At 42.5% G+C, this 72,089-nt stretch overlaps 1 protein-coding gene and 1 pseudogene across 2 annotated transcripts; one reads left to right on the forward strand and one right to left on the reverse strand.

Annotated features, from left to right (window-relative positions):
- The first annotated feature begins 10,239 nt into the window (after positions 1-10,239).
- On the forward strand, positions 10,240-14,126 carry LOC111950036 (ATP-sensitive inward rectifier potassium channel 15). 2 transcript variants are annotated; one of them, XM_023967365.2, is made up of 2 exons: positions 10,240-10,490; positions 11,131-14,126. In XM_023967365.2, the coding sequence occupies exon 2, from the start codon at positions 11,173-11,175 to the stop codon at positions 12,193-12,195; it is 1,023 nt and encodes a 340-aa protein (XP_023823133.1). In that variant the 5' UTR covers positions 10,240-10,490; positions 11,131-11,172; the 3' UTR covers positions 12,196-14,126. The 2 variants fall into 2 exon arrangements, with proteins under 2 accessions (XP_023823133.1, XP_023823134.1); XM_023967366.2 differs by lacking the exon at positions 10,240-10,490 and adding an exon at positions 10,679-10,888.
- A 274-nt stretch (positions 14,127-14,400) lies between these two features.
- On the reverse strand, positions 14,401-44,843 carry LOC111950394 (transcriptional regulator Erg-like; annotated as a pseudogene).
- Positions 44,844-72,089: the final 27,246 nt, after the last annotated feature.

Here is a 72,089-nt window from a genome sequence, read left to right on the forward strand (position 1 = left end):
TATTGAAGCTGGCTGTGTCCGAGTTAAGGGCGAAGACCGCAGCAGTGGCTAACTGACTACTAGCTAGTAGCTAGTTATCTGGCTAGCTTCTGATTGGGGTTACGGTTCTAAAGTATAAAAAAAAATAGCAGGTCCGTACCACATTGGGTGAGGCGGAATGTAGGAATGTATATTCAGTTCCTAGATGGAAAGTGAAATTAAAATATATACGAAATGTATACGAAAAATACGAATACTATTTACACGGGACAGACAGGACAAAGACACATCCGACTGCTACGCCATCTTGGATTCTCAGATGGTGTGACACTGGTGGATAATAAATCCACTGTGAACAATTAGGTGAATATACAGTATCAATATCTTAATTGGCCTGCCATACTGCTTGTAAGTGACTTTCCCATGCATTAGTGCTAGGAGATTATTGTCTCAGATCGATTGAGATCACACTGCTGCTCCAAATATGAACCCCATTCATCTTATCTGCAGAACAATACAACCCACGTTCCCCCGTCTCTCTGCGATGCTGAATTGTCTTCAGCAGGCCAATATGGGGCTAATGAAAATCCACTAGCTGAAGGCTGGGAGAGGCAGATTGTTTGAGAGCTTTGGTCTGTGCACAGGGCTCAGAGCCTTAGCTCACAATACAGGAAAATATAGCAATTTGATGCAGAGGCAGAAACCACTGTAAATATCACTGCTCCCCTAACTTAGACACACAGCCAACAAAGATCTCTAGTTATTATTAGATTAGGCAAAAGTGCAGATATCTGTGTACCTAGACTATTGACAAAAGACATGTGAGGAAAACAAGCATGGTATTTTGTCTGGTCCATTCTATTTTAGACTTATGAGGTTGGTTTTATTCACAGACATGGAGAGCAGCATCAAAGGATGAGAAGCTTTACAATAAAGTGGGTTAACTGGTCTAAATATACAGTTTTTAGCAATAGGCAGGGCATCGTCCACCTAGCAGGATAAACGACCCTGGTGAAAGTCTACTTTTAAATTATCCATATCCCCATTGACTCCAGAAATGACTGTCTAATGCTATTTATCCTCTCGTTGTTTCTTCCACACTTTTAATGAGTCAATATCTCTGTGGTGATGGATCACTTATACCAACCACTATGTAGCAATACCTGTAAACACCCACCTTACACATTCACTGTCGGACCCCCTCACACAGCTGTGGCACCACCATCATCACCACCTTCATCATCCATCAACATCATGTCCACACACCTGTTGACCCGAAGTACACAAATGAAATGCTCCTGAAACTACTCTTCCTTGATCTCTCTGCTTCTTTCATCTCTTTATCCTCTGGCATCTCCAGGGAGACCCGCATGGGCCGTGTCTCGGGGGCTGGGCTGGGCTGGGGAATACATTGCTTTTGTCAGGCTCCATTTCACCTAGCAGTCTGATCTCATAGACTAGCATAACATAGTAAACATAAATCTGAGATAGTGAAATTAGAATATGTTACGTTTGGTATGGCTACATAAGACAGAAGGTTACTTAAGGCAAACAATGAAAGGAGGGTGGTTGGTTGGTTGTAACATTCTCTGTTTCATGGAAACATGGCTCACTCGGGATATGTTGTCAGAGTCGGTACAGCCACCGGGTTTCTTCATGCGTCGCAGCGACAGAAACAAACACCTCTCTGGTAAGAAGAAGGGCGGTGGTGTATTCCACATGATTAACGACTCATGGTGTAACAATAACAACATACAGGAAGTCAAGTCCTTTTGTTCACCTGACCTAGAATTCCTTACAATCAAATTCTGACCGCATTATCTCCCAAGAGAATTCTCTCCCCCCCCCAAGCAGATACCTCGTCGGCCCTGAAAGAACTTCACTATGTAAACTGGAAACCATATATCCTGAGGCTGCATTTATTGTAGCTGGAGATTTTAAAAACTTCGTAGTTTAATAGCAATTAAATAAATCACTTACTTTTGAAAATCTTCCTCTGTTTGCAATCCAAAGGGTCCCAGCTACAACATGAATGGTCGTTTTGTTAGATAAAATCCTTCTTTATATCCCAAAAAGTCAGTTTAGTTGGCGCCATCAATTTCAGTAATCCACTCGTTCAAAATGCAGACAAAGATTCCAAAAAGCTATCACTAAACTTAGGCCAAACAAGTCTAACGACGTTTCTATTTAATCCTCAGGTACTCTAAAATGTAAATAAACTATAATATTTCATACGGAAAGCAGTATGTTCAATAGGAAAGGAAAATTAGTAAGTGCGCACCCTCTCCCTCGCGCGCCGAAAGACGGATTTTGTTCCGGTGCTCTCCTCACCAAACTCCAAATTCTTGCTTGTTTTTCAAAAAACAAGCCTGAAACCTTTAATAAAGACTGTTGACATCTAGTGGAAGCCATAGGAATTGCAATCTGGGAGACGGATTTACATAGAAACAATTGGTTTCCATTGTAAGAGCCTGGGATCTAAAAAAAATAAAAAATAATTGATTTTCTTCAGATTTTTGCCTGCCATATCTATTCTGTTATAGTCTCAGACATTATTTTAATAGTTTTAGAAACTTAAAAGTGTTTTCTATCTGCATATCCTGGCTTCTGGGCCTGAGTAACAGGCAGTTTACTTTGGACACATCAGTCAGGTGGAAATTCAGGAAACTAGACCCTATCCCTAACAAGTTTTAACTTCTTATGGATAGGGGGCAGCATTTTCACGTTTGGATGAAAAGCGTGCCCAGAGTAAATGGCCTGCTACTCAGTCCCAGTTGCTAATATATGCATGTCATTAGTATATTTTGATAGAAAACACTCTGACGTTTCTAAAACTGTTTGAATGATGTCTGTGAGTATAACAGAACTCATATGGCAGGCAAAAACCTGAGAAAAAATCCAACCAGGAAGTGGGAAATCTGAGGTTTGTAGTTTTTCAACTCATCGCCTATCGAATACACAGTGGGATATGGGTCATGTTGCACTTCCTACGGCTTCCACTAGATGTCAACAGTCTTTAGAACCTTGTCTGATGCCTCTACTGTGAAGTGGGGCCGAATGAGAGGGGAATGAGTCAGAGGTCTGTCAGCAGCCACGAGCTGGATACGCTCGTTCACGTGAGAGGTAGCTCCCGTTCCATTTTCTTTTCTGAGGACAAAGGAATTCTCCAGGTGGAACATTATTGAAGATTTATGTTAAAAACATCCTAAAGATTGATTCTATACTTAGTTTGACATGTTTCTACGACCTGTAATATAACTTTTTGGACTTTTTGTCCGTACTTTCCACTGGACTTGCACGCGCGTCGTGAGTTTGGATTTGTTTACCAAACCCGCTAACAAAAGGAGGTATTTGGACATAAATGATGAACTTTATGGAACAAATCAAACATTTATTGTGGAACTGGGATTCCTGGGAGTGCATTCTGACGAAGATCATCAAAGGTAAGTGAATATTTATAATACTATTTCTGACTTATGTTGACTCCAACATGGCGGATGTCTTTTTGGCTTGATGGGTCTCTGAGCGCCGTACTCAGATTATTGCATGGTTTGCTTTTTCCGTAAAGTTTTTTTTAAATCTGACACAGCGGTTGCATTAAGGAGAAGCATATCTTTAAATCTGTGAATAACACTTGTATCTTTTATTAATGTTTATTATGAGTATTTCTGTGATTTGATGTGGCTCTGTGCAAATTCATGGGATGTTTTGGAGGCAAAGCCAAATGTAAACTGAGGTTTTTGGATATAAATATGAACTTGATCGAACAAAACATACATGTATTGTGTAACATGTTGTCCCGGGAGTGTCATCTGATGAAGAATATCAAAGGTTAGTGATTAATTTTATCAATATTTCAGCTTTTGTGACTCCTCTCTTTGGTTGGAAAATCGCTGTATGCTTTCTATGACTAGTTGCTGAACTAACATAATGATATGTTCTGTTTTCGCCGAAAAACTTTTTTGAAATCGGACACTGTGGTTGGATTAACGAGAATTTTATCGTTAAAATTGTGTCTAATACTTGTATGTTTGAGAAAATTGAATTATGAGATTTCTGTTGATTGAATTTGGCGCCCTGCAATTTCATTGGCTGTTGGCGAGGGGTTCCGCTAGACAGGTTAACAAAGCTAATTTGAGAACAAAACTACCTAAATTCTACCAGCACATTGACTGTTGTACCCGCTCAAGCAAACACTCGACCACTGCTACTCTAACTTCCGTGATGCATACAAGGCCCTCCCCCGCCCTCCCTTTGGAAAATCTGATCACGACTCCATCTTGTTCGTACCGTCCTATAGGCAGAAACTCAAACAGTATGTACCCGTGACTAGAACCATTCAACGCTGGTCTGACCAATCGGAATCCACGCTTCAAGATTGTTTTGATCACGTGGACTGGAAAATGTTCCGGGAAGCCTCCGACAATAACATCGATTTATACGCTGACTCGGTGAGTGAGTTTATTAGGAAGTGCATTGGAGATGTTGTACCCACTGTGACTATTAAAACCTACTCCAACCAGAAACCGTGAACCACTGCATTCAACCATGGAAAGAGGTCAGGGAATATGGCCAAATATAAACAATGTAGTTATTCCCTCCGCAAGGCAATCAAACAAGTGAAATGTCGGTATAGGGACAAAATGGAGTCGCAATTCAACGGCCCAGACACGAGAATTATGTGGCAGGGTCTACAAGGAAATTACGGACGACAAAAAGAAAACCAGCCACATCATGAACCCCGAAGTCTTGCTTCCAGACAAGCTAAACACCTTCTTTGCCCGCTTTGAGGATAATACAGTGCCACCGACGCGGCCCGCTACCAAGCACTGCACCCCCCCCCCCTCTCCTTCTCCGTGGCCAAAGTGAGTAAGACATTTAAACGTGTTAACCCTCGCAAGGCTGCTGGCCCAGACGGCATCCCTAGCCGCATCCTCGGAGCATGCGCAGACCAGCTGGCTGGTGTGTTTACGGACATATTCAATCGCTCCCTATCCCAGTCTGCTGTCCCCACATGCTTCAATGTGGCCACCATTGTTCCTGTACCAAAGAAGGCAAAGATAACTGTTCAAAATAACTATTGCCCCGTGGCACTCACTTCTGTCATCATGAAGTGCTTTGAGAGACTAGTCAAGGATTATATCGCCTCCACCCTACCTGCCACCCTAGACCCACTTCAGTTTGCATACCGCCCCAACAGGTCCACAGACAATGCAATCGCCATCACACTGCACACTGCCCTATCCCATCTGGATAGGAAGTTAACATACACATAGGTTGGAGTCATTAAAACTCATTTTTCAACCACTACACACATTTCTTGTGAACAAACTATAGTTTTGGCAAGTCGGTTAGGACATCTACTTTGTGCATGACACAAGTCACAAGTCCAACAATTGTTTACATACAGATTATTTCACTTATAATCCACTGTATCACAATTCCACTGGGTCAGAAGTTTACATACACTAACACTAAACAACTACCTCTTTACCTGCTGTATTTATTTATTTATTTTGCTCCTTTGCACCCCATTATTTCTATCTCTACTTTTTCTATCTCTACTATCTCTACTCTACTTTTTTATTTTTTACTTGCTATATTGTATTTACTTCGCCACCATGGCCTTTTTATATATTTATTTATTTATATATATATTTTGTTTGCCTTCACCTCCCTTATCTCACCTCACTTGCTCARATTGTATATAGACTTATTTTTCACTGTATTATTGACTGTATGTTTGTTTTACTCCATGTGTAACTATGTGTTGTTGTATGTGTCGAACTGCTTTGCTTTATCTTGGCCAGGTCGCAATTGTAAATGAGAACGTGTTCTCAATTTGCCTACCTGGTTAAATAAAGGTGAAAATAAAACAATTTTAAAAAAGTTGACTGTGCCTTTAAACAGCTTGGAAAATTCCAGAAAATGATGTCATGGCTTTAGAAGCTTCTGATAGGCTAATTGACATAATTTGAGTCAACTGGAGGTGTACCTGTGGATGTATTTCAAGGCCTACCTTCAAACTCAGTGCCCTTTTGCTTGACATCATGGGAAAATCAAAAGAAGTCAGCCAAGACCTCAGAAAAATAATTGTAGACCTCTACATGTCTGGTTCATCCTTGGGAACAATTTCTAAACACCTGAAGGTACCACGTTCATCTGTACAAACAATAGTACGCAAGTATAAACACCATGGGAACACGCAGCCTTCATACCTCTCAGGAAAGAGACGCGTTCTGTCTCCTAGAGATGAGCGTACTTTGATGCGAAAATTGCAAATCAATCCCAGAACAACAGCAAACAACCTTGTGAAGATGCTGGAGGAAACAGGTACAAAATATCAGCAAGGAAGAAGCCATTGCTCCAAAACCGCCATAAAAAAGCCAGACTACGGTTTGCAACTGCACATGGGAACAAAGATCGTACTTTTTGGAGAAATGTCCTCTGGWCTGATGAAACAAAAATAGAACTGTTTGGCCATAATGACCATCATTATGTTTGGAGGAAAAAGGGGGCGGCTTGCAAGCCGAAGAACACCATCCCAACCGTGAAGCACGGGGGTAGCAGCATCATGTTGTGGGAGTGCTTTGCTGCAGGAGGGACTGGTGCACTTCACAAAATAGATGGCACCATGAGGGAGAAAAATTATGTGGATATATTGAAGCAACAGCTCAAGACATCAGTCAGGAAGTTAAAGCTTGGTCACAAATGGGTCTTCCAAATGGACAATGACCCCAAGCATACTTCCAAAGTTGTGGCAAAATGGCTTAAGGACAACAAAGTCAAGGTATTGGAGTGGCCATTACAAAGCCCTGACCTCAATCCTACAGAACATTTGTGGGCAGAACTGAAAAAGTGTGTGCGAGCAAGGAGGCCTACAAACCTGATTCAGTTACACCAGCTCTGTCAGGAGGAATGGGCCAAAATTCACCCAACAAATTCACCCAAAATTCACCCAAGTTAAACATTTTAACGAAAATGCTACCAAATCCTAATTGAGTGTATGTAAACTTCTGACCCACTGGGAATGTGATGAAAGAAATAAAAGCTGAAATAAATCATTCTCTCTACTATTATTCTGACATTTACATTCTTAAAATAAAGTGGTAATCCTAACTGACCTAAAACAGGGTATTTTTACTACGATTAAATGTTAGTAATTATGAAAAACTGAGTTTATTAAATGTATTTGGCTAAGGTGTATGTAAACTTCCGACTTCAACTGTATATATTTGAATGGGAAGAGATTGTCACTGGCAGACATGGTTACAGACCCAACAACAATATATAGTATCCACTCCTTGTGAAGGAATGCACATGAGCTAATTATAATACACAAAGTCAGCAAAACAATGAAATCATTCTGTCATTACCTAAAATTATGAATAAGATACTAATGAGATAGGCCTACACCACATGACCAAAAGTACGTGGACACCTGCTCGTCTACGATCTCATTCCAATCTCATGGCGGCTGCTTGTCCATTGAAACCCATTTCATGAAGCTTCGGACGAACACTTATTCTGCTGACGTTGCTTCTAGAGGCAGTTTGGAACTCGCTAGTGAGTGTTGCAACTGAGGACAGACCATTTTTACGCGCTACACGCTTCAGCACTCGGTGGTCCCGCGGCTAAGCTGTTGTTGCTCCTAAATGTTTACACTTCACAATAACAATAACAGTTGACCTGCTCTAGCAGGGTAAAAATTGGACGAACTGACTTGTTGGAAAAGTGGAATCCTCAGACGGTGAAACGTTGAAAGTCACTGAGCTATTCAGTAAGGTCATTCTACTGCCAATGTTTGGCTATGGAGATTGCATGGCTGTGGGCTCCATTTTATACACCTGTCAGCAATGGGTGTGGCTGAAATAGCCGAATCCACTCATTTGAAGGGGTTTCCACATACTTTTGTATATATAGTGTATATAAGCAATATAACAATTGAGATGTACAAACTATGGCATAAGGGAATGATGAGCGGATAAGAGGCAAGCCGTAATTTCGAAAAAGACATTAATGAGTGAGCTAAGATGGACGTCTTGAGATGGTTTGGGATGAGTTGGACCACAGAGTGAAGGAAAAGCAGCCAACAAGTGCTCAGCATGTGTGGGAACTCCTTCAAGACTGTTGGATTCCTCATGAAGCTGGTTGAGCGAATGCCAATAGTGTGCAAAGCTGTTGTCAAGGCAAGTTGTGGCCACTTTGAAGAATCTCAAATATAAAATATATTTTTATTTGTTTATCACTTTTTTGGTTACTACATGATTCCATATGTGTTATTTCACAGTTTGTATGTCTTCACTATTATTCTACAATGTAGAAAATAGTAAAAATAAAGAAAAACCCTTGACTGAGTAGGTGTGTCCAAACTTTTGACTGGTACTGTATATACTATTTCATTTTTAGCTAAACAGGTGGGGCTTGAAAAAGGTGGGATTCTTCGTAACATATCATATGTTCTGCAAATTCGTAAAATATTGTATATTTTGCAAATTCGTAACGAATATCATACAAATTGTAATCACAAATTAATAGACTTCTCAGGTTAACGTACAGAATAATATGAAATGCTCCAAGACCAGGTTTCCCCTAGATGCACCCCCTTTCCCTCTCCACTCCACTCCCGTCCCCTCCCCTCCCCTCCCTCCACCACCGTGGGGAAGCGAATTTAACAATTGGTTAAGATCAAGGCAGAAGGCTCCCTGTCACGACTTCCACCGAAGGTGGTTCCTCTCCCTGTTCGGGCGGCGCTCGGCGGTCGGCGTCGCCGGCCTACTAGCCATCACCGATCCATGTTTCCTTTTCCGTTTGTTTTGTCTTTGGTTCATTCACACCTGGTTTTCATTTGCTTTAATTTCTGTGTGTATATTTACTCCTGTTTCCCCGCTTAGGTTTGTGCAGGATTATTTTTCTTGTTGCTTGTGGAGGCTTTCCTCAYTGTATTTCGCGTGTGGTTATTATAGTAAGGTGCGTTGTGTTTTTCCGCCTTACGGGAGTACTGTTAGTTCCCATTGTCTTGGGCGTTGTTTTGGGGTATTGTACTGTACCGTGTTTTTGGACTTGCCTTTATTAAAATATACGCTACACTGACATCTCTGCTCTCCTGCGTTTGACTCCTCATCTACCTTCAGTGCGTAAACGCAACACTCCCTTTAACTTCTTTGTCTGGGCCAACTTATCTCCACCGCTGACCTATAAAATAGCTCTACAGAGTGCCGACAAACTGACTTTCTCATTTAATGATCTATTCAGCTATGCCCACTTAGGTAAAGATACTCTTGCAAATGAATGTCTTTGCTCCAGGCTGTGTGTGCTGTGTGTGCTGTGTGTGTGTACAGCCGCACAGGATGCATTTGCTATTAACTGTCTTTATAAATTTGTAACTGATCCTTAGTCATTGGTTGCATATCTCAAAGTGCAGGGTGCTTGGTTATGAAAGTTAATGAGGATAATGTCCCCACACACACAGAACCATTAAGCCATTTCTGGCCTGATAGCTACTGAGCAGATAACAAAAGTGAAATAATAAATTCAATATGAGTATGAATATGAATAGAATTAACATGTCAGTGAACCATACACTGACACTGAACCACACACTGACACAGAAAGGAAAAGCAGACACAAAACTGTGAATATATCAAGGGATTGACACCCTTCCACAGTCCATTGTTCATATATCTTGGCAGCACCAGCCCTCAGCTCAGTTAATGACAAACGCAAGGAGCTCTTATCTGCACATCTTGTAACTTAAACCAAGGTCACAGAGCAATAGTTACACAGAGGATTGCATTAAATCTGGAGAGACACTTCTTGTGTTTTCCAATTACACAGATTCCTCATTGGCTAGACATGGGTTATGGGTCCCCACTCCCCATTTCCCTACARACATGCGCATTGCAAAATATTTTTTATGTGATGATTTAAGATATGGTGTGATTGTGACTTGACTTGCCATTTTATTAATTAAATAAATGTCATTATATATTTAACCCAATTTCGTTGCCAATTTTCCATTTGTCTTTAGCTGTCAACAACATCATACAGTATCTTCCCTTTAATTTTCTGGTCAATGATTTAGAATGTCTGACAGTACATTATTAGTCATTGGAGATAGTAAATCAGGGTGTGTGTATAAAGCAACAACAATCATATATGGAACTACAAAACAAACCATGAGGTCAGAGAAGGAAAAAAATGTGACAAGGAGCACTTGTTGCCATACCTACCCCTGGTTTGGTGGGGTAAATAGGTGGAGTTTAATAAAAGCTGACCTACAGGTAGCCAAGAACTCATTGAAGGAGTTTTCTTCCTTCTCTCTCCTTTTTGTTCTCACAAACTGTCCTAAATATAATTATGCCAAAGTTCAATGTGCATAAGCAAGGGCAATAGAGGAGTGGGGACATTGTGGAACTCTCCAGGAAGGGTATTACAGCAGGTTCATGTTGCAGATTATAACTACTGAGAACAAGTGAAGCCACACACCTGAGAAGGCAACAACACTAAATGTGAGTATACACCTTCCTTGTATTTTTAAGATCTAGAGGGGTAAAAGTAATTTAATGACAAAAGACATTCTACAAAAAGTGTTGCTGCCTGCTGAGTTAATTTACAACTTCACATAATTGCTTATTAACCCTGGAAAACAATAAGGAAAAGAATATTCCTAAACTTTCCGTCACAAGGAGCTCTATTTTTGTACTTGCGGTGTCATGCTAACTGACAAATAAAGAATCTTAGATTTACAAAAATGTAATGGTTTTGCATATAATATTAGAGACCCTGTTTGAATGTACAGTAGGGAATACATACAGTATTACACAATATTTAGACATTTGAGGAAATGTTTTTGGCTCAGTGATGTACTGTACATATGTCAACATCAGATGGAGGACATATCTGAAAGGTTAGTCACATATGCTCGTTGTGAAATTAGGTGTGTGGAGATATTTTATCAATCTCCTAAATCCTGGATTAAACCAACTACCGTAGCTCCAGTGAGAATGTTCTTGTTACTGACATTTGTTCAAATGCCAGTTAATGCTTGAACTATTCCTGAACTGTGTTACCTACTGTGTCCTAGTTTGTTGCCATTGACTAACATTGTTACTTCTTCCTTTTCACCCTCACTGCTTGCCATGCAAATAGGGTGACAAACTGCCAACCAAAGAGAACACACTTAAGACCAAGATGACCACCAAGAAGGCAGATTTCCAGCGGAGGATTGTCTCCAAGGATGGACACAACCAAGTGCGCATTGACAATGTGGAGGGCATGGTAAAGCTCTATCTCCACGACATCTGGACCACGGTGGTGGACATGAAGTGGCGCTACAAGCTCACACTGTTCTCCTCCACCTTCGTCATGACCTGGTTCTTCTTCGGCGTAATATTCTACTTCATCGGCATGGGCAACGGTGACTTCAAGGGTGAGCTGCTGTCCAACCACACGCCGTGCATCATGAATGTTGAGACCCTTACCGGCGCCTTCCTCTTCTCCCTGGAGTCGCAGACCACCATTGGCTACGGTTTCCGCTATATTACCGATGAGTGTCCGCTGGCCATCTTCGTCCTGGTGGTCCAGCTGGTCACCACGGGCCTGGCTGAGATCTTCGTGACCGGGGCCTTCCTGGCCAAGCTGGCACGACCCAAGAAGCGGGCCGAGACTATCAAGTTCAGCCAGTCGGCGGTGATCTGCCGGCATGATGGCAAGCTATGTCTGATGGTGCGTGTGGCCAACATGAGGAAAAGCCTGCTGATCCAGTGCCAGCTGATCGGCAAGCTGCTTTCACCCAACGTGACCGAGGAGGGCGAGAAGACTCTGATCCACCAGACAGCTGTGGACTTCTACATGGACTCATGCGGGGAGTGCCCCTTCCTAATCCTGCCCCTCACATTCTATCACGTGTTGGATGAAGGCAGCCCGCTGGCGGGGCTGACCGCTGAGAGGTTGCGGACGCGCGACTTTGAGCTGCTGGTCACCCTCAACGCCACCATGGAGTCCACGGCAGCCACGTGTCAGAGCCGCACATCGTTCGTTCCCCAGGAGATCCTGTGGGGCTACGAGTTCAAGCCCGTGCTCTTCAGCACCCCCAGTGGCCGGTACGTGGCCGACTTTAACTTCTTTGACAAGGTGCAGTTAAGCAGCGACCCGACACTCCTCAGCAACAACACAGAGAAGCTGAAACTGGAGGAGGTGTACAAGAAGGAATAAGGGAGGACACTCAAACATGTTGGACACACTGGTAATAAGCATGATCCACTTTAATGGTTGTTTTACCATAGTTACTGTCTAGAAACAATTTGGAAATACACCCAGCTAGCAAATTTGGTTCCTTGGAAGTTGTGGGAACGTATGTTTTTGGTTTCACATTGGTTATGGGAATGAAGCCATATGTTTCCATAAGTTGAACATTTTTCCTGTTCTGGGAACATTTATTTTTAGGTTGCAGGAAGGTCCTGAGAACGTTTTACTCTGGTTCCTTTAAAGTTTTTCTTTCTGGGAGGTTTTATTAAACCTAAAATTACAGGTTATTTGGAGGTTTTTGAATAACTTCCTTAAAATGGTCACTGAATGTTTCAATAAGCCTTTTAATAACACTGCTAGCTTATTTTGGGTTAATGAACTCCAAGCMTTTCCTTAATCATGCAAACACATTTATTTTTTAGTGTGACACAGCATCAGTGGGATTTGAACCTTTGATCTTCATCCATGGAATTAGTCCACTGCGCCATCAGGAAGGAGCTAACATGGCATATTTTTTACACATACAAAGCTGTTAATTTTAGTATGCTCGTACAGACCTCATTTCAAAGGAAACGAGAACTCATTAAGATTAGGTGTGCGGCCAACACACCTGAACACACTTAACAAGATACAGGCTAGAGAGAGTTTTGTAGATGCTGAGAACAGAATGTATATGTTTTTAAATATCAATCTTAGAACGTTCTCTAAACGTCACAAAAGTTTACTTGAGGATTTGTGTAGAATATATTCTTAACATTCTCTGAACATTTTGAGAACATGACTTTAAATATAACCATGAGGAAGCCTGTAGGAAACATTATGCTGAAGTACTGAAATTCCCACAGAATACATTTTTTTCTTAATATTCTTGGAACAATTCGAGAATGTGACTTTGAACATGACCATGTGCACCCACACATTGACTCCCTGTATATAGTCTCGCCATTGTTATTTTACTGCTGCTCTTTAATTACTTGTTCCTTTTATTTCTTATTGTTATTCATATTTTTTAAACTGCATTGTTGGTTAGGGGCTTGCATTTCACTTTAAGGTCTACACCTGTTGTATTCGGCGCATCTGACTAATACAATTTGATTTGATTTGAGGAACTGTTATGCTGAAGTACTGAAATTCCCACAGAAGAACGTTGTTTCTTAACATTCTCTGAACTATTTGAGAACATTCCCAATGTCAAACCAGTTGGAGAACGTTTCTAGAACATTACCACCATTAAAATGAAATGTTTGAACTTTTAGGAAACGTTCTGTTAAAGTAATGAAATACCAAGAAAATAAGTTCCTTAAATGTGCTGAGAATGTWCCAAAGAAACTATCTTGCATCAATCCCAGAAAGTTGTGGGAAGGTTGTTTCTAAAATAACCATAGGACAACCACGCTCTCAACAAGCTCTAATAACCATATGGTTCTCAGAACGTTATGTGCTAGCTGGGCATAGTACGGAAATATATATGTTTGTATAACTCATAAACCTAATGAGTGAATGCTGACAAATTTAGGCAAAAAAAATAATGTTCCTGATCAGTGTGCATCTGGTAAGAGTACATTAATGTGCTGTGTACAGTATATTTGGCATATTGTTTGTATTTACAAGCTTTATAATAGGAGTATATGGACATGCATTCAGAATAAGGACTGTGTCTCAGGTGCTGGTGTTTGTGTAATTGAATTTGTGGCAGTAACTGTTATGGAGGATTCCAGGAAAACAGATTCAAGATGTTGTTTCTTTTTATCACTCAAGTTGTATATTTTAATGAATTATACATATTTCACTCAAAAGGTAGATGGGGATGTAACAAAACTAGTTTGAGATAATGGCTGTGTAATGCTTAAAAGCTGTGTTCCATCTTTATCTCTGAATAAACCATTGGCTTTCAAGAATATATGATCCATATACCATAATGAGATTGAAGGGATGTTTTTATCTAAAAATAGCTCTATAAAATTCCATTACCCCCATCCCACACTGCTCTACTCCTCATCTCTGTTGTTGTGGCAACACTCAGGGTAGAGCCAATGAGGTTTGTCTTTTGGTTGTTGGCACACATCGACTGTGTTGGGTCAAAATAATGGGGGCAACTCCTCTTTATACTGCATGCAGACAGGGCACAATAACACACAATCTTTCACCTTCCAAGACAAGAGAGGACAGCACTTTGGTTGAAGATACTTTATTAGAAATGACACAGTAGAAAATCTATCAAAGTATATCATTTTTATGGTCCCTTTAGTAAACAATCTCAGTATCTCAGTCCTGTTTCTCAGCTTACAAGGCTGGCAGCTTATAAGTGTTCTACCCAAGCCTGCATCCCATAAAATAATACTGAACAGGTCTGAAATTACTTGCCTGGCCGACACAATCAGTTTTATATTAGTATATATAGTTTATGTTGTAAACTGTTTACAGAGCATAAAGTTCAAAGGCCACAACTGTTTTTTCATTGTTTACTGCCTTCTTTAGTCTATTTCAATGACATTTCTGTCACTATATCTATTATAAAAACATTGTCTGTGTCTTTGGCTGGCTGAGATCAACTCGTAGTGTATATATTGCATAAGTTATACATTTATCATATAAAAAGAAATATAACACTGACTTGTATACTTCAATCTAACAAACGCACAGCGTTCGCGACTCAGAAAAACAATAATACAAAATTGGAACTTTGTAAAATCTCTTCAGCTGAACTGGGAGTTTCTGTGGTAAGTCACTGTGGTCAAGAAAACTCCTCCTTCCTTATAAAAAGATTTGAGGTCACACACAACATTTTACGAATCGTGCTTAATTCCAGTTTTTCAAAATTTCCAAAACACAGATTAATTGATTTCAAGGCACTCTCTTTAAGAATAACAGTCAAGTAAAACAATCTTCCCTTTACGTTCAATAATGCCATATGCACTACTATGTAGTATAATAATACTGATAAGACATAAGGCAGTTTATATCCAAAGGAATAATACTTAATTTTTCACATATTTCAGTGTCTTTCATGATCCGCCGTCCTCTCTGATGTTGCCCCACCCTTGGTCACAAACAGTCTGTGAGTCCATGCATGGTCATGTGACATGACCATCTAGCACACATCTACCCAAGGTGTTTCCTGCTGGTGCTTGTTTCACAGTTTACTACAGCCAAGTTTAGTACTTCTCCCTACTTCCTCTGAAGTACACACTCATCTGCCACACCACACCCCTCTCCACACTTACATCTTACTTATCTTGCCTCATCTTTACAGTCTTTGATATGTTTACTTCATTAAATAAGGTAGTTTAATAGTTTAAAAACATATATAATAAGTAACTGTTCATGCAGCTATTGTATTTTTGGGGTATATTTAGCGACCTTTATCAAAAGGACATGATCATGTTATATAATCCACTGATAACTCCCTTTTAATTCTACTCAAAGACGTATCTTTAACTGTTCTCAGAAGCTACATGTCGCACAATGCCCTTGGTCATAGTAACGTCCACTATTGCCCTTTTTACATTTACAGTTTTCCCTCCTATATCGTCTTATAGCGACATGTCTGTAGCCCTCCTCTTAATCCTTTACAGAACCTTGAGTTCCCTCACCTGCTCATGCCCTAGACTTACACCAGTTACCCTACCTCTACCAAATTTCTTCATTATTGATCCTGCCCCTGTTTTTGTTTGGTTCTGACACTATCCAAACAGAAACCCTTTGTGTTTTCCCGTTTCTTCCCGTTTCTTCCTCCAGTTTTAGCGTAGCAAGACGCCCTTCCCTTGGCAGGTCTAATAGTACGTGCCCAGGTGGGAGGGCATGTGAGCGCCTGGGTGCCGGGTGTTGGGGTAGATACCTCCGGTGGGGGAGTTCCAGTAGGGGTTGGGGGCAGCAAAGAAGCTGGAGGAGGTGACGGGTAGCGCTTGAGGGTGGGGCGTGACGAAGTTGACCTTCTGCTGGTGTGCATGGTAGGTGCTCATGTAGGACAGATCGGAGGGGTACTTGTACATGGAGGACTCTGGCGGGTGGGGCTGCAGGGCRTGGGCGATGCCGTGGAAGTCAAACTTGTAGGCGTAGCGCTTGCCGTGCACCTTGGTCATGATGTTCTTGTCGTAGTAGTAGCGCAGGGCGCGGCTCAGCTTGTCGTAGTTCATGTTGGGCTTGCTCTTCCTCTCGCCCCAGCGCCTCGCCACCTCGTCAGGGTCGGTCATCTTGAACTCYCCATTYGTGCCCTCCCAYGTGATGCAGCCGGAGTTGGRGCTGTCTGACAGGAGCTCCAGCAGGAACTGCCACAYCTGTATCTGTCCCGAGCCTGCAGGCAGAAAGGGTGTCAGCACAGTCACAATTACTAATACTGGCTGGGATTCAAACCGCACATGTCACATCGACTGCACTTCACTTTCAAAGGCAATTTCCTTGATGTTCACGATCGCATTCAGGGTAAACGCTGCGGATGTCAGCTCAAACATAAATTACCTTTAAAGCTCAAGAGTAGTGCGATGTGCGGGATTGCGGTTTGTTTGAGTCCCGGCCAACGTCTGGACAGAGCAGGAAGTCAACAGTGTAACAATTACTTATACAGTCGGGACAGAGTCAGGGAGTCAATATCGTAACAATTATAATACAGTCTGGAGAGAGACAGGTGGTCATCACCATAACAACTACATACAGACATGTTACAGTCAACACCACAACAACAACTTATTGCAACAGTCACCACCATAACAGCTGCTCATATAAATGGTTCCTTTGTTGTAATATTACATTTCTAAAATTGTACATTTTATCTAATGAAGTGATAATCATCACACCCTCCATAAAACTCACCCGGGGTTTGACCTGCTGCTCGTGGGCCCAGATCTGGTAAGGATCTAAGAAGGGAAAAACATTCACATTAGTAGGAGGAATATTTTATTCAGCTCAATACCATCTATTTCAGAGTACTGTTCAAGCTAATATCTTACCTAGCTGAGCCTCTGCTCTCCTGTTTTGGTGACAATGACTGGGGAGGCTGGGAACCTTGAGGGATAAAGTTCCAAAATATTAGCAGGGGGTTGGTTTCTTGAGGGCAATGTTCCAAGTGTATACAGTGGAGAAATATATTCTTATCTTGAGATATACAATTTTCTGTTCTCTGATTCTGCCCAGACTGTTTTGTTTACGTCTAGTCCACAGGCTTGTAAAGATGTACCCTCTTAAATTAATTGTGATGTACGTTGACACATTTCCCAATAGATGAAAAGCAAAGGGAGTGCATCTTTTGACAAGGACTGGTGTACAGTACATTGTGACTCCTTACCTTTGGTGGAGATACAGCTTGTGTAGGCCATCCAGATCTTCTGGCTGCTTCATATGCCAGGTCTGTAAAATAACAGTAATGACAAGTCAACCTGCTGCCTGCAGTTATGAACCTCAACCTGGATGGCGCTATGATAAAAACTAAAACATGATGAGTGAGTGCATTTCAGTGGGTCACCTCATCGGTCTGAGTAGGAGTGATTGTATGCCAGAAACCTTCCATAATACAAGGGGCCTAACACATAGGCACAACTGCTGCAGTCTGGGAGTATTATTTAAGGGCAGAGGATGCTTGTGTTGAATTAAACAAATTAAAGCACCTTTAAAAATATATTTTGACGAACGTCTTCTAAACATACTTTGTATATGAGTATTTTGTACAATAATCAACATGTAGTACTTTGTCTGCAAGGTGTGTGGTTCCTTGTTTCTCCTTTACCCATGCACCTTGCTCCTCTAAGTGTAATTGGATGTGCTCACAGTAAGCTCTTATGCTCATCTACATAAACTTGTAGGAGTATGAATCACCACCTGGCCTAGCGGAGACTCTGGGGGAGTTGTCAGTGGGATAAACGGTAGTGTTGGGGAAAATAAAACTTGCACCTCTGTGGAGAGTGAAAGAGAGGATAATTAATGAATTACGTGAATGATTATGTACCGTAATGTCACAACTTTTCATGACACATTGACTGAACGTTCCATATCCATGTGGGGAGGGATTTCGTGCAGCACAGGGGTAATTACAGCACTATGCATCAACGTTAGACTTTAGCACATGCCTTCATCTACGCTCTACAGCACAATGCATTAATGCACCAGCATACAGTAACTTTCTGCACCACATAACAAAAACACAGAAATAATAACAACCAGTATCAGATTAGATGACTTGATGCATAATCTGATAATCATATGAATACAAAAAAGCAGTGTGCATGTACAGTATATAAAAAGTGCACTGAATATACATAGGTGGGTACTGTGTGAGTGTGAGGATACTGTGGTGGCGGAGCAAAGCAAAGGTAGAGAAGGGGGGCAGGGGTCTCCTTCCTGTGTTGCGAGCATGCATTAACCGCGGGGGTTTTGTAAGGCTTTGTCAACATCATCGGAAGTCAAGTGAGGAAGTGGAGCTGAGAAATAAACATTCTTTTGAAAAGAGATGAACCAAAAAAGAAACAGCTCAAAACACCTATGATGTGCAAGGAGTGATGCGTTGGGGGGCGTCAGCCATGATAAACACAGACCTTTAGCGATGCACTAAGGTAAGGGCTGCTCTCAGAACTGCCATAGAGGCAAACATTCAACAGGCCAAGGAGCAGTACAGGGAAGATAGAGGGTGAGGAGAGGGGAATGGAGTGGGAAAGAACGAGCGAGAAAGAGAGAGCATGTAAGTGTGGAACACATCGCCATAGCGAGAGGGGAGACAATGGCAGGGAGGACCAACCAAATAAACAGTTAACACTCGTGCCACATTGGTCTGTGAGAATCCATCGCTTTTCCCAAATTTTCCCTCCTCCAGAGTAAATTCGGCGAGCGTGTGTACACAAGGGGGAAAGAGGAGCAGAAACCATTACACAAACAAAAGGAGGAGAGGGCATTCTTCCTTTCCCCATCACTAGTGTTTTTTCCAGTCGAAGAGACTCAATACAAAGCCAGCCGTCAGGGTCTGTGAATAGTGTAGGTGTGCCTACACTCCTTCAGACATTTTACATCTAAAGCCAAACAAAAAGAAGTCTTTGGAGACAGATAAGTAGGCCTATTGGCATTTCTCTCTTATCAATTTCAAACTGCCATAGTATTTAAATGAGTGGATGGGAACTGTTGATTGCACTAAGGAATGTATAAGAAAGGTAATTCAAAAGATTTTTGTGAGACATGTTTCAAGAGAGCTTCAAGCACATGATTGTGGAATAACACAAACAACAGCCAGTTCAGAACGTGGTGGTACGCCACTCTAAACTCTGGACTCCTCAGCTATCTGTCTGTCTGTGTGGTCTGTGTGTCTGGCTATCTTTTCTGTTTGTTTCCTCTCTTTTCCCATCACTTACCTCATCTGTACATCTGTGGCTAAACCTACCAAACCGCACTGATATAAACAACAAAACCATTAGCAGTCATATGAGAAGAGTAATGGTTCATTTGGAAAGTTGTCTGCACGATCAAATGGAACTTGGACTACCCTATTCTTGGAGAGCAGAAAGAGACAGACTATCAAAGATACACATAATCTCAAGAGTCTGACAAACCTTCTCAATGACTATAAACAAATACGTCTCTTAGATGGGTGTCAATTAGGACTTTGATGTAGTATATCTTATCCTCTTCAAAACATGTTAATGATTTATTATTGTTACACTACTGCCACCATTAATCCTACTACTACTACCAACTACTACTTACGTCACATCTACTGCTAACAATTTAAAAACTGTGTGTGTGTGTGTGTGTGTGTGTGTGTGTGTGTGTGTGTGTGTGTGTGTGTGTGTGTGTGTGTGTGTGTGTGTGTGTGTGTGTGTGTGTGTGCGCAAGTGAACGAGCATGTGGATGACATGCACAAAAAAACGTGTTTGTGTAGAGGGGAGGTGAGGTGCAGTGGACAGGAAAGCAGGCCTTGGAGCAGTGAGTCATTCAGCCAAAGCAGCAGAAGCAGCAGCAACAGGGACTCCTTCACCAGGTTGCATTCTAATCTGTAGTCAAGCAAAATAGCTGAGGCCCTCTGGAGTACGTCAGTGAGAGCTCAGTTTGATTCACACTACACACAGACAGGATTACTGAGGCTCGCTACTGGAAGGCTGCAGGATCTGCCCTTTGCCCTAACTTTAACAAGCTATGACTTTTAACAAGCAGACACTTTGTTAACGGAACAAGTGTATCTTGTATCTCACACTCCCCTTTCTCCTTAATAATCTAGGCAAGTCTGGGTCTAGAGAGCCACAGTGTGTACAGGCTTTGGTTTCAGGCCAAAATGTAAAGCACCTGAGGCCTGCTTACCTTATAACCCCCCAGTACAAGTTTCCTACCTTACCCCTGGTATACAGGTAAAGAATGGACCACCAGACTACAGCAGCCCTTCAGTAGTAGCCCTTTGTAGCATTTCTCTTTACCACCTGCCAACGCATTGTGTTGGTCAGCTGGGGAAAAGGGACAGAAGGCGGGAGCACGGAGAGGGAGGAGAGGAGAGGGATGATGAGGAGGAGAAGGAAGATACTAGACTCACTCTCTCTGAGGTAGTGCAGGTGGGAGAGCAGGATGTCTGCGTTGTAGCTGAGCGTGAGCCTCTGGAAGTCCTCCTTGCTCATCTTGCACAGGTCCTTGCCGTCCATGTTGTGGAAGAGAGCCACGTCCACGTCCAGCAAGCCATACTCCTTAACTGCCCACTCCAGCCACTGGCGTACATGCTCCGTGGACCAGAGTGTGGGATCTGCAAGGCCATGGACACAACATAGAAAGGGGGATGTGTTAACACTATAGAAGGGGTAAGATGCAGCGAGTAGCAACATGTAACTGGAGCAACTTATCCCACCACAGAGAAAGGAGAATGGAAACTCTCATAGTAAACTCTCACGTTTATACTTACTTATTTTCATACAGTTCATACTTACTCTCATTCTTTATATGATAATAGTTGAGAATACATTTGCAATGAAACTGGTTTTAACAACCAACATTTTCTAAATAAATGTTAATTTGTGCAAATACAGTCCAATTACATGAGTACTGTGTTTAGAACGATGACATTCTCTTTCCCAGAGATAAGACCACTGTTACCAAACACACACACACCTAACAAACTTAACAGGATCCAAAAAACAGCTGACAGGTACAGAAACAAACCACACTGTCGTCTGGTCCTCCGTTCCAGCAATATTTAACAGTACCTGTAACTCTGTATCTGTGTCCCAAATGGCACCCTATTCCCTACATAGTGCARCACTTATGAGCAGAGCCTTATGTGCCCTGGTCAAAAGTAGTGCATCGTATAGGGGATAGGGTGCTATTTAGAACGCAGATGTAACCCTATCTCTCTGAGAACGAGACTACGAGCCTCTAATATATTTTTTTTGTTTGGGGGGGGGGGGGGGGGGGAAGCCAGAGTACTTACACAGGCTCAGAAGACAAGGGGCAACGGTAAACTCATCCCTCGCTACAGAGACACGAGGCAAGGATCAGTTGGGCGAAGGGGAGGCTGGCTGGCACTCGCTCTCCTCAGCCCTAGGTCTGTCTCAGTGCAATATTGGAGGACTTAACCATCCAAACAATATAGTGGATGTGGCATTAAGCAGTGAATGCACTGTAATGCAGATTGAATTCAGATGGGACAGAAACTATAGAGGTGTAATCAAGTACTACATATTATAAACTGCGGTAGTTAGAGCCCTGAATGCTGATTGGCTGACAGCCGTGTTTATATCAGACCCGTATACCACGGGGTATGACAAAACATTTATTTTTACGCTCTAATACGTTGATAACCAGTTTATAATAGCAATAAAGGCACCTCAGAGGTTTGTGGGTATATTGGCCAATATACCACGGCTAAGTGCTGTGTCCAGGCACTCCGCGTGCATTGTGCGTAAGAACAGCCCTTGGCCCGTGGTATATTGGTCATACAGTATACCACACCCCCCGTGCCTTATTGCTTAATTATATCATAGGCAATACACTTTTACATAACGTTTCTGTATTCTCTCCAACAATATATTATCCTATATAGCAGAGKTGTTGGGTGGGGCTCTAGGGCCTCTTAAAATGCACTAAGGGGTGCATTGTGCATCAWATAGGAAGAGATCTGTATGTATTTGAAGTTGAAATGCCCTCCCCAAGTCCCTATACCAAAATATCAGGAATGTGTTTCCTATACGTAGAGCAGAGAAGCCAGTTGAATATTGACCTCCCATTACATTCCGTGGTGCAGTGTGTGGCTATTGTCCTCTAAATGAACAGCAAAAACAGGATGTTCTTAACATGTCGCGTCATTGTCCTTGTCAGCTTCAGTTGGAGAGGAAGTTGCACTATGCCAGAAAAACTGTTGCACAACCTCCAGATAGAGAGTACAGTGCTCCGGGCCGTCAATGGACAGGTTTGTCTTTGGGAAAATTACTCTAAACAAAGTTTCTCTATGGTTATTTTCCATTGGATACATTACTGTGGGGTGGCATGTAGCCTAGTGGTTAGAGCGTTGGGCCAGTAACCGAAAGGTTTCTGGATCGAATCCCAAAGCTGACAAGGTAAAAATCTGTTGTTCTGCCCCTGAACAAGGCAGTTAACCCACTGTTCCCCGGTTAGCCATCATTGTAAATAAGAATTTGTTCTTAACTGACTTGCCTAGTTAAATAAAGGTTACACTGTGACAAAGGATTTAGTTTGAGCTTCATGTACACTTTGGGTCAAATGTTTTAGAATATTCAAAGGTTTTACTTTATTTTTACTATTTTCTACATTGTAGACAAGACATCAAAACTATGAAATAACACATATGGAATCATGTAGTAAACAGAAAAGTGTTAAACAAATCAAAATATATTTGAGATTTGAGATTCTTCAAATAGCCACCCTTTGCCTTGATGACAGCCTTGCACACTCTTGGCATTCTCTCAACCAGCTTCATGAGGTAGTCACCTGGAATGCATTTCAATTAACAGGTGTGCCCTCTTAAAAGTTAATTTGTGGAATTGATTGACTTCTTAATGCGTTTGAGCCAATCAGTAGTGGTGTGACAAGGTAGGGGGGTAAACTGAAGATAGCCCTATTTGGTAAAAGACCAAGTCCATATTATGGCAAGAACAGCTAAAATAAGCAAAGATAAAAGACAGTCCATCATTACTTTAAGACATGAAGGTCAGTCAATACGGAACATTTCAAGAACTTTGAAAGTTTCTACAAGTGCAGTCGCAAAAACCATCAAGCGCTATGATGAAACTGGCTCTCATGAGGACCGCCACAGGAATGGAAGACCCAGAGTTACCTGTGCTGGAGAGGATAAGTTCATTAGAGTTACCAGCTTCAGGAATTACAGCCCAAATAAATGCTTCACAGAGTTCAAGTAACAGACACATCTCAACATCAACTGTTCAGAGGAGACTGTGTGAATCAGGCCTTCATAGTCGAATTGCTGCAAAGAAACCACTAATAAAGGACACCAATAAGAAGAAGAGACTTGCTTGGGCAAAGAAACACAAGCAATGGACATTAGACCGTTGGAAATGTGTCCTTTGGTCTGGAGTTCAAATTGGACATTTTTGTTTCCAACCGCTGTGTCTTTGTGAGACGTGGAGTAGGTGAATGGATGATCTCCGCATGTGTATTTCCCACCGTAAAGCATTGAGGAGGAAGTGTTATGGTGTGAGGGGTGCTTTGCTGGTGACACTGTCTGTGATTTATTTAGAATTCAAGGCACACTTAACCAACATGGCTACCGCAGCATTCTGCAGCGATACGCCATCCCATCTGGTTTGGGCTTAGTGGGACTATCATTTGTTTTTCAACAGGACAATGACCCAACACACCTCCAGGCTGTGTAAGGGATATTTTACCAAGAAGGAGAGTGATGGAGTGCTGCATCAGATGACCTGACCTCCACAATCCCCCGACCTCAACCAAATTGAAATGGTTTGGGATGAGTCAGACCAGAGAGTGAAGAAAAAGCAGCCAACAAGCGCTCAGCATATGTGTGAACTCCTTCAAGACTGTTAGAAAAGCATTCCAGGTGAAGTTGGTTAATAGAATGCCAAGAGTGTGCAAAGCTGTCATCAAGGAAAAGGGTGGCTATTTGAAGAATCTCAAATATAAAACATATTTTGATTTGTTTAACACTTTTTCTGTTTACTACATGATTCCATATGTGTTATTCCATAGTTTTGATGTCTTAACTATTATTCTAGAATGTAGAAAATAGTAAAAATAAAGAAAAACCCTTGAATGAGTAGATGTTCTAAAACTTTTGACCGGTAGTGTAGTTCACAAAAAGTGTAGTCATTAAAACCCATATGCACATAGGCCAGGATTTTATTTATTTTTGATGCATCAAGAAGTGACTATCTAATGCAGATCTATGACTTTATATCAAAGAAAAAACAGTGTAGATTCTGAAATATTTACAAAGTTAGCACCTAATTTCAAAGGTGCTTTATTTTGGCTATTCTGATTCCTCTTTTTACCCAAAAGACACAGCACAGCCTCATGGATGTTCCAGTCAGGATTCAGTGTTGTATTCTAGGTGTGTGTCTTTGAACGGGGAACTGATAAAATACTTTTCTCCCATTTGGCAGGGACTCACATCCCCTCTCCACCCTGCTCCTTACGCCACCCTGCTCCTTATCCACCCAGTTGGACAGACACCATAGGAAACCGTCTAGACAAGGAAAAGCACACTCTGCAACAAAACGCTGGGGCTTCTGTGCTGCAGATAACAGGAAGTCTCTCCTTGTGACAGATGAATGTATGTGAGAGACATGAGGTCCCCTAATCGAAAGCAGTGAGTGACTCACATGACTGATTGGGACTGGTATTGAAGGCTCCTTTAACCGCAGAGGGCAATGCCCTGCTTCTCATTCTAAAGCAGGTCCTCTTTTGCTATGTTTACATGTGTACATAGGACACATGAGCTCGTGAGCTAGTTCACATCAGACGAGATGTGATTTTTAATATCATCTTAACTGAAGACAGGTGAGTCGACCCAAGGTAATTGAGAAGATCTAACTAAGAGCTTCAGTTGTCTAAAGAAAAGTGTTCTGGTGTTCAAATCACTGTGGTGTCATTTGATGTGTTAAGGTGCTCTGTTACCTGCGGGAACAATGACACGGCGCTCATTGGTGGTCATGTTGGGGGGAGCGATGTGCTTGTCCTCCAGGTAACTGCTGTAAGTGACAGGGGTGCTGCCCTCTCCTCCACTGGACAGCTTCCCGTTCTTCCCCACGCTGCATTCGTCAGGAGAGTTTCTGTCAGGACAAAACACAGAGGGAGGAGTGGGGTCAGTCACAGGGAGGCGGAGTCATCCACATATGGGCGGAGTCAATCCCAGAGGGGCGGGGTCAACCACACCTGCAATGCTCATCAAGACTATTGGTTTACCTAACTGGTAACACTACACTGGAACATCTGTTAAACGACTGTTTATAAACCATTAGTAATTTGTTTGTAAACCATTAGTAAAATGTTTGTTGATGATTATCTATCTGTATCTATGTATTATCCCATGCATTCATGTTGACCCAAAAATCTCCCCATAACATTGCTAGTGTGTGCCTTGATGCTCAAACAGAGGAGACTGTGTAATTGTGATGTCAACTCTCCTCCCACCACAGACTGCAAAACAAAGTATTCTCAGATTTTTTGTCTCTACCATTCCAATCCATTATTCTTTCGAATATCCCAGCTATGGCTGCAACCTGTGCCCCGCAGCTCTCCTGAAGCCACATAAAAAGACGGATCTCCACTAAAATAAAGTGGAGGGAGGGAGGCGTGCCAGGGGCCCTGGGCCCCATAAATGACCCCATTCCAAATGACTCTTCTGCCATTATCATAGCTTCTGATTCCCCCGGGGCGCGGCCACCAGATGGGATGGATTACCCATGGAATMTCATATAAATTCATATCAACCTGCTGTGGCCAAGATATGAACCATTTTGGAACCATTTCTTGGAATCTAAGTCATGTGTCAACCAACTGTTGGCCTCTCCTGACCCAGCCTTGATGGAGAGTATGTCCTTGCCACGGGTACAGCCCCCAGATGCATGTGATTTGGGAATAGCTGTTTCAAAGTAAAAACACATATAAGTGATTTATTCTCAGATCTGCTGTTGGAGGGATTTTTTCATCCAGTCGTATTTCAATAATCTTAGTCCCAAAGATTACAGTAACTATTTTATGGCACTATCATAAAGAGACGTTTCATACTTCTTCTGTGAATTAATTGCCTATAGTGCTGTTAGTCCCAAAGACTGTCCAATGACAAAATGTTGATGGTCATTTATTTTTCCTACAGGATTATTCTTATAACCGGAATGAACCAGTTTCCAGATTGTAATGTTAACATGAGACTTTCAACTGAAATTACCACATTGCTGCAAAGTGGACCACCTTAAATACCTTGTTTTTCACTTGGCAGAAATTCTGACTCCCAAAGGGGGTCTCACTTGTGTCCATAAATGTTAGCAACTTGACTGCAGAAACTAGAGACCCCATTCAATGGGGTTCAGAAGGTCAACATAAAAAATCAGGTGAAAGCTTCACTACAAATATTTCCCAACCTGAGTGATTGCCTTCCTCTTCCCAGAAGATGGAACTCTCATCATTAGGGAATCCATCATTAAGTCAATATGGTATCTGGATCTACGAGTTGAGCAAGGGGTGAGAGATGTCCAAGGTGTGACTTGTACTGAAAGGTCCCTCGGAATTTGTCTGATTGAAAAACATTCTGCCAGTTTGAGTTTGACCAAAAAWTTTGAAAAGAACGTCTAAACTAGGCCAAAATAAAACTTTAAATATGAACAGGAAGTTGGGGGGAATTCAAATGATCTTATTTACTATAAAACATACCCCCCAAAAACATTTTCTTTCGCAACACTGTTTTAAGGATCAAAACAAGCCTAGACCAATTCGTTTTATAGAACATTTGCTCATGCACAAATCATACTTCACATGCATTCCCAAAATGTTGTCACGATCGTGTGGAGGATTGACGGACCAAAACGCAGCATTAGGAAAATAAGCCATCTTCCTTTTTATTATGAAGGAGAACCAAAAACAAAACACTATTACAAAACTAACAAAACAAACAAACGACCGTGAAGCTATGAACGTAGTGCACATACAGGCTACAAACGTATAACATAGACAATTACCCACCTCAAACGAAAGCCTATGGCTACCCTAAATATGGCTCCCAATCAGAGACAACAGAAATCAGCTGTCTCTAATTGGGAACCCATTCAGGCAACCATAGACTCTCCTAGACAACTACACCAACATAGACACAGCTAGACACATACACTCAACACAAACCCATACACTACACCCAACACCCCCTTTACCATATAACCACCCAAAACCGATAAAACACAAACATTCCCCATGTCACACCCTGACCTAACTAAAATAATAAAGAAAACAAAGAATACTAAGGCCAGGGTGTGACAAATGTAATGCACAATGCCCATACTTCTACAGTTTCTATCATATTTCATTTCAATCAATACAGAGAGAGAGCGAGAGAGGAAGAGAAAATAAGTAACAGAATTCATCTTTGCTAATTCAAAATGCATGCTTTTTTCTTGCGGCCCAGTTTCAGAAGAAAAACCAAGTATCTTTTGCAATTGGAGAGGGAGACAACGAGATTTCCTTTATGTAATCAATTTACGCTTGCTTGAGTTTAACAGTTTGGGCAGAAGATCATACTACTGCACCCTTCCAAGATTTTATTGTGAAAGTATCTGATGTTCATTTGACTGTGGAGAGCAGCCATGTCACCACATGTGCTGTTCGAAAAATATCACAAGAACTGGGGATGTTATCTATTATTGTGAAATGGATTGAGATTGTATTCAAAGGGCGGCGACTGTGGTAAATTTGAGCTAATTAGCCAAAACAAATGAACTATGTTGTGTTAGAATGTCTGATTAAAGATGAACGCAATGGGATCAATGGAAAACTAGTATATCTGTGTGTCTGAGTCTACTGTGGAAGTCTCAGTGTCTGTGTGTAGACATATGCATTTGTATGTGATGCTGCGAAGTGCGCTGCAGTTCAGCCCTGATTAGTGTGTGTGTGTGTGTGTGTGTGTGTGTGTGTGTGTGTGTGTGTGTGTGTGTGTGTGTGTGTGTGTCCGAGCCCGAGCCCATTGGACATAAGTTCACTTACTCTATTGTTTCCCACCCAGTATGAGTCACCATCAGAGGCTTACGGAGGCCAAGCAACTGTAAACTGCTCTCCACTGGGCCCAGACACATGCTAAAACACATTCAACCCTCTATCACTGTAGAGAGAAAGAAAGAGACAGATACAGAGAAGCAAAAACTAGAGACAGATATAGAGATAAGAATGAGAGAGAGAGACAGAGCGAGGTAGACAGAAAGAACAAACAATCCAAGGGAATCCTAGCGTAGAGGAGTGCAGGCGTCTCGTCGACCTTGTCTTGAAGCTAACTTGTTCATTGTTCTCCAGGTTTGGGTCAGCTAATTAATCTGCCAAGAGGTTGGGCTCCCGGGCCCACTTCACTTCCCATAAACCCTGCTGCTGCTCACTGAGGGTACTGGGTGGGGGTGATGGAGGGGGGCATGGGAGGGGAGGTCCACAAACCCATTAAATCCAGATAATGAGGGTAGCCTCAGGACCCCTGCTAGCCCCCATGTCAACATTCCCCATAATAATTTCCATCGCTGAGGCTATCTGTCACCCAGCTGTACCCTTACGCTACCTCCCTTTTCTAAAGCTTCAGCCATAAAAAACCCATTGCCATGCCATGTAACACAATCTTTAAGATGATCAACTCTGGAAACTAGAACCAAACTCCTGGGATGTCGGAGTGCTTTGGAACACTCCGGGTTGAGCTTTGGGTCCCCAGATGCTAGCATACACATGGTGTGTGCACACACAGACACACACACACACACACACACACCTGTCTCCCCCCCCCCTCCAAACACACACATACATTTATTTGGCAGTACAGTAGGCCTCCCTCTAGTAGCCTAGTGATTGGAGGGGAGGATGGTGGTGTGTGCAGGAGCAGCAGTGCTGTCTGTGTTGATCTCCGCTGTAAATCTTCCTCTGCTCCCTGACTCGTCACTAATTGGAACAATCTTTCCCATGTCTCACCGCCAGATAAATAAGGCCCTCTGCCTGGGTGTCTGTGGAGAGGCCTGCTCCAAAGATGGAGATGGCTGTGTGGTGATTGGAGGGTGGCTAGATGGATGGAGGGGGGGTTCTTGCGCGTGTGTGATGTGTTAGAAATATGAATGCAGTGGCGGTCCTTCTATATTTTTTTTGTGGTACAGCTGTTTTGAGTTTGGGATTCCAACAGCAGCGACTCTGTCTTGGATTGGGTCTCAGGCAGCTTTGCCAGTTTTTTTTCACCTACTGAAAACCTCAGTCAAGTTCCTCGTCTGTTTGGCAAGTAGCTTGGCTGCTGGCTGTTACTGTGTAGGCCAGGCGAGACTCTTTACTATTGATGGGCGTAAACAGCAGACGTCCCTTTAACTGACTCTATACCAGCGCATTGAATTTTCTGCCCCCGTAATTCAAAATATTTACATTACGACATTCGATTTCAGGCCGCATCGACCCACATGTTTAAAGTACATTAATAGAAATGCAGACAATAGACAGGAAATCAGGGCCACAGGCAGCCCGGCTGCAGCCCAGTGCACAGTGGACCCCAGGGTGTAAAGCACTGTGTCACTTCGCCCCTTCTAATGCTAGCACTCTCCAGAGCTCACACGATATGGGCCAGACATATGTAAAAGTGAAGCTAAAGGCGGACTGCTGTACCTGTTGCCGTTGACCTGTCCACTGTTGCACTCCATCTTGATGGTGACGCGGGCGGGCGGCTGGGACAGCCAGTCCTGCTGGTGCACCCTGGGGCTCATCTTGGCCGTCTGGCAGTACTCGCTGGCCGCCGCCGCGGCCGCCATCTCAGCCTTGGCGTGGTGGGGCGTTCCGTAGGAGCACTCGAACAGCGACTGGTCCTCACTCACCACCGACAATGCTTCCTGTACGCAGAAAGAAAGCGCAAAGACATATCCCTCTTAGATTTCTATTACAATCAAAGCTCCATTCACTTGGTTTACAATCAACTGGTTCAGATTCATTAAGTGTGGATTTTGGCATGAACCGAGTATGATTGATTTGTGATCCATGGGGCTCTGCTCAAATTGCAGGTAATTTGGGACCGGTCCGTGATTTAAACCCTAAGCTCTATGCACATATGTGGTGGATATAACATTAGATTGCAGTCTGATGAATACCTCCTTGTGCACTCATTGTTTTGTGGGTAAAATGGCAGACAGAATGACCCCTGGAAAACTCACCTGAAAACCAGGCCCCCTCATTATAGAGGGATTACCATGGCCAGTAAAAGTGCTCCAGTTTCATTCACTTCTACCTGGGTTGAATTAGAGCACAGAAGTATACGCTATGATTAAACCAGCAGGGTGTCTACCAGGCTCTATATAAAATATATAAAGACCTCATTATACATGAATAATATCCACATATGATCGACAACATGGGCAAAGAGTACCAATATTAACCAACCTGACCCTCTAAACTACCACACACCCTCTTGATCATTAACGTTTCACAGTCATTTTGTCCAACTTTTTGTCTTCCTCACAGGACAATCGCTACATCCTGGCATCACAGGTCTGAGGTAAGTTCATCCGGTGCCATCTAGATGGGATAGGATGGGATAGGCCTCCTAAAGAGTCTGCGTTACTTCCTGTAATTTTTTGGGATGTTTTCCCCTTTTTTTTCTTAGTTTCCCCCTCTATTTATACAGGTTATTCTCATTGAAATTAAATATATTTTACATGAGAAATCTGTTAGGTTCCCCTGCTAGCCACTGTCGCCCAAAGCCTGCTTTAGGGGGTTTACACTTTTGATTTCTAATTAAATACTCTGTGCCAATGGCATCAAAAAGTCCCAAATCAACAAACATTTCATTAAATGTTTTAGACTTTCTCAACTGTTCAGTATCTCCCTATCCCAACACCCCCAATTTAGCTGTAGAAAGACCTGAGAGTTTTTTTTATTTCCAGGTATTCTTTAGGTTATTGGGTTAGGTCAAGGCATTCTAAGCATATTCAGTCATTCTTGGGGGAAATGGAAATTGAGACTCTACTTCAACTTTCATTCCAACATCCATTTGTTGTGATGTCAGGAGACCACAGTGCAGACCACACTCATGATTATCTCATCACTGGGTATACTCCCTGAAACCACAAGGTCCCCATGTGACCCCACAAGGTCTCCAAGGTCAGGTCCCCATGTGTCCTTCATCCAAGAAAGATGGAATCATATACAATACAAAACGCTTTTAGGATTTGTACATTTAAAGATTAAATGCATGTTCTAGCCAAGGAATTCATTAAATCTTGATTAGTCTAGTGTTTATCCTTCATTTATTTCAAAGCCATTCCTGTCTCCTCCCATCAACCTCAAATGAATGGGATCCAACAGTAAAAATCCATTCAACACCAATGACTAACACAAACACATATTTTCCCACAAATGCCATGACATGGCAACCTGTCTCTAATTTTCCCAGTATTGTTCATAAAATCTCTTAGCCAAACCCTGTATTGCTTCATATACCTTAGAGGGCTTCCATCTGAGTCAAACACCAACCCTTCTCTTCTCTCTTTACTCTGAGTTCATCAGCCCTCCTCAACCTGCCCTCCTCTCTCTCTCTCTCGTGAAAGGAGTGCCCCTCCAACATCTCGGTGTAAGTGACCCACCCTGATCTCAAATCACTTAGGAGGAAAAGGAAGCTGTGTCGGAAAGCAGATTAATCTAGTGGGGACTGGTCCTCCCTGATATGTCAGCTGCAAACCACATTACAGAGCAGGCTCGGCACATTGACCGTCATCTGAGAGAAAGGGGGGGGGGGGGGAGAAGAGCGGGTCCAGGGGTTAGAGATAGGGGAGAGCAGAGCATAATATACACGAGGTGACCCCAGCCAGCATGAATAAGGGGCACACACACACAGCTTTTGTTCACCCAATGCAAACAAAACAAAACCACATCCATTCACAGCTAATGTTCAGCCACACAGCTCCATACTTCCTGAGCTTTGATCCTATGGAAAAGACCATAAAGCCAGGAACTGACCAAAAAACAACCAAAAGATAGGCCACAGAGAGATCCGTCATCAATCACAGCTGGGATTTTTGATAGATGTGTAGCCATCGTGTGCCATTTTAATGCAGTCTGTTTACATTGTGTCTGGGAACAACTTACAGATTTAGGATTTTAATGTGATCACCCTGTTGCAGGAGAACTTGCCTGAAATGTAGAAAAGGCTAAACTTGTACTGTATTTTAGGTTTAAAAATGCTTTAGAAGTTTGTAATTTCCACTATGAAAATTCAGAGTTGATTTTCCTTATGAAAAATGTATCAACCCCTACAAAAATGTCCACTAATTATAATCCACATAATAATTCACATTTCTTGTTGCTGCAGGACTATTATTTTCCTGCTGTAGCAAACTGGARTATTTTAAGATCCTACAACTGTAAACACTGGAAACCAGTTATTATAAAATATTTGGCCATCCTGAAGCCAACAGAAATATGTGACAAAATAACATGACACTAAGTACTAGATTTGGCAATCACAACATAGAGAAGATTCAGATATTCCATAAACACCAAGACAAAATGAAGCAAACATAATTCGCCTTTAGATTTAAACTAAACTAGCTTAGATCACAACAACACAAGAGTCTGGCCAGGTCTCCATCTTGCCCCAAACTCAGTACAGTGCATTCCTCTATGGTCCATTATTCCTCTTCTAAGGAAAGTGAGAGATTTTTTCACAACCTTAGTATCATGGTCAAAGAAAATGAACACAGAATTAGGCAGGGAAGAATGAGGCTGTGCTGAGCCCAGTTTTCCTACCGAACAGTGTCCACCATAGAATAACTCATATAATGTAGACATTCAGGGAGGTCCTCTATGGGAGCGTGTAGTGGAGTTCCAGGGGCTGCAGCATGGCCGTCTGGGTAGGGAAATGAACTGCTGACCAGAGGGCAGCTGGTTCAAATCAGAACTTGAGCCGCTCTGAGGCAGTATAGTAAATTACCCTCCATAAATATTGAGCTTTATAAGTGGAAATTGGTATAGTACACTTAATTTCACCTCATATAATGTTGTCTATATCACATTTAATAACAGTCAAAATCATGTTAGCCTGAGCTGGTTTACAGTACTTTATGGTGGACATTTTGTCCTAAAACATTTATTCCTAAACCTGCTCCAGTGTCTCCAGGGTCATTCTGACATTATAAAGTGACATAGAGAGCCATATTCACAGTGTATGAGTAGCTCTAGTCCTGTACTCCCTCTCAATGGAGCCATTGGACCGATTCATGGAGAATGTCCCAGGCAGCCTTCCCAATGAGACATGGTGTGGTGTGGCTGAAGACAGGAAGCTCCCCTTCTCCCAGCATTTCCTGCGTTTAAAGTTCCTGATAGTGGGGGAGGGATATCGGGAGGTGGGGAGCGCAAAACAGGAAGTGCTCATCGTTGGCATTTTGATTGTGGCTGAGATTTGGAACACTAATGGAGTTGATGGCCGGATTTAGAGAGGGAGAAATAGAAAGAGAAAGAGAGGGAGTGGGAGGGAGTTCGCCCTGCAATTTCTATACAGCAGGCCATTGGGCAGTTCACCGCAGGTTGACGTTTATTTTAGTCTTGTCCTGGAGGCAGAACTGAGCAATTTCCCCTTAGATAGGCCAGCTGCAACATTGGCAATTGTAATAATTWGCTTTTTGGTCTAAAGGGTTAGGGTTAAGGTTAGGTTAGAAAATCAGATGTCATGGCTTTGTGGCTATGCTATCTAGTGACCACTTTGCAGGGCTGCCTCCAGAACAAAATGCAGTAACATCAGTAGTGCAGGTTATGGCCTTCAATCGGGGGCAACCATTCTGGATGTTGTTTTAGCAGCTCCCTCCCTGATTCCACCAATTATGACTACCTTAATTGTCATCTGGTCAGACACGCAATATTGGGGTATCCTACTATGAATTGACAGAGACAAACCTTCCCAGTCCAAAACACAAGATCTGTTATTTTTCAAACAGGAAGAACACCTGTGTTACGTTTCCACGAAAGCCATTTTGTTAGCATTGAAAAGCAGTCTGATTTGTACATGACTGCTGGAAAACATGTTTTGTTTCGCAATTGAACACCACAGAGAGAATGTTTTTGCCTCGTAGAGATCCTATGATGAATAACTTCCAGGGGCCTTGATTTGGCAGTAACACGTGTTATGGAGAAAGAGACGGAGCTGTTGCACTTATGTGTGAAACTATAGTACAGGATGAAACTTGGAACGTCAAAAGCCTGGAGAGTTTCAATTTGAAAAATTATGGGTGTTTTTATTTCCATAGGTCAGTGACAAAGATTGGCCAGAGCCTCAGACCTCACAAAGACACAGAGGTTGGTTYMCCACAACTTCCTGGATCCCCCTCTGGTAGGTGCATTATACACACATATACACACACTATCTGCATTGTTTGTCTCAGTTCTGTCCATAGGCGGGCATGATAAAATGTTTTTGTTTGTGTCCTGATATTCTGATGTGGTTGACTCAATGAACTGAATGCCACACTCTTCATAGTGTAATTAATTGTACATTGTATTAAGTGTATTTATTTTTTACACATTTAGGACTAAAGAAGTGGCTATGGACCAGCAAAGATAACAGGTTGATCTACCAGTGAACATTTATGATTGGTAAGGGATGAGATCTGTTCTTGGATTTTTTTTCTCCCTTATGTTCTATGAACATTGCTTTCTAGGTGTGTACTAGATACTAGAGGACCCAACTCACTGACCCTAGGTGAACTGTCTAAGATGATAGACTGTCCACTGGTGCCATAATGTGTCTTCAAGCTGAGAATAGTGTGACTAGTGTGACACTATCAAAACAACATGATGCAGCTTTTCAGTCATGTTGCGTAATGCCCATTTCAGTAAAACTATTCCACGATTGTCTTGTGCTATTGTGACAGAGTGTATCTATGTCAGTTGTTTAGAATATTGATTAAAGTCATCCATAATAATCTCAATCAGGTGCAATGAAGTTCACCACCACCAAACCTGTTCCACAAAAAGCCAGCCAGTGCATCGAGAAGGTGTTTATAAACAGCGGTCACTCTCCTCTCTGCCTGGGACTTCAACTCAACCACGGTCCCAGTGCCACAATATCACGGGTCACAAAGGAGCAAGCTCCCTCTCCAAACATTTGGGTTCTACTTCCATACTGTACCTGTTTACATTGAATACCAGCAAGACAGCTGATTATGTAATTATGGCTTCCCTGCTTTTGGATTATTGCTCACACTGTGATTTGGCAGTAAACATCTTGTGCTGCCACTGGCAGACGCAGAGGGTGGCAATATTAGACGCCATGTTGAATTAGGTTTGCAGGTGACTGACTCCCTAGCAGGACTCTAAATTAAAACATGTAATGCGTAGCACTGGAGCTCCCAACTTTAAAGTTAGGAGCACAACATAAAATGTAGGAACACCAGAAAATATATATTTATATATTGATTGAGATATAGCCTATGAGTTCCAGCTACTTCTGAAGCACGTTGTGCCCTAGATTATTTGATTCTTGTAAAAAGCAAAAAATGCTTTCCTCCTCTGTCCATTGTCTAATAGGTGTTGTTACAGTAACTACACAAGGGTAATTACTTGATAGACTAACACTAGGAAAGCCATGTCAAAGTATTAACTATTTACTACTACTATTTACCATTAATTTTGATTATGATGTTAACATAGGCATTAATGCAACAATAACAATAGCATGATAAAATGTCTTCAGAGAATTTAAACCTCCCACTATTTCAGTTCCTTCAGCACAGGATTGCATTTTTCATTTCAAAGTATAATTTTCGCAGATGGTTCTTTGACAAATACCTAAGACTCAACCCCCCCCKKAAAAAAATACCAATACATAAGAATGCAAAAAAACGGGAAAAAATGTTTCTTAATTTTTTTGTAAAGGTAAAAATATCAACATCAAAAACATAATAATTGTTAAAATTGGTGCCTCTCCATAATGAATAAAATGTTCAAGAAATGTAAATTCCGGGTTTGTTTTATTTGTTTGTAAGACAAGCCAGGTCAAATCACTTCAGCGTCCGAAAGAACGAAATCTCAGATTTTGTTATTAACCCAAAGATTTTTGAAACCGTACAGCCCATCCGCATAGGAAAAAGGAAATTTGCAAGGAAATCTTGTCGCACCTCTATGGCAGAAGGGTGTTACCCTTCGCCTGCTTGGTCAGTGTTTCTTTAAAGTGCCACGAAAACTAAAACAATGCCCAAGCACTATGGAAAATAACCAATAAAAAGCCAAAACTTTGGCGAAAAAATAAATAAAAATGTACTTACCTTAATGGTGCTGGCCATATTTGTTCAGGACCTCTCAGTCCTGGTAAAACACACTGGTATAAATTTGAATATAATTTTTTTCTGGTCAGCAAGCTAGTTGAGGTTCCACTAAGCGGTGTTTGGAGCGGATGAGATTGTGCTAACGTTGGGAAGTGAAGTCAGCCAATAGCAGGAAGAGGTTTCTATTGGTTCTGGCCACCGCAACTCGAAGAAACAGGATATTTGGGAGAGAGGAGATAAGAAGGGCTAAAAACAATGTTGTTATTCTTGATGATGTGTGTTAGAAGTTTTTATTTTTAAGTAAGGAGGGGTAAGGTTGTAGAGGGGAGACTAACTAAAGGCTGATCTGAGAGTAGGTTCTCTACTGAGGCAGGCAGATGTGAAGTGTGTGTGTGTGTGTCACACACATAAACCGGTGACAGGATGCAAATGTCTGATCATACGATCCATACTTGATACGCTTGCCTGTCATGTGCCTCTATAGAGGGCTAACAGTCAAGGATGGCTACAGTGAGTACAGCACCAACCTCTCTTGCACAGAGCACTCAACACTGTTGAGAAGATCATTTCACCACTTTTGAACAAGGGGCATTTCAACATTACTACACTTAAACCATTTTTTAAAATCAGGTTTAAGTATATTCCAGTAGAAATGAACCTTTATAAACTCACTTAAATAACAGGTCACATGTATGCCTCAATTTAGTACCTACATAATAAACAGAAAAACTGAATGTCCACACAATTAATTAATATTCATTGAATTGATAATGAGATGTGAGCGGCCCGGCCCTCCTTTCTTCAGGGGGGTCTGGTTGGGTCCGGAGACTAGAGGTGAGAAAGCAGCAAACCTGAGCAGGCCTGATAAGGAGGTGAAGTCAAGGAGAAAGTCAAGGAGAAAGTAAGAGAGGAAATCAGAGCGCAGCCTGACATCCTGCTGCCGACCTCTGTCAAAACACACCCGTGACTGACCACCCCTGGTCCTGGACGTTGATTACACACACACATACAAACACAAACAGGCGAGGGCAGACCCACTACACTGTGACCTCTGACCTGTGACCACTCTCAGGTGTACAGTTGAACCACAGTTCAGACCAGAAAGCCCTCGAGGTAGTACTCCATTCAACTGACCACTGTGAGGCTCAGGGCCATAGCCATAGCCAGGGTCTGAGTTATATGTAGCTACATCCATAGTGAGGTTCACAGCATTTGTAAACCGATCGTGGCGTGGCATCATATCATTTACAAAGAGGAATTATTTTCCAAGAAGGTGTAGTAGTAGGACGTGTGTGTTTGTCTTTGTCTTATCCCGTGTCTTATCCTGTGTAAATAGCCAGACTTTTTCGTATATATCTTAATCTCACTTTCTATCTACGAACTAAATATACTTTCCTGCAACCCGCCTCACCCAATGTGGTACGGATCAGCCTCACCCAGAGCATATCAGACTGCTTCTCTCTACCACATCACCGGATTCCTGCCACCCTGGATCATTACACCGGATCATCACAGCTAGCTAGCTGAAAACGAGTGGCTACTGTTAGCTAACGCCTCTGTCCCGAAGCAAGCACCAGCTAGCCTTGAGCTAGCCTCGAGCTAGGCCCATATACCAGCTAATTCTAGGGCTACAATACCTCCTTTGCCAATTGGCCTGGACCCTTTATTGTCGACACGGAACCCCGCCGATCCATCACGACCGGACTGCCGACGTGATTGCCCGATGTGGTCTCAACAGGCTATTCCGTTACGATGTTGCCGAAAAACCATCTACTAGCCCCGGCCCGCTAGCTTTTCTGAACGCTGTGTCCCCTGCTTGCCTAGTGTAGTAGTGACTACCGAATGGCACCCTGACTCACCTATTGCTGCTCTTTTGACCCTATGATCACTCAGCTACACAGCTGATGCCCCCTGGACTGTTTCAATAACAAGGTACCTCATTTTGTTTACCTGTCGGCCCCAGCCTCGAACTCAGGTCCTGTATGTACCTAACTGACCCGCTCTGCCCATTCATCGCCATTTACCCGTTGTTGTCTTAGCTCTCCTGATCAACACCTGTGATTGCTTTATGCCTCTCTCTAATGTCAATATGCCTTGTCTACTGCTGTCTTGGCTAGTTCTTATTGTTTTATTTCACTGTAGAGCCCTCAGTCCCGCTCAAAATGCCTTAGATAGCTCTTTTGTCCCACCCCACACACATGCGGAGACCTCACCTGGCTTAACTGGTGCCTCTAGAGACGAAACCTCTCTCATCGTCACTCAACGCCTAGGTTTACCTCCACTGTACTCACATCCTACCATAACATTGTCTGTACATTATGCCCTGAATCTATTCTACAACGCCCAGAAATCTGCTCCTTCTATTCTCTGTCCCCAACGCACTAGACGACCAGTTCTTATAGCCTTTAATCGTACCCTTATCCTACTCCTCCTCTGTTCCTCTGGTGATGTAGAGGTTAACCCAGGCCCTGTAGCGCCCAGTTCCACTCCTATTCCCCAGGCGCTATCATTTGTTGACTTCTGTAATCGTAAAAGCCTTGGTTTCATGCATGTTAACATCAGAAGCCTCCTCCCTAAGTTTGTTTTATTCACTGCTTTAGCACACTCCGCCAACCCTGATGTCCTCGCCGTGTCTGAATCCTGGCTTAGGACTGCCACCGAAAATTCTGAAATTTCCATCCCCAACTACAACATTTTCCGCCAAGATAGAACTGCCAAATAGGGTGGAGTTGCAATCTTCTGCAGAGATAGCCTGCAGAGTTCTGTCATGCTATCCAGGTCTGTGCCCAAACAGCTCGAGCTTCTACTTTTAAAAATCCACCTTTCCAGAAATTAGTCTCTCACTGTTGCCGCTTGTTATAGACCCTCAGCCCCCAGCTGTGCCCTGGACACCATATGTGAATTAATTGCCCCCATTTATCTTCAGAGTTTGTACTGTTAGGTGACCTAAACTGGGATATGCTTAACACCCCGACCGTCCTACAATCTAAGCTAGATGCCCTCAATCTCACCCAAAGTATCAAGGAACCTGCCAGGTACAACCCTAAATCCGTAAACACTGGCACCCTCATAGATATCATCCTGATCAAACTGCCCTCTAAATACACCTCTGCTGTCTTCAACTAGGATCTCAGCGATCACTGCCTCATTGCCTGAGTCCGTAATGGGTCCGCGGTCAAATGACCACCCCTCATCACTGTCAAACGCTCCCTAAAACACTTCAGAAGCAGGCCTTTCTAATCGACCTGGCCCGGGTATCCTGGAAGGATAATGACCTCATTCCGTCATTAGAGGATGCCTGGTTGTTCTTTAAAAGTGCTTTCCTCACCATCTTAAATATGCATGACCCATTCAAAAAATAAATATGAATTAAGAACAGATATAGCCCTTGGTTCACACCAGACTTGACTGCCCTTGACCAGCACAAAAACATCCTGTGGCGTACTGCATTAGCAGTGAATAGCTCCCGTGATATGCAACTTTTCAGGGAACTTTTTCAGGGAAGTTAGGAACCAACATACACAGGCAGTTAGGAAAGCAAAGGCTAGCTTTTTCAAACATAAATTTGCATCCTGTAGCACAAATTCCAAAACGTTCTGGGACACATTAAAGTCCATGGAGAATAAGAGCACCTCCTCCCAGATGCTCACTGCACTGAGGCTATGAAACACTGTCACCACCGATAAATCTACAATAATCGAGAATTTCAATAAGCATTTTTCTACAGCTGGCCATGCTTTCCACCTGGCTACGGCTTCCACCCGCCCGCTCGTCTAGCATTACTACTCTGGACAGTTCTGACTTAGAATATGTGGACAACTACAAATACCTAGGTGTCTGGTTAGACTGTAAACTCTCCTTCCAGACTCACATTAAGCATCTCCAATCCAAAATTAAATCTAGAATCAGCTTCCTATTTCGCAACAAAGCATCCTTTACTCATGCTGCCAAACATACCCTRGTAAAACTGACTATCCTACCGATCCTTGACTTCGGCGATGTCAATTACAAAATAGCCTCCAACACTCTACTCAGCAAATTGGATGTAGTCTATCACAGTGCCATCCGTTTTGTCACCAAAGTCCCATATACTACCCACCACTGCGACCTGTATGCTCTCGTTGGCTGGCCCTCGCTTCATATTCGTTGCCAAACCCACTGGCTCCAGGTCACCTATAAGTCTTTGCTAGGTAAAGCCCTGCCTTATCTCAGCTCACTGGCCACCATAGCAGCACCCACCTGTAGAGTGCGCTCCAGCAGGTATATTTCACTGGTCATCCCCAAAGCCGACTTTGGCTGCCTTTCCTTCCAGTTCTCTGCTGCCAATGACTGGAACAAACTCTAAAAATCAATGAAGCTGGAGTCTTATATCTGCCTCACTAACTTTAAGCATCAGCTGTCAGAGCAGCTTACTGATCATTGCACCTGTACACAGCCCATCTGTAAATAGTCCACCCAACTACCGCATCCCCATGTTGTTGTTTTTTTCTCCTTTGCACCCCAGTATCTCTACTTGCATATTCATCTTCTGCACATCTACCACTCCAGTGTTTAATTGCTAAATTGTAATTATTTCGCTACTATGGCCTATTTATTGCATTACCTCCTAATCTTACTACATTTGCACACACTGTATATAGATTTATTGTTATTGACTGTACGTTTGTTTATCCCATGTGTAACTCTGTGTTGTTTGTGTCGCACTGCTTTGCTTTATCTTGGACAGGTCGCAGTTGTAAATGAGAACTTGTTCTCAACTGGCCTACCTGGTTAAATAAAGGTGAAATGAAATAAAAATAAAACAAAGAAGAGGCTGTGAGAAGAACAGTGTTTTCTCTATTTTGAAAGGAATTGAGTAATGTACCACCTGTTGACAGTTGTTTTTTCAACTTTCAACAAATTTAATTTGGGAGGTGGCAAAATATAGTACATGTAGTATTTTGTACCAAAACCAACAAACATATGATAGCACTTTTAACGTGTGTTACAAGTATTATTGGTGGGTGTGCATTTTTGGAAATGTCTTTTRTACGGTCTATGGGTGTACATTTTGTAAGACTGAAATGTTGCAATTATTTTGGGTATTGTCTTTCAACAGATGATCACAAGATGTACCCAAATAGCATTAAGAAAAATAGGAGGATGTTGTGTTGCTCAAATTGTGCTGGTTTTCACAAGTTTCTGCTGTTTGTTGTTGCATCACCAAATGAAGAAATACTATGAGGTGTGTGAGAATCTCCAACAGCCAAATTAGGCCTACATCTTTCATTTTATTACAGTTTTCAGTCTATCTCACTCTCTTTCTCTCTCTTTCTCCCTCCTCCCCCATCCATCTCTCCTGTTGTCTGACTGGTTTTATGGCCTCCTGCAGGAAGTCTGTAGGATGTGACCCCTGTTCTCCTCTCACACCAAATCTAGGCCACCCAACAATGCTGACACACACACATGTACACACGCACACACACACACCTCAACCATCCCAACCCTCCACCTCACCAAATCCCACCCATCCTACCTCTATTACTCGTCACCCAATACCACCATACCCCCTCACTCCCCTCCGCCATATTCATCTCCACCTTATCTCCAGCTAAGCACACCAAAAACGGCATTAATGATAAGTAATCAAATAAAGACAGCACTTCTAAAAGCCTATTTCACACCATAGTCTGCTGAATTTGAAAGATCCATTTTCTTTCTTTTAGATTTCTCACCCCATCTCCAGCCTACTCTCCAGTCCCCCCCCCCCCCTAGTCCTGTACCATCCACCCCATTTTCGGCATACCCCCAGTCACCCCCCTACTCTTGTACCATCCACCCCATCACCAGCAGTTCTGACCTGGAAGTGCTACCTCCACAGGGGGCTGGGAAGCCATGCTTCTCCCTCTCGTAAGAATGTCCTGTACTATATGCTCACAGACACACACACCTTTCTCTGGGACCATCTATAAATACAGCAGCCTCCGACTGTGCTGAGCTTCACCCCCTCTAGCCCTGCTCCCCACAACACATCCTCTACTTCAGAGGATCCGGAGGAGGAAGCTTCAATACAGACTTGTGTGCGTAAAGAGACAGATTGATGGTCTTGGAAAAATGCTTGATGTCACAAGTGAATGTCTTGTTGTATGGGGGTTAGTGTGGTGGCAGCTGAACAATAGAGGAAGAGTGTGAGGTGCTTGGTCACATGCTGGGTATTTGTGGATTGTGGAGCACTTGGGCACAGGGCTAGTGCATAATCCCCTATTAACGGCTCCATCTACAGGCAGCTTGGCGAAACAGCACCCAGTACACAGGCAGGGTTCCTAAGATGTGTCTCAATCACAGGAGGTTGGTGGCACCTTAATTGGGGAGGACGGGCTCATGGTAATGGCTGGAGCAGAATCAGTGGAATGGTATCAAACACATGGTTTCTATGTGTTGCTCTGTTTCAGCCATTATTATGAGCCGTCCTCCCCTCAGCAGCCTTCACTAGTCTCAATGGTATGCGTCTCTGAAAAGTCGTCCATGTAAGTAGGTGAGGTAAAAGTGTAGCCTGATAGAAACATATTTACATATCAGGCCGTGTTAAGGCTCTAACGATCTACCTTTCTCTCTTTCTCCCTTTATCAATGAATGACTCCCACTCTGCATCTAGCTYCATCATTTATTCTCTGTATCAATAGGGCTTCTCCTTCGAACCTCATCTGATGTAAACTACTGTAAACAGTGGAAGGTTGCTCTCTAACGTTCAACCTAATGGCCAGGTATGTGTGCCTCCTTTGGCACAGGGATCATAAACTCCATTAACAGTTGGCTGGCTCCTAGAGCGCCACCATCACCGTCTGGGAGCGAAGGGTTGAACAGATCCCAGTCTGTGTGCTGGTAGTCTGCCTGGTGGTCTAGCTGTGATAGCCCTGTGGGGAGGAAGGTTGGCCACGAGAGAGAGAGCAGGAAACCAGCATCCCTCCACCCTCCGACGTACACTACATGCCCGGCGGCCACCAGCTTTTATGGCGATACCTACAGCGTGGGTAGTAGTACACCCATTGTGATGCTTTATAAGCGTCTTTATGACCTATCGTTAACAATTAGTAAGGCTCCTAAGTGGCGTAACGAATTGTGCATAGAAAATGTGCAGGTTAGATTACAGTTCATGCCAAGTATTATAATTCTGGAACGGCCGACAGAGTTAATGGCTATATCATGCTAGTCTGCATTGGTTTTCCTATTTACTGTCAGTATTACTTCAGCAGCAATCACAAGGATCTAAATAAACAACATTTCAGAGAATGTGCATCAAATTTAAGAGCAGCTCTTGACTCTCGAAAGCCAATGTGTGAGAGCTTTGAGCTCAATGCATGAAATGCACTGTAAAATAAAGTTATCAATATGATTTGCTATTAATATATAAAAGAAAACTGATGGGCATGTATCATTTCCATTTAAGAACAGTATCATATACACAATACAATATGATGACAAATGAATTCTAACCTTTGGTTTCCCTCAGCCCAGCTCTTTCTCGGTTCTTAACCGCAGTAAAACGCTGACTGAGCACGGTCATCCCGCCAGCCCAGAAGTGTTCCTTTTGAAGCTGAAGGAGTGAAAGGGGACATTTAAGGATCACTTACATCTAAACACAGCCTAGCAGTATCCTGCAGCAGCACTGCACAGATGCTCATTTAGCATTCCACAGCCTCCTGTAGCGTTGCCTTCATACAGGGGGAGGGAGGGAGAGAGAGAGAGAGGAGAAAACACCATATGATTTGAATTAATCACCGTGGCCAGACAGTTATATTAAAAATAACATTTTTTCCCCCTGCTTTCGGTCACAATGGCTCGTCTGTTGCTTGACAAAACACTGGCCTGAAGCTGACGGTATAATGGGCTATGGGCGCTCTCTGTTTTTTTCTGGCAACTCACACAACCGTCATGCGTTTTCTATTTGACAGGATTGGACGACACAGGGAACCAGTCACAGCAGAGGCTGTATGGACCCTGCCCCTGAAGTGATAGGATAAGGTTTTAGACAGAATACCTTGCAACTCATTCCTAATACAAACAAGGTTTTGTACACAGTATGTTTGATTGACTGATAATACAACCTTGCATGTGTCCTTCCACCTACATTGATTTAATAGGAGATATTAAACCATGGCTATTTCAAAATAAGCACAGATCAGGCTTTTCTATGTATACCCCATAAAAAGTGTCCCAAATATGGCCTTGCAGGTCACAGTGTAGGCCTGATGTGTGCAGTCGAGGAGTAATCTCACCGTAGATGTGCGGGCAAACCAGGAAGAGAGAGGGTTGAGAGCTGGAGAACGTTAACTTGGTGCCATGGACCCTGTCCTCGGATTTCAAGGCCGCTTGAGATAATGACGTATCYGTGACCCAAGCCCTGCTCAGATAATCAGTGGTTTAAAAAGTACAAAATTGTTATACTTGAGTAAAAGTAAAGATAGCTTAATAGAAAAGGACTCAAGTAAAAGTCAACCAGTATAAAACTACTTGAGCAAAAGTCTAAAAGTATTTGGTTTTAAATATACTTAAGTATCAAAAGTAAATGGAATTGCTAAAATATACTTAAGTATCAAAAGTAAAAGTATAAATCATTTAAATTCCTTATATTAAGCAAACCAGATGGCAAAATGTTTGTATTAAATATATTTGTATTTATTTACGAATAGCCAGGGGCACACTCCAACACTCAGACGTTATTTACAAATGAAGCATTTGTGTTTAGTGATTCTGCCAGATCAGCGCAGTAGGGATGACCAGGGATGTTCTGTTGATAAGTGCGTGAATTGGACCATTTTCCTATCAAAATTTATGATGGAGGGAGCATCATGGTTTGGGGCTGCTTTGCTGCCTCAGGGCCTGGACAGCTTGCTATCATCAACGGAAAAATGTATTCCCAATCTTATCAAGACATTTTGCAGGAGAATGTAATGCTATCCGTCCGCCAATTGAAACTCACCAGAAGTTGAGTGATGCAACAGGACAACGACCCAAAACACAGAAGTAAATCAACAACAGAAAGGCTTCAACAGAAGAAAATACACCTTCTGGAATGGCCCAGTCAGAGTCCTGACCTCAACCCGATTGAGATGCTGTGGCATGACCTCAAGAGAGCAGTTCACACCAGACATCCCAAGAATATTACTGAACTGAAACAGTTTTGTAAAGAGGAATGGTCCAAAATTCCTCCTGACCGTCGTGCAGGTCTGATCCGCAACTACAGAAAATGTTTGGTTGAGGTTATTGCTGCCAAAGGAGGGTCAACCAGTTATTAAATCCAAGGGTTCACATACTTTTCCCACCCTGCACTGTGAATGTTTACACAGTGTGTTCAATAAAGAAATGAAAACATATACTTGCTGGTGTGCTATTAGTTTAAGCAGACTGTGTTTGTCTATGGTTGTGACTTAGATGAAGATCAGATCAAATTTGATGACCAATTTTTGCAGAAATCCAGGTAATTCCAAAGGGTTCACATACTTTTTCTTGACACTTTACATATGAGATGAGTAATGCGAGATGTGCAAACATTCTTAAAGTAGCTTTATTAAAGTGACTAATGTTCCATTTATTAAAGTGGCCAATGACATCAAGTCTGTAGGTAGGCAGCCGCCTCTCTGTGCTAGTGGTGGCTGTTTAACAATCTGATGGCCTTGAGATATAGCTCTGTCCCAGCTTTGAAGCACCTATACTGACCTCGTCTTCTGGATGGAAGTGGGGTTAACAGGCAGCGGCTCGGGTGGTTATTGTTCTTGATGATCTTTTTGCCTTCCTGTGACATCAGGTATTGTTGTAGATGATTTGGAGGGCAGGTAGTTTGCCCCCGGTGATGCATTTTGCAGACTGCACAACCTCTGGAGAGCCTTGCAGTTGTGGGCGGTGCATTTACCGTACCATGTGGTGATACACCTCGACAGGATGCTGTCAATTGTGCACCTGTAAAAGTTAGTGAGGGTTTTTGGTGACAAGCCACATTTTTTCAGCCTCCTGAGGTTGAAGAGGCACTGTTGCGCCTTCTTCACCACACTGTGTGCATGGACCATTTCAGTTTGTCGGTGATATGTACACAGAGGAACTTAAAATGTTCCACCTTCTCCACTGCTGTACCGTCGATGTGGATAGGGGGGTGCTCCCTCTGCTGTTTCCTGAAGTCCACGATTGTCTCTTTTGTTTTGCTGACATTGAGTGAGAGGTTATTTTCCTGACACCACACTCCGAGGGCCCTCACCTCCTCCTGTAGGCTGTCTCGTCGTTGTTGGTAATCAAGCCTACCACTGTTGTGTCGTCTGCGAACTTGATGATTGAGTTGGAAGCGTGCATGCGCCACAGGGTCGTCTGCATCGTCTGTGGACCTATTGGGGGGGTAAGCAAATTGAAGTGGGTCTAGGGTCGCAGGTAGGGTGGAGGTGATATGATGGTCAGATGTACCAAAAGGAGGGCGGGGGAGGGCCTTGTATGCATCGCAGAAGTTAGAGTAGCAATGGTCGAGCGTGTTACTCGCTCGTGTACAGCAATCGATATGCTGATAGAATTAAGGTAGCCTTGTTCTCAAATTAGCTTTGTTAAAATCCTCAGCTACAATAAATGCAGCCTCAGGATATACGGTTTCCAGTTTTCATAAAGTCCAGTGAAGTTCCTTGATGGCCGTCTTGGTATCCGCTTTCGGGGGGATATACATGGCTGTGATGATAACCAAGGAGAGTTCTCTTGGGAGATAATATGGTCGGCATTTGATTGTGAGGAATTCTAGGTCAGMTGAACAAAAGGACTTGAGTTCCTGTATGTAATTACAATGAGTCGTTAATGACGAAACATACACCCCCGCCCTTCTTTCTTACCGGCGAGATGTTTATTCCTGTCGGTGCGATGCACTGAAAATCCCGATGGCTGTGTGGACTCCAACAGTATGTCGCCAGCTAGCCATGTTTTCGTGAAACAGAGTATGTTACAATCCCAGATATCTCTTTAGAAAGCAACTCTTGCCCTGATTTCGTCGACTTTGTTAACTAGGGACTGGACATTAGCAAGTAATATACTCTGAAGTGGTGCGTGGTGTGCTCGCATCCGAAGACTCATTAGAAGACCGCTCCAGCACCCTCTACTCTGGCGGCATTGTTTTGGTTCAAATGCCCTGGGAGGTACAGACAAAGGATTCGCTTTGGGAAAGTCGTATTCCTGGTCGTAGTGCTGGTTGTGCTGGTAAAGTGACGTCTCTCTGATATCCAATAGTTCTTCCCGGTTGTATGTAATACCACTTAAGGTGCTCTGGGCTAACATGTTAATCATGTGCCTATGAACCTGAGTTGTGCCTATGAACCTGAGTTATACTGTTTTGCCCTAGCAGGAAGCCCACTGTGAGCAGTTCATCTTCAGCTCAAATATAAATATCGCTGTCCTGTTTACCTCTGATAAGCCTCCCAGTAAAGCAATAAAAACAATCAAGAATCCCAGGAAAACACTAAAAATACCCCACATTAACATGTGTAGCCTAAGAAACAAGGTTCATGAAATCGATAAAATAGCAAAGCACCCTTTAACGCAACAGGCATCATCAAAGTGCACAACAGAACAGTGTACTGGCTACACTCGGTTTGTTGTTTTTATGAAATAGTTTTCATTAAATTGTGTTTAATCATAGCTAAAGTTTGTATTGCTATGGGTTCCGCGACGCGGTCAGCCTTTACGGCTGGGACCGCAAGTTTGTGTCCCAGATTCCTGTTAAGTAACAGTTAGCTGCTGCCATCATGGAAACGCAGCAGGCTAACGCTAGCAGTGCTAGCCCAACGGTGTTTATATCCACGCCTGGGAACAAATGCTTCAGGTGTGAGATGATTTCCACACAATAAAAAGATGAAGATAAGGTGGAACTGGAAAATGGACAGGGATTTGTCTGCCCTAAATGCATCACCATCAAGCAGCTGTCGTGTTTTTGGCTATGCCGGATTAAGTGATATGACATGCTATTCTATAAAATCCTTTCTCCGTAATAACTATTACCTGATTGAGCTAATCATGTAAATGTAATTAACTAGAAAGTCGGGGCACCACGAAAAAATATTTATAGAGCTGTTATCTTCCGAATAAACTCTTAAAGACCTAGTAATATTTTACATCAATAGCAGTCAATATTAATCGTCACCTTAATTCAGTCTCATCTGAAAGTTGTAAATTCTTGGATATCTTCACGAACCCTGGCTAACAAGTTGAATCAGCAATACAAAATTGGGTTTAATTATTTATTTACTAAATACCTAACTAATCACACAGAATTACATATACACAGAATGAATCATACCTTGATTACAAATTARGTCATAAAGGAAAACGTCCCTAGCGGGCGGAACAGATATGACAGCTGGTTACACAAAAGAAAAGGGGGCTGGGTTTGAGTGAAAGAGCGGGAAGACTTGAGGAACCAAGGCAGAAGCCATGCTATCGTAAATACAGTATCTTATGCATTCTAAATTACCGCCCATTTGGAAAAGGAAAATGCAATAAATATTTACTCTGAGCTGCGCTTCGGTAGGTTGGTGGTAGATGGAAGGCCGTGTTGCCCAACCGAGTCCTTTGAAGAATGTCTCTGCTGGTAAATTGGATACGTTGTAGTAACGTCGTTGTGTGGTAGACGGGATACTCTGTTCTTTCCTAATTTACGTTTGCAGCTGCTATTGCTAACTCAACGTCTAGGCGGTATCACTTCTGTAGTGAATAAAAGTTCAAAGTTCATACCATTCTCAACCAAAGCTCACGCTGATGTTGGCTTAGTTCTGTAGTTGACATGTTAGTCCTTTTTAACGTAGGGACCGTCGTCCTCACATCCTCGGAACAGGAGGTTTCATTTTCGTCAAGGGCTTATATAGTGGAGGGAGAAAAGGGGTGTGTTTCATAATTTACAACCTATGTCTCTTCACGTGGGCGGGCCACTAAGTCAGGCCTAATTCACTCATGAAAACCCAATTCTCACATTTCAGAAGCTAAAATCACATTTCATCCCATCACGAATAATTTAATATTCAAACATTTAAATTGAACAACAATTCCATGTGAATCCGATAACTCTGATGTGTAGACTTTCCACTGTAGAGTTTATGTCATTCTATCATTGATGAGAATGTGCCAGATGACAACCGAACTGACATAATATACATTAAGTACCACCGCATATGTTCAATTGGTCGGATTACCAGAATATAGTTCATTTCCCCCCACCTTTCTGATGTTCCCAGAATCTCTATGTTAACAAAGGGGTTTTCAAATTTCACATCAGTAGGGTAGAGAGAGGGAAAAAGGGGGGAAGAGGTATTTATGACTGTCATAAACCTACCCCCAGGCCAACATCATGACACAGCTTAGGGAAGAGATCCTCCGGCTGTTAGCTCGGCTGGGAGAAAAGGATAAACTGCTTTCTAAGTACACCGACCATGCTGTAACCCAGGCAAACCGAATCTCAGTTTTAAATGTCTTCTATAGCAAAGCTGTCGATCTGTTCCAATCCAACGGACCGATGTTAAGATCAACGGCGCGGCTCATGGGAGACTGGACACTTGCAAGGTATAGGAGATCAGGGAGGCAGTCTGGCCACCCATCATCTATCCAAGAAGATCCAATTCAGCTATCAAACAACTTTGCCCCGCTTGAGACGGTCCTACCAGCCACAGGAGTCAGCATGGATCATGGGTGTATACAGTGCCTTCGGAAAGTGTTCAGACCCCTTGACTTTTTCCACATTTTGTTTAGTTAGAGCCTTATTCTAAAATTGATTAAATAAATACAAAATTCCCATCAATCTACACACAATATCCCATACATTTTTGCAAATGTACTAAATATAAAAAACAGAAATACCTTTACATAAGTATTCAGACCCTTTGCTATGAGACTCGAAATTGAGCTCATGTGCATCCTGTTTCCATTGATCATCCTAGAGATGTTTCTACAACTTGACTGGAGTCCACCTGTGGTAAATTAAATTAATTGGACATGATTTGGAAAGGCACACACCTGTCTATTTTTTTTTRCTTCACCTTTTTTTAACCAGGTAGGCTAGTTGAGAACAAGTTCTCATTTGCAACTGCGACCTGGCCAAGATAGAGCATAGCAGGTCGACACATACAACAACTGTCACGTTCCTGACCTGTTTTCTGTTAGTTTTGTATGTGTTAGTTGGTCAGGACGTGAGTTTGGGTGGGCAGTCTATGTTTTCTGTTTCTATGTTGGTGAATGGGTACCTAATATGGTTCTCAATTAGAGGCAGGTGGTTTTCATCTCCTCTGATTGAGAATCATATTAAGGTAGGTAGTTTCACAGTGTTTGTTTGTGGGTGGTTGTCTCCTGTGTCTGTGTCTATGTTGCACCATACGGGACTGTTTCGTTCGTTTGTCGTTTTGTGTAGTCATTTTCCTGTTCGTTCGTTCTGCGTTACATGTAAGTCCTTACGTTCAGGTTTGTCTACTCCGTTTGTTGTTTTGTTTAGTTTTAAGTGAAGTTCGTGTTTTCGTCTTTACTTTAATAAATAATATGTCAAATCACAAGTCTGCATTTTGGTTCGATCCCTGCTCCTCCTCTTCGTATGAAGAGGAGGAGGAACGCCGTTACAACAACACAGAGTTACACATGGAATAAACAAACATACAGTCAATAATACAGTAGAAAAAGTCTATATACAGTATGTGCAAATGAGGTAGGATAAGGGAGGTAAGGTAATAAATAGGCCATGATGGCGAAGTAATTACAATATAGCAATTAAACACTGGATGTTAGATGTGCAGAATATATATATGTATGTATATATATATATATATATATATATATATATATATATGGAGACTCGGGCTGTAAAGTAACAAAATGTGGAAAAGGGGAAAGGATCTGAATACTTTCCGAATGCACTGTACCAACAGCAGGCGGCCACCCAGTGGCACCCTCCCTCACGGCCACCGCAGTTCAGCAGGTAGCTTCCTCATCGGATGCCATCATGACCACCATCATTGTGGGCAGCTGGTGAGAGATTGTGGCCTGCCTACGATCTGTGGACCAACCAAGGTCCACTGTCAACCAGGAGCCCGTGTCCATGACATCAACTCTCTCCTGCCCACGGTTCTGGCCAACTACTCCAATATTGACCTTCGTTTTAGGAAATCTGAGGAACTGAGGGAGGACTACAAAAATGTTTTAAACACCCTCGCTAGCACAGGAAAGAGAATAATTTTCTCTGGCCTCCTCCCGTGCTACCGAAGGGGTTAGGAACGTTTTATCAGACTCTTTGCCCCGAACGAGTACCTGAAGAAATGACAGGAATGTCTCTTTTTGTGACAACTTTGATTTACTGTGGGAGCAACCAGCACTTTTTAAAAGAGACGGGATTCACCCTAATCACAGGGGTTCCAGGATTATTTCCAGCAACATCGCAAACTGTTTTCGAGACTGACGGACAGGGTCTGGTAGTGCTAGTCTAGTTCTCCCTGTCAGAATATGCAACTGAAGACTTGGAAAGCATATCAACTCCTGTAGAAATGGCACTACGGTTATTGTGAGTAACCTAATTTATGTTCCTTTAACTCCGCCTTCTAGTGAGTTTATACAAACTGTCATCTCCTACCATTCTGTTAGATTGGCGGCTGTCAGAAAATGTGGTTGTAACATTAATGATTTGATTGTTATTCCATTGGTTACCTCGAGGCAGATGCCCCAGGGGAAGAGTGGCCCACACTCATTGAATATGGCGCTTTTAAATGTTAGAGCAATCACTAGTAAAACTGTTTTCATGAAAGACCTCATTACTGAGCGCAAAGTTGATTGCATGTTTCTCACTGAAACATGGCTGTCATCAGACTGTAGTGCCACTCTTATTGTAGCCTCCCCCCAGACTACAGCTTTTCATACTGAGAGCATTTTTACTAATGCTCTCAACTGTAAGGACATTTCGTTTGGAAACTTTGGGTCTTTTGAGCATCATGCTATACTTTTTAAATGTCAGGCACCAGTGCTGGCCATAACCCTGTATAGGCCACCAAAGCACTGCCCCATTTTTTTTACTGATTTATCTTAACTATTGTCTATTGTCCTTGAGAACTATGATAAAATCATTGTGTTGGGCAATTTTAATATTCATGTTGACAAAGAGACTGACTCCAAGGCCATTGCATTTATGAATCTTTTGAGCTCTATGGACTCTATCCAACATGTTACTGGGCCCACCCATAACCGCGGCCATTCTCTGGACCTGGTTATTACCAAGGGACTTTCTAGTGACATATCGTTTATTGTTGGCGTTGCTTTTTCTTATCACCACTGTGTATTTTTTACTACCTTGCTACCCATAGCACAGGGTAATACTGAAWGCATTATTAAGAAATGCTATCTTACCTCTGAAGTTGCTACAGATTTCATTGAGTGTATGAACAATACTCCACCACCTATTCTGCCTGCCTCTTGTATTGATTTATTTGATAACTTTAATAGCAAAATAAGGTCAACCATTGATGCCATAGCTCCAGTAAAGTTGTAAAAGGCCACATCCAAACGGAGGATGAGTGTCACGGACGTTAAAAGAAGAGGACCAAGGTGCAGCGTTGTGAGCGTACATTTTCCTTTTATTAATAAAAATGACGCCGAACAAAACAATAAACACTACAAAAACAAACCGTGAAGCTAAAGGCTATGTGCCCTAAACGAAGTCAACTTCCCACAAAGACAGGTGGAAAAAAGGGCTACCTAAGTATGGTTCTCAATCAGAGACAACGATAGACAGCTGCCTCTGATTGAGAACCACACCCGGCCAAACACAAAGAAATAGAAAACATAGAAATAAAGAAACTAGAATGCCCACCCTAGTCACACCCTAGCCTAACCAAAATAGAGAATAAAAGCCTCTCTATGGCCAGGGCGTGACAATGAGTGAGGAAACTAATCAATTAAAATGAAATTGCAGAAAGGCAGAGTGGAAGTGTAGAAAGTCAAAGTTCCAGGTTCCAGGTATGATATTCTGAGAGAGCAACTTGGCATATATAACAAGACAATTAGAAATGCCAGACGGGCTCATTTTTCTAACTTGATCACTACTAATCAGAATAATGAGAGTGCTCTTCTTGACCATTGACGGCCTGATAAATCCTACATATGCCACAAACTCATCACATTTAGACGTGGAGGAAAGTTCACATAGGTTTGAGGGGCAAACCTATGTGAACTTTCCTCCACGTCTAAATGTGATGAGTTTGTGGCATATTTCAGAGATAAGATAACCAACCAATTCGGCTGGGTATGAGTCAAGGAAGACCTGATGACGAGTTTAATGATATGTGCACTAGTCCACCACGCAAAGGCATTATGGATTTATTGTCCTTTTTTCACCATAGCAGTTTTAGTGCAGTGGGGAACAGGGAGTGATTAACAACAGCTTGCACTTCTTCAGATATGCAATTAAAAACCGTTAGGAAGAAGGTGGTGAGGATATGATGGAGAAGGCAGGTAGAAGGTTTAAGTTGTGATATCACTTTCCTGAGCAAAGTATTAAATAGAGCCATGACTAAATGGAACTCTGCCACCCCAGGTAACTCAAGCGAGCATTAAAACCAGAGTTTCAAAAACTGATAAAAGAACATCTTACAGCACATTTTGTATTGTATTTTGCATTGTATTATGTATTGTATTATGTATGTGAAATGTGGTTGATACGACTGTGATATTATGTGGTTGTCTCGCAAAGATGAATGCATTAGCTGTGGGTTGCTCTGGATGGGAGCACCTGCTGAATGGCTAAATTGTAATGTAAATGTAGTGCTATGTATGTCTATTATGTATTTGATTTGTTGTGTTGTTTCCTGTTTGGACCCCAGGAAGAGTAGCCGTTGCCTTGGCAGCAGCTAATTGGGGATCCTAATAAATACTAAAATACGAAAATGATTTTTTATGCGCTACATGCTTCAGCACTCGAGGGGTCACATTCTGTGAGTTTGTGTAGCCTACCACTTTGTGGCTGAGCCGTTGTTGCTCCTAGACATTTCCACTTCACAATAACAGCACTTACAGTTGACCGGGGCAGCTCTAGCAAGACAGAAATTTGACGAACTGACTTGTTGGAAAGGTGGCATTCTATGATGGTGCCACATTGAAAGTCACTGAGCTCTTCAATACGGGCCAATTTACTGTCAATGTCTGTCTATGGAGATTGCATGGCACTGTGCTTGATTTTATACACCGGGTGTGGCTGAAATAGCCAAATCCACTAATTTGAAGGGGTGTCCACATACTTTTGTAGTGTAGATTCTTGAAAGGGAAACATTCTTCTCTACTGGCCAGTCTGGAGTAGATACCTATAAGTCTACCTGTGTTATCACAAGGGCAGAGACCCAGGCAGACTGCCTGCCACTCTGTGATATATTTAATTTGGCCACACCCAGACCACTGGCACGCTAGCCCTCCATGAGTCACGCCACAAGACTTTCGGGGTCAAGCCACAGAGCAGGAAATCACCGCCAGAAAGAATTTCCATGGCCAGGAGGGGAGAGGGACAGGATTCCTGCCTTCTCACGTCACTGTGCCAATTTATACTACATACTCAGCCAGGACCAAGTCAACAATAAACAACGGATTTAGTCCTGTATTGCGCTGAGCAGGTTATGAAGTATGATATTATAAATATGGTATGAAGATGAAAGCATCAATGGTCCATTGTCATGTATCCATAGATACTTTTATATTCTGTGGCAACCTACGCATAAGCCAAATGTGCAAACAGACAATCACGTCACCAATACCAAAAGGTTCAATACATTTTGCATGTCAGAAATTATTTCTTTATAATTGTGATTTATTATTTTAAGAAATACAATTCATAAAGACTATACATGTTTATTAACCCAATATAGACCATACCTTAACAGTAAATGTAACCAAGACATAAGTATTGAGGGTATGATTTGACGTTGAAGATCACACTGTAAAAAGCTCCAGCATAGGGTGGTGAGCCCTCAAACAAACAATCCATGCTAAAAGACAAGCAGCAACATAGTGTATCGGCCACAACAAAAAGCCCTTCTTCCCAACCCCAACCAAACCCAACCAGTGGGATTTCCCAGAACCTCCAGTCCAGGCTATCCCTCTAGCTGTCTGCCGGGACACTACCAGACACTCCAATAGTAATTTGGCGTGCTGCAACAAGTGGTGCCTTTGAGTGCAACCTGCTGCAGGCTGGCTTCCAGACAGGGCCTCTGCCTTGGTCCATCGCGCCATGCCAGGAATGAAGCACTTAATGGTTTTTAGCTGATTGGGGCCGGCGGGGCCCTGAGACACTATACACAGTGTGCTGAGCACTTGGACCCCTAAGTGGGACAGCATCAGTCATCCTGATTGTGGAAATAAACAATAATTCATGACTGCTGCTGTTGTTGCTTCTGGTCCTAACAGACTGGCCCAGCCTGTGCTTGTGCCTATGCCTGAGCCTAGACCCAGAGCCTGCACACTGATCCTAGAGAGACTCTGATGTTTATTTATGCTCTTCGCATCCATGAAACCAGAAGTTTATGCTGCCAATTAGGTAGAAAATGACTGGGAAATACTATTGTATGGAGGATGGAATAGCTACATCTAGTTGTTAACGTATAGGATTGTAGTTTATGGTCTAGTTATTCCACTGTGATTGGACAGGACTGCGTAATAAATGGAGAATCCTAACTTGAGGCTCACAAATCTCCCATTGACATCAATGAATGATATCCACAAAATGTGAGTTACTCAAGCATATCTCACACTAGGATCTATCCCTGTCTACATTTATTATCATCATAACAACTTTTTCCATCCATTGACACAAAAACATTCACAGCTACACTGCCTATGCATGCATGTCTTAGTACAGGCTACATGATAGGATCTATTTCAGAGAAAAAAATATTAGCTCACTGAAGAACTGTGGCATTAATTTGAGGCCTTTTATATAGGCGACTGAAAATATCACAGGAAGCCAGAGATCTGTCTAACAGACCAGAGACTGCCTTCCAGGTCTCCCTCCGTCTCACACAGGAACAGATAAAGCAACCTGTGTTCTCTAACCCAGTGCCTTACACAGGACACACAGACTGAGAACCTTGCATGCTTGTATTGATAATGGAGAAGCCAAAGGGTCAGAGAAACAAACAGGGTGAGAGACAAAAGATGAGAGAAGAATAAGAAGAGAGATCAGAGAGGAGAAACTGGGAAGCAACTGGGAAGAGGACATGAGGAACAGGACAAGACATGAGAGAAGAAGAAGAAAAATACATGAGAGAGGAAATAATGAGAGTGGGAACAACAAAGTAAACAGGGGAGATTAGTCGAGAGAGCAGAGAAGAGATAAAAAAACAAATCTAAGAGAGGAGAAGTGTGGGATCGGTTACCTCTGTGCGCTGCGAAGCCCTGTCTGTTTCTCTCTCTCTCTGTCTCCAGCTGCCACGCTGAGCAGCACATCTGGCCTGGCTGCCTTGCTGCCTGCAGCCGGGGCTGTGTACACATGTGAGTGCGTGTGTCAGCGCCTCAGTCACAACTTGGCAACCACTCCGGCCCCGCGCCGAGGCTGCCGGGTAACAAATGACTGAAATATCTACCCAGCTTTGCTCCACATGCCTGGCCTGCACAGAATTTAAACGAACGTGACCAGACCACAAGTTTGCCTCTACCCTATACTCCCCCTCCTCAGACTTAAACAACACACACGACTGAAAAATCCAAATACAGAAAAAAAGAGAGAGAGAGAGAGAAAGAGAAAAGGGCTATGGTCGGATCTCCGCAAAAATACAATTCCTGAATGCCAGATTTCTTGGAACGGCTGGTGTGGCTTCTGGCCCGCTCCTCTTTGTCGGAGAGTTTGAGTCCCTGCAAAACACAGGATCAACCTTTCATACAGTCAGTGTCTATGGTCTCAACAAGCTAGCAGTCCATTCAACTCAATGGAAACTGCAGATAGGCCCTGTAAATGTGTACCCTGTTCCCATGTAGAATATAGTTAGTTCCACAGAGGGAGCAGATCACCTGAAGAGAAAAGAGTGGTGGAGGTGTGAGCCACACAGATCACTGGGCCTCTGTATCCACAGTCTGTCCCAGTCTGTCCCCTACTCCCACAACTCACCAGTCCTCCACTCAAACACAGACTTTGAGGTCTTTCACAGTGATATTAGACCATAGGGACCAATTGTCTCAGTCAGAGCATGTGGTGGATGAAACATTAAATGTCCAGTGAGTCACAGGCTATGAATCAGTACTATTATGGGGTCTGGAATACACTTGAACAGGCCAAAGATTCTACTGAAATAACCTAATATGTGTTTATGACAACTAACCTACACCCTTAAAAATAAAGGTTCAAGTTGGAACTGAGTAAAGTTATTGAGATCGATGCCATAGGGCAATAATTTTAGGGTCTCTGAAGAACCATAAATTAGTTGATTCTTTGAAGAACCACAAAAATCCATAACCAGAAATGTTTCGGCCCTGCAGGACTGGTGTGGTGATACTGATGATTTGTCTCCACAAATGGTTTGTTTGGTTTGTTTACATTTGTTCACAGGTTAGGATAAGTAACGTGGTAGGTTAGGATAATTAACATGGCAGGTTAGGAACACTAATACAGCAGGTTATCAGGTTAGGAGAATGAGGTTAAGGTTAGGAAAAGGCTTAGGTTTAGGCTTAGCTACAATGCTACATCTAGCAACGATGGTAGAAACGTTAACAATCTGTGACGGACAAATCATCAGTATCATAACACCGGAATTGAATAGCCTTGCTGTAGGGTTTTAAGCCTTATTTGCATATTTCCTAGGGTGCCATTTGAGTGAATTCTAGAGTTACCAGTATCACACATGACTGTTTGCTAGTGACAGAGAAATGATTGTTGCATTCATTTTCAGTCCTGTGGCCTTCACCAAGTGAGATCCTAAGTGGTATTCATTTGGAAAGTTTTCAGACCCKTTGACTTTTTCCACAATTTGTTACGTTACAGCCTTATTCTAAAATAGATTCAATAAAAAAAATCCTCATCAATCTACACACAATACCCCATAATGACAAAGTGAAAACAGTTTTMTTTTTTTTCTTTGCAAATTTATAAAAAAATATAAAACAGAAATACATTATTTACATAAGTATTCAGACCCTTTGCTATGAGACTCGAAATTGAGCCTAATACAGTGGCCTGAAACGCATAGTTTACAGGTCACATCAGGCCTGCAAGTCACATTATGCTGGCTTGCAAAGTCATGTATAATTCCTATTGGATTCCAGCAAGAGTGGGGATACCCAACAATTAGAAATTGTATTCACCCACAACCTTAATTCAGAATGACTGCCAGGGTTGGGAAGACTTAAGATATCAAATCGAATCAAAGGGTATTGGTCACATGAAGTTTATCAGCTGTTATAGCAGTGCAGCGAAATGCTTTGTTACTAGCGCCTAACAATGCAGTCAAATGTCAAACAATAACAATTTTAAGAAAAATACAATAAAAAGGCAAGAAATCAATGACGGAGGGACTAATCCAATTAACAACCCAAATAACACTGTAGCAGTATCAAAATGKAATCAATACATACAGTACCAGTCAAAAGTTTGGACACCTACTCACTCAAGGGTTTTTCTTTATTTTTACTATTTTCTACATTGTAGAATAATAGTTAAGACATTAAAACTATGAAATAACACATACGGAATAATGTAGTAGCCAAAAAGTGTATTTTAGATTTTCAAAGTAGCCACTTTGCACGCTCTTGGCATTCTCTCAACCAGCTTCACCTGGAATGCTTTTCCATCAGTCTTGAAGGAGTTCCCACATATGCTGAGCACTTGTTGGCTGCTTTTCCTTTACTCTGCAGTTCAACTCATCCCAAACCATCTCAATTAGCTTGAGGTCGGGTGATTGTGGAGGCCAGGTCATCTGATGCAGCACTCCATCACTCTCCTTCATGGTAAAATAGCCCTTACAAAGCCTTGAGGTGTGTTAGGTCATGTCCTGTGGAAAAACAAATGATCGTCCCACTAAGCGCAAACCAGATGGGATGGCGTATCACTGCAGAATACTGTGGTAGCCATGCTGGTTAAGTGTGCATTGAATTCTAAATATATCACTGAGTGTCACCAGCAAAGCACCCCCACACCTCCTCCTCCATGCTTCACGGTGGGAATCACACATGCGGAGATCATCCGTTCACCTACTCTGCATCTTACAAAGACACGGCGGTTGGACAGGCTGACCAAAAGACAGATTTCCACCGGTCTAATGTCCATTGCTCATGTTTCTTGGCCCAAGCAAGTGTCTTCTTCTTGATGTCCTTTAGTAGTGGTTTCTTTGCAGCAATTCAACAATGATTCACTAAGGCCTGATTCACGCAGTCTCCTCTGAACAGTTGATGTTGAGATGTGTCTGTTACTTGAACTCTGTGAAGCATTGACTTGGGCTGCAATTTCTGAAACTGGTAACTAACTTATCCTCTGCAGAGGTAACACTGGGTCTTCCTTTCCTTTGGCAGTCCTCATGAGACAGTTTCATCATAGTGCTTGATGGTTTTTGGAACTGCACATGAAGAAACTTTCAAAGTTCTTGAAATTTTCCAGATTGACTGACCTTCATGTCTTAAAGTAATGGACTGTCATTTCTCTTTGCTTATTTGAGCTGCTCTTGCCATAATATGGACTTGGTCTTTTACTAAATAGGGCAATCTTCTGTATACCAACCCTACCTTGTCACAACACAACTGATTGGCTCAAATGCATTGAGGAAAGAAATTCCACAAATTAACTTTTAACAAGGCACACCTGTTAATTGAAATGCATTCCAGGTGACTACCTCATGAAGCTGGTTGAGAGAATGACAACAGTGTGCAAAGCTGTCAAGYAAATGGGTGGCTACTTTGAAGAATCTCATATTTGGATTTGTTTAACACTTTTTTTGTTACTACTGTACGTGATTCCATATGTGTTATTTCATTGTTATGTCTTCACTATTATTCTACAATGCAGAAAATAGTAAAAGAAAAACCCTGGAATAAGTTGGTGTGTCCAAACTTTTAGTAGATACAGTGCCTTCGGAAAGTTTTCACACCTTGACTTTTTCCACATTTTGTTGTTACACAGCCTGAATATAAAATGTATTAAATTGATATTATTGTTGTCACTGGCCTACACACAATACCCCATAATGTCAAAGTGGAATAATGTTTTTTGAAATGTTCAAATTAATAAAAAATTCAAAGCTGGRTTGAGACAATAAGTATTCAACACCTTTGTTATGACAAGCATAAATAAGTTCAGGAGTAAACATTTGCTTAACAAGTCACATAATAAGTTGCATGTATTCACTCTGTGTGCAATAAAGGTGTTAAACATGATTTTTGAATGACTACCTCATCTCTGTACCCCACACATACAATTATCGGTGACGTGTAAGGTTGGACCCAGGTGCAGAGATGAGACCAGACGAGGAATCAGTGGTTAAAGATAAACATAATACTTTACTGAGATACGGTGGCCGCAGGATCACAGTACACTTAAAAAAAAATTATAAACACTAAATCTCAGTCAGTCAGTCAGTCAGTCAGTCAGTCAGTCAGTCAGTCAGTCAGTCAGTCAGTCAGTCAGTCAGTAACCACACACAGTAAACAATTCAAGCTCTGCAAAGGACAACAGAAAACACACCTCTTTTAACATGGAAATCATAATGAGTAAATTGGACACACCTGAGTGTCGTTAATGTCTCTAGGACGGTCTCTGCCGCCCTCTGGTGACAGGTGGAACCATGACATAATCTGTAAGATCCCTCTGTCGAGCAGTGCATTTCAAACAAATCCAACCACAAAGACCAGGAGGTTTTCCAATGCCTCACAAAGAAGGGCACCTATTGGTAGATGGGTAAAATTTAAAAAGCAGACATTGAATACCCCTTTGAGCATGGTGAAGTTATTAATTACACTTTGGATGGCGTCCTTCCTAACTCAGTTGCAGGACAGGAAGGAAACCGCTCATGGATTTCACCATGAGGCCAATGGTGACTTTAAAACAGTTACAGAGCTTAATGGTTGTGATAGGAGAAAACTGAGGATTGATCAACAACATTGTAGTTACTAATTGACAGAGATGGCCGACAGAGATGGCCACCTCGCTTCGCGTTCCTAGGAAACTATGCAGTATTTTTTTTTTTTATGTGTTATTTCTTACATTGTTACCCCAGGAAATCTTAGGTTTTATTACATACAGTCGGGAGGAACTATTGGATATAAGAGCAACGTCAACTCACCAACATTACGACCAGGAATACGACTTTCCCGAAGCGGATCCTCTGTTTGGTCCACCACCCAGGACAATGGATCGGATCCCAGCCGGCGACCCAAAACAACGGCGACGCAGAAGGGGCAGACAGAGCAGTCTTCTGGTCAGGCTCCGTAGACGGGCACATCACGCACCGCTCCCGAGCATACTACTCGCCAATGTCCAGTCTCTTGACAACAAGGTAGACAAAATCTGAGCACGGGTTGCCTTCCAGAGAGACATCAGAGACTGTAYCGTTCTTTGTTTCACGGAAATGGCTCACTCGAGACACGCTATCGGAGTCGGTACAGCCACCTGGTTTCTTCACGCATCGCACCGACAGAAACAAGAATCTCTCTGGTAAGAAGAAGGGCGGGGGTGTATGCCCCCGCCCTGATTAACGAGACATGATGTGATCATAACAACAAACAGGAACTCAAGTCCTTTTGTTCACCTGATTTAGAATACCTCACAATCAAATGCTGATCGCATTATCTACCAAGAAAATTATCTTCGATCATACTCACAGTCGTGTATATTCCCCCCCAAGCAGACACATCGACGGCCATGAACGAACTTCATTTGGCTCTATGTAAACTGGAAACCAAATATCCTGAGGCTGTATTTATTGTAGCTGGGGATTTTAACAAGGCTAATCTGAAAAGAAGGCTCCCTAAATTGTATCAGCATATCGATTGCGCGCCCCTGGCTGGCAAAACCCTGGATCATTGTTATTCTAACTTCCGCGACGCATATAAGGCCCTCCCCCGCCCTCCTTTCGGGAAAAGCTGACCACGACTCCATTTTGTTGCTCCCAGCCTATAGACAGAAACTAAAACAGGAAGCACCCGTGCTCAGGTCTGTTCAACGCTGGTCCGACCAATCGGATTCCACGCTTCAAGATTGCTTCGATCACGTGGACTGGGATATGTTCCGCATAGCGTCGAACAACAACATTGATGAATACGCTGATTCGGTGAGCGAGTTTATTAGCAAGTGCATCGGTGATGTTGTACCCACAGCGTCTATTAAAACATTCCCCAACCAGAAACCGTGGATTGATGGCAGCATTCGCGCAAAACTGAAAGCACGAAGCACTGCTTTTAATCAGGGAAAGGTGACCGGAAAAATGACCGAATACAAACAGTGTACCTATTCCCTCCGCAAGGCAATCAAACAAGCTAAGCATCAGTATAGAGACAAAGTAGAGTCGCAATTCAACGGCTCAGACACGAGAGGTATGTGGCAGGGTCTACAGTCAATCACGGACTACAAAAGAAAAACCAGCCCCGTCGCAGACCACGATGTCTTGCTCCCAGACAAACTAAACAACTTATTTGCTCGCTTTGATGACAATACAGTGCCATTGACACGGCCCGCTACCAAAACCTGCGGGCTCTCCTTCACTGCAGCCAACGTGAGTAAAACATTTAAACGTGTTAACCCTCGCAAGGCTGCAGGCTCAGACGGCATCCCAGCCGCGTCCTCAGAACATGTGCAGACCAGCTGGCTGGTGTGTTTAAGGACATATTCAATCAATCCTTATCCCAGTCTGCTYTTCCCACATGCTTCAAGAGGGCCACCATTGTTCCTATTCCCAAGAAAGCTAAGGTAACTGAGCTAAATGACTACCGCCCCGTAGCACTCACTTCCGTCATCATGAAGTGCTTTGAGAGACTAGTCAAGGACCATATCACCTCCACCCTACCTGACAACCTAGACCCAGTCCAATTTGCTTACCGCCCCAATAGGTCCACAGACGACGCAATCGCAATCACACTGCACACTGCCCTAACCCATCTGGACAAGAGGAATACCATTGTAAGAATGCTGTTCATCGACTACAGCTCAGCATTTAACACCATAGTACCCTCCAAACTCGTCATTAAGCTCGAGACCATGGGTCTCGACCCCGCCCTGTGCAAATGGGTCCTGGACTTCCTGACGGGCCGCCCCCAGGTGGTGAGGGTAGGTAACAACATCTCCACCGAGCTGATCCTCAACACTGGGGCCCCACAAGGGTGCATTCTCAGCCCTCTCCTGTACTCCCTGTTCATCCATGACTGCGTGGCCATGCACGCCTCCAACTCAATCATCGAGTTTGCAGACGACACTACAGTGGTAGGCTTGATTACCAACAACGACGAGACGGCCTACAGGGAGGAGGTGAGGGACCTCGGAGTATGGTGTCAGGAAAATAACCTCATACTCAATGTCAACAGAACATAGGAGATGATCGTGGACTTCAGGAAACAGCAGAGGGAGCAGCCCCTTATCCACATCGACAGGACCGCAGTGGAGAAGGTGAAAAGTTTTAAGTTCCTCGGCGTACACGTCATGGACAAACTCAAATGGTCCACCCACACAGACAGCGTGGTGAAGAAGGCGCAGCAACGCCTCTTCAACCTCAGGAGGCTGAAGAATTTCGGCTGTCACCAAAAACACTCACAAACTTTTACAGATGCACAATCGAGAGCATCCTGTCGGGCTGTATCACCGCCTGGTACGGCAACTGCTCCGCCCACAACCGTAAGGCTCTCCACAGGGTAGTGAGGTCTGCACAACTCATCACTGGGGGCAAACTACCTGCCCTCCAGGACACCTACACCACCCGATGTCACAGGAAGGCCAAAAAGATCATCAAGGACAACAATCACCCGAGCCACTGCCTGTTCACCCCGCTGTCATCCAGACGGCGAGGTGAGTACAAGTGCATCAAAGCGGGGACCGAGAGACTGAAAAACAGCTTCTATCTCAAGGCCATCAGACTGTTAAACAGCCATCACTAACATTGAGTGGCTGCTGCCAACATACTGACTCAACTCTAGCCACTTTAATAATGGAAAAATGTATGTAATAAATGTATCACTAGCCACTTTAAACAATGCCACTTTATATAATGTTTACATACCCTACATTACTCATCTCATATGTATATACTGTAGTCAATACCATCTACTGCATCTTGCCTATGCCGTTTGGCCATCACTCATTCATATATTTTTATGTACATATTCTTATTCATTCCTTTACACTTGTGTGTATAAGGTAGTTGTTGTGGAATTGTTAGGTTAGATTACTTGTTAGATATTACTGCATGGTCGGAACTAGAAGCACAAGCATTTCGCTACACTCGTATTAACATCTGCTAACCATGTGTATGTGTCAAATAAGATTTGATTTGATTTGAAAAGAAGGAAGCCTGTAAAGAAAAAAAATATTCCAAAACATGCATCCTGTATGCAACAAGGCAAAAYATTTGTCAAAGCAATTAACTTTTTGTCCTGAATACAAAGTGTTATGTTTGGGGCAAATTCAATCCAAAACATTACTGAGTACCACTCTCCATATTTTCAAAAATAGTCGTGACTACATCATGTTATAGGTACTTGCTTGTAATCATTAAGGACTGGGGAGTTTTTCAGGATAATAAAGAAACGGAATGGAGCTAAGCACAGGCAAAATCCTAGAGGAAAACTTGGTTCAATCTGCTTTCCACCAGACACTGAGAAATGAATCACCATTCAGCAGGACAATAACCTAAAACACAAAGCCAAATCTACACTGGAGATGCTTACCAAGAAGAGAGTGAATGTTCCTGAGTAACCGAGTTACAGTTTTGACTTAAATCTACCTGAAAATCTATGGTAAGACCTGATAATGGTTGTGTAACAATGATCAACAACAAATTTGACAGAGCTTGAATTATTTGGAAAATAATTATGGGCAAACGTTGCAAAATCCAGGTGTGGAAAGCTCGTAGAGACTTACCCAGAAAGACTCACAGCTCTAATCATTGCCAAAGGTTCTTAACAAAGTATTTACTCAGGGGTGTGAAGACTTAAGTAAATGAGATATTTTATTTTCAAGAAATTAGCAAAAAAAAGTTTTTACATGTTTTCACTTTGTCATTATGGGGTATTTTGTGTCGATGGGTGAGAAAAAGAACATTGATTTAATCCATGGCATTGCTGTAACACAACAAAATGTGGAACAAGTCAAGGGGTATGAATACTTTCTGATTTCACTGCATACCTGCATACCTGGGGTCCTGGATGGCGCAGCAATAGAAATGTTACACTGAAATGGAGACATCTGCAGGTTTCCATACATTCAATAACCTTTTAGAATTCTGAAGAAGCGTAGATGCCACGTCAAGAAGCCCACATTTAATTCAAAGATACTTTATTGGGCAAGAATTCTTCCAGGAACCTTAAGAGATAAGGAATAACCATTTAATAACTCATTTATTTCAGTGTACTGTCATTCAGCACCTTGAGGCACAGACCTAAGGTGGACATCAAATCAAATCACACTTAACTTATACTTATTCATGTCTTCATGTCATTAAGTTGTTACTTGTTATGACCAAATGCTAGGTCATGCATGACAGACTTGTTAAGAGTGTGTCAGTGAGGTACAGTACATGTAGACAACGACATAGACTACAATCTGCAGACTCAACGGTCCCGGGCCTGCAGCCAAACCAAACAGATGAAATTCTGCTCTAGACCTTTATGACAATGAATAAGTACTCCACCCTCGGAACCACCCTCATAATCACACTGGCGCAATCCACAATGGCCCTATTGCCTCCCCTAAATACATCCCCTTGTCATCCACTGCAACACCCTCTATGGATAGCATAATATTGACTCAACGCAATGCATTCACAGATCTAACCTAAAACGGCAAAAGGTGTTGAAATAACTCTACAATAACGTCACAACAGCGTTACACACAGGTGCGAGGGTAATAGGGAGCCCAGACCTGCAGACATTACCACAAAAGAAACGTTAACTTCAGGCTTCATTGTCTAATACTGAACCATGAAAAGCTACAATTCTGGACTATTTCCTTTTGGAGCAGTACTCTCCAGGCTGATATGAAACCCTATCCTGTGAAAAAGATCCTTGGGGGACCCCCATCTGGCAGTCCTCTGTATTATTGAGGAGAGAAGAGGAATTTAAGGAGATAAAAAAGCGTCTGCAGCCAGCTACCACGTAGCAGTAAAATTAACGCCCAGCAGTCACACAGTACACTGTCATGGCTTTACCAGAAGCAGACATAACACGGGTGGAGACAGTCGGCCCACTCTAATCCACTGGTATGGAGAGAGAGGAGGAGAATTGGAAAAGCAGTCCAGGTCAATTATTCCCAGAAGAGGCCATGGAGTTACTCACTCACACGCACACATACATGCATGCATGCATGCGCACACACACACCACACACACACACACACACACACACACACACACACACACACACACACACACACACACACACACACACACACACACACACACCACACACACACACACACACACACACACACACACACACACAGTGTTGGTACTACTCCACACTCTACTCCTCTACTTTGATACACTTGTGTATATCCTCCATTCACAGTATCGAAATGAATGGAAGAGACTCGGATACACAGGATAATGTCCAATGTGGTTCGGCAAGTACTCTCTCTACTAATAAATGAAAAGCAATATTTTCGATGGTACAGCTGATCCAATGCAGTATGGACATGGTTTAGTGTAGAGATGTTGTCTGGACTAGTGGACTTACTTTGGTTGGGCCTGCAGGGTCTGTTCCAGTCTGAATCATGACCCCCGGCTGACATCAGACACGAGCAGCACACACAGCCTTCTACCTGAGAGAGGGAGAGGGAGAGGGAGAGGGAGAGGGAGAGGGAGAGAGGGAGAAGGAGAGGTGGGAGAGAGTGAGAAAGAGATGGGTATATTGTCATTCAATATCAATTAAATTGTTCTCATTACATATATCTTTGTGTATGTACTGTATTATTGTGTATTATAGGGACTCTTCTAATCATGATGATAATGGCCTGCATCCCCTAGCTACTGGGGGACAGAACACTCATCGGTTAAAAAGGGTGTCTAGCTTTGGCAGGACCCTCATAGTCGACACACTGCTGAGACCCTGCATGAGCGCTAACCCGGGCTTGGGGAAACGACTCTCGACAGAGATCTCCATTTAGAGCGATGGGGCGATCCCCTGAGTTCCAGAAATAAACAGCTTGTACGGTCACGGCCGACTGTCGCTGTGAATGTCAGGCCTGTAAAGGTCTATTGTGTCATAATATGTGGCCCATTAGGGTTAAGCTGGCTGGAGAGATAGGCACGTCTCCCACTCTCTATGGGCTCTCCTCACCTCTCCTCCGTCCTACAGGACACATCTGGGAGCCATCAGGGAACAGACAGCGAACGGCCCCGTGGCCACTAGGAGCTGAGCTGGTTGTAATTACTTATTAATCATAGGCTGTGTGTGTGTGGGTGTGGGTGTGGGTGTGGGTGTGGGTGTGGGTGTGGGTGTGTGTGTGTGTGTGTGTGTGTGTGTGTGTGTGTGTGTGTGTGTGTGTGTGTGCGTGTGCGTGTGTGTAGGAGAAGGAGGTAGACAGGCTAAGCAGCTCCTGAACAGCTCACACACAATTAATCAAATTCACATAAAAATTGCAATATTCACATGTGAATATCCATATCGCAAGAGATCCATACTGTATCGCATGTAATATTTTGAAATGACACTGAGGCGTGTGTAACATCCATTTTTATAGTTTACTCGGTTTATCATCTCTCTCTGCATGTACACAACTGGACGGATTTCCTTTTCACTCAGTATTTCCCCGCTACTGGTCGTGTTTGTAACGCATCAGAGATCGCATTTATTTTGTGAGATTGCAAATTTGCAACAAGACAGGAGAAACATAATGTTTCAGGTGATAATAAAACATGTTTTCTTTTAGTTGCTTTTTCCTCAACTTGTTTCTTTTAATCTCTCTTACTTTCTAGCAAGTCAAGCTAGCTTACACAGAGCAGCTAACCTTAGCACTAGCTAGCTAAAAGCTGTTGCTATTATTCAACATTATTATTAAAATAGTAATAATTTATAGTACCTCATTCTATTGTTTGGTAACTTACTGTTCTATTTTCGGACTGAAGACCAAGCAGAGTTTGAAAAAATTCAAAGTATACGCCATGTATTTCCTATGGAGCCTCGGACAAAAGGGGGCACTGATGCCACTCTGTTGCGGACAGACCCCATTGAAATTAACTTCTTATGGCTGCATCCCGCTAACGGGATCGATATGACAACAGCCAGTGAAAGTGCAGGGCGCCAAATTCAAACAACAGAAATCTCATAATTAAAATTCCTCAAACATACATGTGTCTTATATCATTTTAAAGGTAATCTTGTTGTTAATCCCACAAAAGTGTCCGATTTCAAATATGCTTTTCAGCGAAAGCACTACAAACGATTATGTTAGGTCACCACCAAACCACAATAAGCACAGCCATTTTTTTCAGCGAAATATAGCAGTCACAAAAAGCAGAAATAGAGATAAAATTAATCACTAACCTTTGATGTGTCACGTTCCTGACCTGTTTTATGTTATTTTTGTATGTGTTTAGTTGGTCAGGGCGTGAGTTGGGGTGGGCATTCTATGTTTTGTGTTTCTATGTTTAGGTCACTTGTAATTAGCCTTATATGGTTCTCAATCAGAGACAGGTGTTTGACGTTTTCCTCTGATTGAGAACCATATATAGGTTGGCTGTTTCACACTGTTTGTTTGTGGGTGATTGTCTCCTGTGTTTGTGTTTGCGCACCACACGGGATTGTTTCGGTTGTTTTCGTTTTGATGTAGTCTGTTTCCTGCTCGTGTGTTCTTCGTGTTGTTATGTAAGTTCCATGTTCAGGTTTCGTCTACGTTGTCCGTTTGTTATTTTGTAATCATTTCAAGTATAGTTCGTTTTTGTTCTTGTTTAAATAAATTCATTATGTCTACATACCTCGCTGCGTATTGGTCCACCGATCCTTCTCTCCTCTCCTCTTCCGAGGAAGAGGAGGACGACACCCGTTACATGATGATCTTCATCAGATGACACTCATAGGACTTCATGTTACACAATACATGCATGTTTTGTTTGATAAAGTTCATATTTATATAAAAAAATCTGAGTTTACATTGGCGCGTTACATTCACTAGTTCCAAAAACATCAAGTGATTTTGCATAGCCACATCGTTTCAACAGAAATACTCATCATAAATGTAGATGATAATACAAGTTATACACATGGAATTATAGATATACCCCTCCTTAATGCAACCGATGTGTCAGATTTCAAAAGAACTTTACGGAAAAAGCAAATCATGCAATAATCTGAGACGGCGCTCAGAACAATAGCCAAATTAGCCGCCATGTTGGAGTCAACAGAAACCAGAAAATACATGATACATGTTTCCTTACCTTTGATGAACTTCATCAGAATGCAGTCCTAGGAATCCCAGGTCCACAATAAATGCTTGATTTGTTCGATAATGTCCGTTATTTATGTCCAATTAGATACTTTGGTTAGCGCGTTTGGTAAGCAATTCCAAAGTCACAAAGCGCGTCCACTATAACATGACGAAATGTCCAAAAGTTCCATAACAGTCAGTAGAAACATGTCAAAACGATGTACTGAATCAATCTTTAGAATGTTGTTAATTAACATACATCTTGAATAACATTCCAACCGGAGAATTAGATTGACTTCAGTTGAGCGATGGAACGGAGCTGCCTATCACGTGAACGCGCGTGGTCAAAGCATGGTCAGCTCGTGGCAGTGGTGACTAATTCTTGTCTCCTTCGGCCTCCCTTCACATTAGAGTCATCAGACAAAGTTCTATTGACTGTTGACATCTAGTGGAAACCGTAGGAAGTGAAAACTCATCAATATCTTGCTGTAATTTCAATGAGAGCTTGGTTGAAAATCTGCCACCCCAGAAAAAATCCAAACAGGAAGTGGAACTTCTCAGGTTTTTGCCTGCCATATGAGTTCTGTTATACTCACAGACATAATTCAAACAGTTTTAGAAACTTCAGAGTGTTTTTAATCCAATACTAATAATAATATGCAAATATTAGCAACTATGACTGAGGAGCAGGCCATTTACTCTGGGCACCTCTGTGCACCTTTCATCCAAGCTACTCAATACTGCCCCTGCAGCCATAAGAAGTTAATGACATCCAGAACAACACAACAGACTGCAAATCTGGGATGTGTAAGGGCGTCTCACTCTCCTCTTGCGGCTGCTCACCCCATACACCAAGCCCTGCCCCCGTAAATCAAGCAGTTCAGTTCCTCCTCCACGCTGTTAGATTCACTATATGTTTGCATGCTGTTCTGTTAGGTCAAATGCAGTCAACAGATTGTTCCAAACAAGAACGATGTTGCTTTGTTCTTTGCTTCTTAATATAAATCAGTCTATTTTAATGATTTCAACAGTTCACCCAAGTTTTTTGTTCTACAACGAGTGTAAAAATCATTAGGAACACCTTCCTAATATTGAGTTTCACCCCCTTTTACCCTCAGAACAGCCTCAATTCATTGGGGTATGGACTCTACAAGATGTCTAAAGCTTTCCACAGGGATGGTGGCCCATGTTGACTCCAATGCTTCCCACAAGCTGGCTGGAGGTCCTTTGGGTGGTGGACCATTTTTGATACACATGGGAAACTTTTGAGTGTGAAAACCCCTGCAGCGTTGCAGTACTTGACAAACTCAAGAACTAGTGGGGATAAACAACTCACGTCCTGTTGTAAATCAACGGAGAAGATCCAGGCTTTCCCTCTCCAAATTCACCAATGGAATGTCTTTGTCTCAACAGACCTTTTTCCCGCTGAAACTCTAACACTTTAAAAGCTAATACTGAAATAATATTTTGAATTTAGAACGTGGGGAATGGTCAGAGGCGATCTATAGAACACTAATGTAATTTTGTTTGTTATTTTGTGATATCATTAAAAATGTTATAAAGGAAATAATGTAACTTGGAAAGTATACCCACTACATATATGCAGTTTCCATACTATATGTTGTGCATGTAATATGGAAAATGAGTATATTGTTTTTTTAACCTCTAATTCCTCCCAAACCCGGATCCGGGAGCACCCCCCACAGTAAAAAAGCTGACTAGCATAGCCTAGCATAGCGTCACAAGTAAATACTAGCATCTAAATATCATTAAATCACAAGTCCAAGACACCAGATGAAAGATACACATCTTGTGAATCCAGCCATCATTTCTGATTTTTAAAATGTTTTACAGGGAAGACACAATATGTAAATCTATTAGCTAACCACGTTAGCAAAAGACACCACTTTTTTTAC

Source organism: Salvelinus sp. IW2-2015, linkage group LG23 (assembly GCF_002910315.2).
Source record: "Salvelinus sp. IW2-2015 linkage group LG23, ASM291031v2, whole genome shotgun sequence".
Taxonomy (NCBI): domain Eukaryota; kingdom Metazoa; phylum Chordata; class Actinopteri; order Salmoniformes; family Salmonidae; genus Salvelinus; species Salvelinus sp. IW2-2015.

What these genes read in the sequence shown, in the direction of transcription:
- LOC111950036 (XM_023967365.2), top strand. Translation starts at nt 11,173, where the DNA reads ATGACCACCAAGAAGGCAGATTTCCAGCGGAGGATTGTCTCCAAGGAT.